Source organism: Papilio xuthus, unplaced genomic scaffold (assembly GCF_000836235.2).
Source record: "Papilio xuthus unplaced genomic scaffold, Pxut_1.1 DF827461.1, whole genome shotgun sequence".
NCBI classification, from domain to species: domain Eukaryota; kingdom Metazoa; phylum Arthropoda; class Insecta; order Lepidoptera; family Papilionidae; genus Papilio; species Papilio xuthus.
In genome coordinates, this window is record NW_013531188.1 from 638,814 (window position 1) to 710,902 (window position 72,089).

Here is a 72,089-nt window from a genome sequence, read left to right on the forward strand (position 1 = left end):
TTGCCACCTTATGATATAAAAAAAATAGATAATTGAGATTTATAATCTGTGGCACCTCATTGATATGAGAGGTAAAATATTACTTAAAAACATTCGACTATTCGAAATGACTTGTCACTCTATTTTGATTGCGTATTTTTTTTGGTCAATGCGAGTTGTGACTTTTTTCATTGAAAAGCATTTACATACGTCCCTCAGTATGTAACCTTGGTAACTTGTAAACATATTTACTATGGGGGTCTAATCCCCAGTTGTTAAGCCCCCCTCACATACAAAACTTTAATTTAGTATAATTAAAAGTAATATTTTAATGAATAACCTTAAAAATTAATGTTATAAAATAATAACTTTATAACTTTGACCTTAGAAGGGCAATCTCTAAATGGAAACATCTGTCGAAGTGTTTATTAAATTTGGTGACGGTAACGTAGTAGACCCCCCTGCTCCCCCTAACCCCCCCATAACAAAATTAACTGATAAGTGTCTCGCGACGACCCACTGCCCTGAATTGACTTTTCTAATATGTTATTACATTGTGAATAAAAGTTCCGATATTCAAATTTAAGGCGCGGTTATATATCACTATTTTTATATTAACTAGTCAAATGAATATTCATCAATAACTTCATAGAATTAACAAAAATAAAAAGTAAATTTAACAATAAAATGTAAATTTTACTAATTATTTTTTTACTAACATCTCAATAATTGAAGAACTGGATTGATTGAGGAGACGCATATGAGGGGGAAATATTCTCTCTCTGTGCGATCCCTCCTCTGTCGTTTTAAGGTAGGCATAGCATCTGCATTTGCGGGTGTCTATGGGCAGTGGTGGTTTCGCCATTTCAGCGTATTCAGGCAGTATTTTTTTATAAAAAGTATAAAAAAAAAATAGTACAAGTTAAGCTACAAAAAAAAATATTGCTTGCCACCTTATAAAATAAAAAAATATTTGTACTTGCAAATGGTTCCCATAGTTTGTGTAAATGTTTCAAATAACCATGTGACAGGATACGATATCACCTGCCTCCTAAAATAGATCGGGTCCCGGGTTCGATTGCGGAAAAAACGTGTGATCGTGTTCAAGTGGCTACAGCGATAGGAAACGACAGATGTGTTAGCTAGGTGCTTATTAACTTACACAATAACAATACAGAGTCTCAACTAAAATACAATGGATTTACAACTTTATTCTTATAGTATTAAGGTTCTTTACTATACTCATATATGAAATTTGATTTATTATAAAACAGTATATCAGGTTACGGGGAACATCCTGTCATTAAGGATGCTGAGTTTGTATAGTTTGCTTTCGCTCATTATATCACATTGAATAATTGGTAGAAATAGTACTAAAGAACAATTAAATTAACTGGTCAGTTTAACCTTTAAATATATTTAGGTTTACCAAAATACTAGCTGTCGCTTACGGCTCCTCTCCGCACGGAATTAAAAAAAAAACATAATAAATAGACTATGTGTTCTTCCAGACTATGTTCTATATGTATGCCAAACTTCATCAAGATCTTTTCAGCCGTTTTGGAGATATCTTCAAACAAACATCCATCCATCTAAACATTCGCATTTATAATATTAGTAAGACAAGGATTAGTTTTCTATTTTTCTGCCCTATGTGAGTGGCAAAATAAAAATCCCTTAAAGCTTTAAGATTGTTCTCGTAGTAGATTTTCAGACGATACGCAGAATTATTTACATTTGATGCGTTTCTTCTATGTGGCCAGTTCGTGCAGCAACTAATTTTGCAGGCTCTACCACTGTTATGTTCTTTGCATTTTGTCATGTAAATAATTCCCTACTCGTTGTAATGGATAACATGAACTTTAATCGTAGTTAACTTTACTTTTAGTACTTTGGAAGCGAACCAATACTGTGTTCACCAATGATAAATGTACCAATAAACATATCGTTACTGGATAACACACGTTCTTAGTATCATTAACCAAAAACGTATTTATTTCTATATTTAATTATTGTTTTTGTCACTTAAATTTTTTTCAACCTTATTTGATTTCTACGTATAATTTATTTTGCTCAGGGGTCAAGTACTTGACTTGCAATCTGCAGGTCCTGGGTTCGAATCCCGCCATGTACCAATGAGTTTTATTTGATCCGATTTACATATGTACAGTTATCCGACGTTCTTACCGTGAAAGAAAACATCGCGATGCAACCAGCACATATTTGAGAAGAAATTCAAAAGATATGTGAGCAGTCAACCAACCCGCACTTGGCCAGCGTGGTTGACTATGACCTAATCACCCCTAATTTAAGGTAGGCTCTGAGCTCCTCAGTGGGGACGTATAGTGAGCTGATGATTTTTTTAATGTGTAAGTACTTGATAAATATTTATAAGATCCCCTATCGTTAGTTGACTGTAAAAACAGCAGTATCAGTAATATTTGCGTTTCTCTCATACCTTTCGAGTTAAAAAGAGATAGCTATATGTTTGTAAGAAAATGCAGTAGAAAAGCTACGAAGCATTTAACAGTGAAGTTTATCAGAAGGTAGTCCTAAAAAGCTTGCGAAGACGCGTTTAAGTCTTTTTGTAGAGAAATTAACTGATTTAAAATCTTTCTCAACTTCTTTATATATAACTGTATGTTATCAAATATATATGTATATTATACATTACCGGTCAATACATCTGTACTTTCTCTGGTGTTGCGGTAACCTGCTGCTCCTTTATTTAACTCTATTCTTTGTTTCTTACTCCTTTTACTATTGCGAGCGTCGGTGGCTCAGAAGTAGACTTAACTTGTAATCTGCAGGTCGTGGGTTCGAATCCCGCAATGTGCTAACGTGTTTTTCAATATATATAAGTATATTTATCGGAGTTCTTAATATAAAACATCGGTGAAGAAATTCAGAGATGTGTGAAGTCAACTGACACTGGCAGCGTGGTTGACTATGGCCTAGTCACCTCTAACTTAAGGTAGGCTTCAAACCCCTCAGTGGGGACAATGATAATGTTTTTACGAGTATAGCAGTATATTAATCTTTCTATAAAGTAAAAGGCTTTTTTGTACAGTATTTCTTTATTTTATACCTATTGTATTATGAGGGTTACAGAATCAATTTTCTTCCAATCTCTTATATTGTAGTCAACCTTTCTCTTTACATAGTTAAAAGTAGAAGCTCTTAGGCTATTTTATTTATTGTCAATGATAATGGACACTTAACATAAATCTAATCAGAGTTTATTTTTGTCTGTGGTTTGTCTGTTTTATTTGTGAGTCTATGTTTAAACGATATGATATACCTTGTAATTGGATACTTGTACCAGTAGTAGTAATACTTTTCTTTCGTTTTTCATAACCTTTAAGGTTTAGTGAAGGAATAGGAAGGTTATAAATAAAAGAATATGTTCGAAAGTTATAGTTTATATTAGATTTATAATAAGATATGTAGTCTACAAAATTTCACAAATTTTCACAACGTTATTTGAACCTAAAGCGTCTACCCATTTTATTATGAAAATAAACTTATAAAAATCACTGGATCTACGTACGTCGGGGGCTGATTTTACGCAACCATTATTTTTTAAAATATAATCTAATAGGCAGTTTTCATTCTCGCGTATCTTAAACATGATTAATCAAAACTAATAACGGTAAAAAAATAAAAAAATCTCAATCCATAAAATCCGCCCCCCGTGAAACCAAACAACAAAGACCTTCTCCAATGCACATACAAACGTATTTATTATCGTTATATTTAACTAGAGTTATACAGAATAATGATTCCTATGAAATATAATTATGCATTCTTTAAATTTATTCAATATAATAATAATAATAATACTTAATAAGTATCAATAGGTAATGGTTAGTCAATGTCGTGCTACAGACTACTATAGTTTAATAATAATAATAATAATGAATGAATCGTATTATTTCTTTATCATTTATTACTTTAATTTTATTATTCGATATCATAACCACTAAACAGCCCGCGGCAGCCTCGGCTAGCGCCCGCGTCCCCGGCGCCTTTCCCTGCCCTCCCCTACCCACTACCCCTAGCCCCAGTCAATTTTCTAGTAGCAGTACCCACAGTCAACCGCAGTCACCGCCGCCTGCGCCCTCGCGCGGGACGCGGCGGCGTCGCGAGCGGGGCGTGGGGCGCGGGGCGCGGGGACGCCGGCGCGCATCACAAAAAAACATCGTCAACACATAAAATAATAATCAATAATAATAATCATACAGATAAAAATCATTCATAAAAACATTACAATAAAAATCTAAACATTAAAACACACTTAAAACAAACATTATATTAATATTATCATAATCATAGTGTGTACGTATGTATAATATCATTTAAGCGAATAGTCGTATAGTCAAAATAATGTGAGCATGGCGCGCGGGGGAGCGGCGCGGGCGGCGAGCGCGAGCGGCACGGCGCACGGCACACGGCAATGCGCGGCACGGCGCACGGCACGGCACGGCACGGCGCGGCGCACGGCACATTTCCTACAAACATTAGCTAGTCGCGTGGCCGCCAGGCGGACTGCGCCGCGACGCGCACTCCCCGCGCCGCCCGTCCCTCGCCTATAATATTACGATACCTTAATACTTTACGCTACTACGTTAGGTAAGCTTTATAAATTTCGATTTCTTTACGCTATCAATAATAATTATACAACTTTTTTTATTTAACTTTTATGCATTTTTTTTCGAAATTCTATCGTAACGTACCTCGAGTCTGCGGCGACGAGCTCGGCGGCTCGACGACCCAATAAAAAACGTTCATAATAAGAAAATATATCGTGAGTAACTCTGCCGACTTACGTTAGGTGCGGCGCGGCGGACGGGCCGTGCCGGCGGGCGCCGACTTTTGGCACCAGGATTTCGATTACGCGACTTATACATTTTAAATTCCGTAACGATTTAAGTAAAAAAGGGTGCGTCCGTGCCGGCGGGGCGCGACGGCTTACGACAGTATGCGAATGGCTTGATGCGCGGGCGCAGCGCAGGCGGGGCATGGTGCCGCGGTGGCCGCCAGCCGCTGTGCGCACTCCAGGCAGTACAGGTTGTGCCCGCACGGTACCAGCGCCGCCGCCACGCCACGCTCGCCACATACGGCGCACGCACGCGCCGGTGACGCAGCGGGCGAGGGCCGTGGCGGACCCCACGCCCATACGCCGCCTGCACCCGGCGACTCGAACGACGGAGACTCGCCCAGCCCCTCGTCGCGCTCCGTCGACGACCAGATGCCCAGCAGGTCGCCAAGTCGCGCCGAAGATCCGCTTGAAGAGCACGAGCCCGCCGATGAGAAGGCAGCCTCTGCCTCGGGGCGCAGTAGCGAAGCGAGTCCAGCGCGGTACAGCTGCGCCAGCGGCTCTGTGTCGCCGGGTGGTGTGCCGCCCGCCGCTGCGCCTGCCGCGCCTGTGCGCAGTGCGATGTGCGCCTCGATCTCCTTGCGCGCCGCCTCCACGCTCTCGGGCAGTCCTGTCACCTCAAACACGGGCTCGCGCTCGCGCGACGGTGTCACGATGTAAGTGTGCGTCGTGTGCTGGATGCGCTTAATTGTGGCCCCCTTGGGGCCAACGACGAGGCCGACGACACGATAGGGCACGCGCACCTGCGCGGTCACGTGTCCGGGCGCTCCAGCGGGCGGTGGTGGCGCGGCGCCGCACTTGCGCGAGGCGCGGATCTGCGAGAAGTGCTCAGCGGCAGAGAGGATCTCGCGCTTGGCGCGAGCCACGTCTTCCTTGCGGCCCGTCACCACAAACACGGGCTCCTCGCCGCGCACCGGTGTCTTTATATATGTGTTGGTCTTCGCGCGCAAGGCCTTGATCTTGCAGCCTGGAAACAAAGGAGTCTATGTTATTAAATATACAACAAAGTAAGTGTAGAAAGAAAGAACAACCATTTATGTTTAGCGATTGCTAAAGGAAGTCCAAATCTCGTGATGTGGAGCGATTCTATATCCTAATCGGTAACAAGAGATGTCGTCACCGTACATACATAAAAACATATAAAAGATTATTGTCAGCCTCGCCCTACGCAACAACTTAATCTTTTAGTACGTATCTACAAATAAGCGCGTTGCTATCTAGCCCTACAGTAGGAAGATATAGTAATGTATCGTCAAAAGTAAAATTCTACTTAACAAGAAAAGCTTTCAAGCTTTACTAAATAATGACATATGTTAAGGGCAAGTAGTTTGAACATGGATCCGCAAAGTCCAAGGTCCCTTAAATATATTAGTGCTGGTGGCAATGTACTGCGACGTCGAAGGCCAACCGGGTACGTCGGTCGTTCGTGTCGGGCCGCGCGAAGCCCGCCGACTGGTAACGCTACGTCACCTACCTGTCTACTATCCTGACCCTGGAGACAAGATAACGGCAGCTGCTACCAGGATATCATAACTTTATAACTACTACGCAACCCTAAGACTATATTAATGATTTTCAAGCTATACTACGCCTTCAAGTATAATTTCACTACATACAACAAAATTCTTGTTGAACTACAAAACAATTCTGTGCCACGTGGCGGCTGATGCATCCGTCCTGCTCTAGCTGGTATAATTACGCTTGTGCCGTCCTACTCCCGCGACCCACTGCGGCAAAGGCCGGCGGAGGCGTGCAGTCTCCCAGTTACGCTCGGGTACTTACGACCCCTCAATCAATATTCCCATTGTTTTCCTCAGTGGAACGGCCTACAGAAATAACAGCTAAGAATTGATCTACCTTTTAATATTATAAACATTGTTTTTTAACGAGAAATGAAATTATTGCTTATTGCAAACATGCTACTAAAGATCTGTATGAGGCATTATGGACGTTTAGACGATAAATTCATCAAAAATCTTTATAAGCAATAAAATCCTACGTATGTATATTATATTTAATACTTAAAGTTTCTTCATAAAGAGTAGAAACAAAAATTAAATTGCGTATCAGAACTTATATTACTTCTACGTAATACAAATGATAAATCATGAGTTAATTTGCTATGTACACGACTTTAGCTATGTAAATAAATAATTGGTGCGAGGCACACGTATCACCCTGTTTGTTACAAATGTAGAGCCTGTGCGTAATGGAGGGTAGTTTTTTGAATCACAGGTCGTTGATCCGGTAATATAATACCAACCAAAGCTATAATAGCACGTATTACTATTGCTTTAAAATTCAAATTCGCATGTATTAGTAATAATTTCAATCAATATACAGTATTGTAGCAGGTTGAATATAATGCTTTAATGTTACATAAAGGCTTTTGGATATAAGAGAGCTATATTAAATATATTAAAACAATAGATTACATAAATATATACAAACACTTGTTTTAACTTCAAGCGTCAATAGCTTAATGGTTAAGGGTACCGATTTCCGATCACGAGGTCGTGGGTTCGAATTCCGCCATTCGACTATTGTCGTAAACCATATCGTAGCACAAGCCTAGAGCTTACTTGGAATGGTAAAAGAAATATTAGTAAATTAAAAAAAAACTGCTAATATAATAAAAACTCTTTCGTAAATATATTTAATGATTACCTAAATGACGTTGCCTTACATTTAAATTTAGAACTACATTATTTTGGTCAAAACTTATTAAAAATAACGCAGCTCTTTTAATATTGATAAAATTAGAATGTTCGCTGCAGATTGTTCTGATAACATCCCTAGGGGTAAAGTACCTCCCTTGGCTGCTTGCCAATTCGTGCAAGCAAATATCCAAGCTCCTGCAAACTGATAATTTTAACTACACTATATCTAAATGGTCTATAAGTGATACTCACTGAATTACTAAGGCAGTCTTTAAAGAGATAGATGTCTAATTTTATTTTTGATAATTCAGTGTACGTTAAAAGAACATAATATCTTATAATAGGTAAAGATAAAAGAATAGAGACGTATTTTAAATAAAGGAAAATCGTATAGTTAAAACACATTTCCTAGAATTCAGAATAAAATAGAACACCTACAATGCAGCACAATACATAAGCAGTGAAGATAAAAGCGGTCTAACAAACACCTACTCTATGTAAACCGCCGCGTAATGCGCTACGGTGTCTACGGCGCTACGCGGCTACGCGGCCAGTGCACTCTACGTCGTAGAACCGGGTCACTGCGCCTCTCTCCTCCCACTAGGTTAGTGCTACGCAGCTCGAGTACTTTTTACGATTAAAATATTCTTTTTATTCTAGATCTTTCGCTTGGATTTTTATAATTAGTTCCCCAAATTCATTGCTGGTTCAACATTAACTAAACAACTTTAACCATATCATTAACAGTATTAAACAGTTAACTATAGTTACTATGTAAAATATACTGTTTGTCTGAAGAAGGCTTCTATAACATCCATTCCTTCATTTACCAAACTGAATACAAGGATAGACGTAGTACAGTATTTATGTCTCACTCGCTAGATGGCGCTAATGATAGTATTATGACATTCCTAAACTACGCGTCTATTTTATGTAAATCTAGCTATAGCCTCCGGGGGTTTTAAAAATAGATAGTACATAAGTTGATTTATCCCATAAGTATGGTAACTAGCATTGTGACACGAAAATTATATATATTAGTGTAAGATTGTTCCTTATACATAACTGGTTTTCTTTTAATAAATCTGTAAGTCGCAAACTGTTAGTGATTTATACCATAAAGAAAGAACGCGAAGAAAGAAAAAAAAATTCTATCGTTAAAACTTTTCATATTTTTCGCAATATTTTCATGTTATTATGATTATTATTTCTTTCTAAAAATATCTCCCGAAGAAAACAAATCAATCAAAGATATTATTATTACAATGAAGCATCGACCAGTCACCAGGAAAACATAAATCAGAGTAACCATAACAACGGCTAGGGGTGGGGATCTTACTAAGACTCGCTTTTACGCGCACCCTGAACAATTCTATAGCATATTATAGCTTACTTCCTAAGGAGCGTGATGAAAATAGTTTGTTAGAAACATTATATTATTATTATCACTGTATTGTATAAATGAATTCATTAAATATACTTTTTAAACTTGCTATTTTATGTTTTGTTGGCCAGATTTATCAAATGTATAATGAATAAAAAAAGGATTTACTAAAACGAGTTTTGTTTGAAAATAATACGTTAAAAATTACTACAAAATTTAAGAACTTGTTAGCAGTGAGTGGAATATTCCATCGAAGAAAACTTATAATATTTACAATTTGATACGTATTTAATATCAAGGTATTAAAATTTAAACTCCTCTGCCATGTTATCAATTACAAATCTTTCTAGAAATATCCTATAAATTATCAGTGAAAGTAACCAACAAACAAACACGTACTTACATTAATCTATTGTCATCCCTTTCATTATATTCGACATAACAAAGACAAAAATATGCAATAATACAAATTCTAAGGTTAGGATTTACTCTCACGTACGTTATGTAAATAGTATCAAAAAGCTACGAAAAAATATAGTAATTCTTAAGTGGAGCGAAATGTCGCATGCGGTAGTAGCTTCCTCGTGTGTGGGGTGGTGCGGGGCGGGGGTTGTACGTGCGGGGGTGTCGGCGCCGCAGGGGCGCGCACCCCGCGATCGATAGCGGTCAACGACCCGGCAGCGGGCCGCGACCGCCGGTGCATTGGCAGCTCTGTTCGCGAATTTAACCCACATTCCGCGGATCCACCTCGGCCTGCTAATTACGCATGGGATCGTATAAAATTGTAATTTGTATGCGAGCGTGCCTCCGCGTAAGTGCCTGATTGCGTCCTCATATTTATGTGATGCAATATTTTCAGGCTTCGATACAATTTTACATGCATGATAAGTCAAAGGCCAACATAGTCTGACTAAAGGCTAGGGCGCTAATTTATTCCTAAAATCATTCCAAGTTAACCAGGAATTTACAAAGGCATTTTCTATAAAATGCGTAAACGTCAATCACAATAAGTTACAGTAGGGAAGTAACTTTGATAAAAGGGAGGGAAACAAACATATTTAAAGTTACGCTGGAGGAGGAAATATTATCCGGGTCGACCGGGACGTAGGGACGCCGGGACGCTTGCCGGCTTTCCCGGCGTTTTCGCGCGGCCATTGCACCCGCCTTACGTAATACCAGGGGCGCAGAGGTACCGAGGAGCAAAACAAATCAGAATGAAAACAATCTATGTACAAATTGTAGTATTTTATAAACGCAATCTTAATAAAAGGGCTTTAAAGCTTTAATTGCTTCGTAGTAGAAGTTCAATGTCCCTTAAAAATGATTGATAGGCCAGGTCTAAAAAGGGTTGATCGATTCTAGAACGATTCGTCCTTATAATATTATTTCGTTATGTTTTGTAATTAACATAAAATCGGTCTACTTGGATTAGCACAAATTAATAAGTTACTTTAGAATACGACGTAAGTTGTTTAAAATTTATTTAATTAAAAATATTTAGTTCACTAACTGGGACTTATAACAAATTTCTCGAAATATACAAAGTAAATACGTTTCAATCAATTAGAAACCTTGCGCCAATGACATAGATTTTAATTTAGTTCAACTCAACAAACTCGATACTTTATTCGACTGGCGACTGACACGTGGCATCCAGAGACAATCGTGTGAAGGAGACAGAACATCTAGGGAATATCGTAGGTGTGAAAGGGATGATAGGCAATTTCGTTTCAATTTCACAAGATAGACATATTTGAGCGATGGAATAGATTGGTAAGACATGGGTCGTGGTTATTTTGGTATCTGTCCTTTTTTTAATATTTCCAGCAATGTGGAAGTCTTCAAAAGTGCGTGGGGAAGTGCGGAAGCATCGAGAACATTTGACATGTTCCATTTAATATTCCTAAGGAATAATTCTATAATATGTAGTCACTTTTATAGGAATATAAGTTTAAATCCTTTACAACCAACTTCTCAACTAAATGTCCATATCACATTGTATCCAAATTCAATTTCTAATACGAAGCATAAAAAGAGAATTAAACTAATTTGTTCAAAATGTATATACAAGTAGCGACATCTATTGTTACGCAGTTGTAGTTTATAAAATTGAAGGAATCTTTTGCAAAAATAAAATTAATACTGGTTTGTGGACTTATCGCTTTTCTGCCTTGTCTGGATAATTACCTGTAAAAAGAGGAAAGTATCTTTTAATAACACAGGAAAATCAATAATATAACGAACAATAACCATAAAAGAACATTGTTATAGATAACCTATCACTAAGTACGGATTGCATGTAATTAGCTACATTTTAAACAGCTGTTTTCAATAAAAATAAATCTTAAAAAAAGAAAAAAATAAAAATACAGAAAATCTATGGTGATAATAAATATTGTTTTATCAACATAAGTGTTATATCTTATATCTTTAAATTAGCAATTCTTGATTTCATCATTTTATTAGTAATTCGTACTTAAATATAATTTACAAAAAAATACCGTCATCCAGGTGCTTTTATTTATTGAACATGCTACATTTTAAATTATTAACTTCGCTCAATAAATAAAATAATCGATGTTTTGTACGAAATACGAAGTAACAAAAAAGACGACCGAATCGCCTTGATCATTGATGCTACAAGTATTAATACGTTAATTAGTACAAATGGTTACTTAAAAAATATTTACAGTTTATAGCTATTAGTCAATAGATGGCGTCACACTTCTTAAGTTTCAAACAAACCCCAAAGGAGTAAAAAAAAATTATAACATTTATGGAAAATCGAAAGTATTATATTTAACAGAGAACCAAGTTAGCAATAAAAAGAAAAACGAATAAAAAATATTATTATTAGAAGTGCCTCAGATGTAGGTAGATACGAGCAAGGTCAGTCGAGCAAAAACCTGCGCATTTCGATACTCGAGTTAACTTCGCGACCCGTCACCGCGAGTTAGTATGGACGAGTTTACGAGGGTGCTACATTTTATGTTCTCCTGCTTCCCGGAATACTCGATAGGTATGATTCGGTGCATTTATAATGCTCTTGTATCTTAAATTATGTATGTATGAATCAACGGAATCCAAAAATTGTGTTAACATGAGTGGTTCAAAAGAGCGCCATATTTTTTTTATTTCCGGGGGAAATCTTCGTAAGATACCCTTCCTTTGGGGGAAAGACAGGGGTATATGAGATGCCTGCTCCCTAAAACATCTTCGGGGGCCAACTCTATAGCGAGCAAGCGTCCCGGGACCTCCGACGGAACACACCGGGAAAACAGCGCCATATCTAAAGAGCGTCTTTCGCAAAATGTATGAAGAATTAAGTTAATTTTGAGTACTTATGAGACGAAATGAATATTTTTTTAGAGTTGTAAATTTTGGTGTTCAAATAATTATGATTCTTGTGTGCCCTAAACCAAATGACAATGTATCAAAGGTCACCAGGAAGTTGTAACGGACGAGGAGGTCACGTGATATTTTCCTCTGCGCGCCATTTTTGTTACTTCGTAATCCGGTTTCTGTTCGAAATATTTGCATGATGTATTTACTTAAAATCTACTGAACAAATCCAAAAGAGTTAATATTTTATTAAATTTAATAATATTCGTCTCATTTAGGAATTGAAACAAGGTCACTGTACTAAATAAATTTAGTTATTACAAGTTATGCTAATGTTTCAAATAGACATTCGATTAATTTGAATTAAAGATTCCGTAAAAACTGACCATTAAATTACTTGTGTAAAATGAGTGAGCCAAAAATGTGTACAATTGTGAAGAGAATCTAACCGTCGTCGGCTTCCACTGTAACTGTATGACGTCACAGCACGTGGCCCATTCATCTATGTGTTGACCGTTGCGCGATATCGACGATATTAATATGCTCGCAACAATCAAGGTCAAATCATTGAGGTTATCCCTATGAATATTTTGTTACAATATTTTGACTGCTCTGAGTTGCTGGCAGCCTAATTTTTCTTTTTCTTTCGTATGATGTGTCATTTCGATTTCATAAAACAGAGTTGTTATTCGTTGGATTTATAGAAATGCGTTATAAATTATTTTGCGGGTTATTTAGTGATTGGATTGGAACCTACAGGCTATGTACATATATATTAGGTAAAAATAATTTATATATACATAAGTGTATATACGTAATGGATCGTATTGCACAAAATAAATTAAAGAAGCGCCGTTAAGTCGAACGTGTTCGAAAAGCCTTTAAATAAATTTATAACATTTTTTCCGCTGAGCATTCATTTAAAGGCGCAATGAAATTGCGTTTGATGGTTCGTAAAAATCATCATAAAACATGCGAGAGTTTTGCGATACACAGCTAAGGAATGAGTTGAACTCAGGTTAGAGTTAACTTTGTCTTATTTCAAGCTTTCAATTACCAATGTAACCCCACGCTTATATCGTTTACACAAGAGCTAAAAAAAATTAAAAACATAATTGAATAGTTTTTCTAATGTTTCTATGTATATTATAGATAAAAACCTACTAGGAGAGCATAAGTACCAGTGGGTTCAAGGACACTATAGCAGGGATGGCAAACCAATGGCACGAACACAATATTTTGGGCAGGACATTGATCACAAAATGCATTATGGACTACGAAAAAATGTTTCCTCCAGTACGGAATGTTAAACATTTCTTTAAAATTAAATGGCACATTGGTACTTAAAGGTTCACCATCCCAGTACTAGAGTTATCACGTCAAAACGATGCGACATAACTTGTAGGATAATGAAGTGGCCATGTAGGCATAAATCCGTCGAGGCGTTTCTGCGATAAACATCATTATTTTTCGACACAAGCTACCAAACAAGTTGCGATAGTTACATAAGTATTCATAGCACGTAGGTATCCTAGGCATTTATGTGGGCCCCGTTGAAGACACGGATACAATTTAATTATTATTGTATCACCAAGTAACTATATTTCCTGAACGCTTCGAACGAACGTTAGCGTGTTGGTAATTTTAACAAAGTTTTTTTTTACTAATTTACTCTAATGTAGAAATTGGGACCAACTCGGAGTACTAGGGGCGGAGATACGCGGTAACACACATAAAAAAGTACATACAGACGAATTGATAACCTTCTCCTTTTTGAATACGGCTAAAAAGAGCAATAGTCGCTTACACTTTGTTTAATAGTTCGTTAATCCAACAGATAACAGATACTCAATATGTACGTCACAAAATGTGAAGAAAGCGAATCGTGTCAAGGTTGGAGTGTAGATGAATCAGTACATCCGTAAACATATTAAGCAAATTTTACGAGAGTATTATAAATTCGTGAGCGGTTAACATCGTGGCAGCGTGTGATAAGGCACGCCTGGTAGACTACGCGCTGTGTTCTGTCAAAATATTTTCAAATATCGCAGAATGTAATGATAATTATATTTACGAAGTGTTATTCTGTAGGTGAACGCACCGGCATGGCCCGCTTGGCGCTGCGCCAGCTCTCACGGTGAACGCTCCTAATCAACCCCGCTCCCACTGTTAATATGCTCCTCATAGCTTATAAACGCCTGGTACCTATTAAACAATTGAATCTAAGTGTTGTACCATACACTGATATCCTAGTACCTATGTGATTTTTCAATTCAACCATAATCAACGAAGCAGTCCTTTTACTGCACTTCAAAAAACTATATTTTCTTGTCGATAACATGTTGAAAAAATGTTTAGTTATTTCTACGTTGACGCATATGTAACGGTCACGTTCTCGAAGTTGTCGAAAAAGAGCATCGTCATACATTGTGCAACATTAGCGTAGTTTTTGTGTTCCGGGCCAAATTTACATAACCGCGATAATGGGGACCTTATCGTTCGATCAACCCACACTATCTCGTATGCACTGACATAGACCTTATGTTGCGACAACCCAAGCTTAAGGTGCGATTTCGTTTGTTTTTGTTGTATTTCATCAGAAAAATAGCCGTATAATTTTTATAATTCAGTACCATAACTATTTGTTTTTTTTTCAAAGGTTAAAGAATTAAGATGTCTTAGTTCTATCGAAGAATTCCATCAAAATTCATGTTTTAATATTTCTAAAAATTCAGTTAAGTCATACTCAACCGTCGGTGAAATATCAAAGCTGTGTTACCTACGGAATGTTAACATCGCACAGTAAAATAGCGGCGAATATACAAATTTAATCTCTATTATTAAGTAGTAAAGTTTTTAAATGTTATGCAGAATTTGCGAATATCAGAACCATTGCGATGAGATACCAGGCGTACATACGTAGATGCTGATAAGGAGGAGTCATTGCCGAAAGTTAGCATACACGTTTCCGCCTAGACGCGAGAGACGTGAGGTCAGCAACTTGGCGAGGTTGTTATGTCACTCATCGCGAGCACACACTCACCCAAGGTGATTTGATACGACAAACATTTTGTCCACTGCTTTGCTAGTCGTCCATTTCGCGAGACAATTAACGAAGCGAAGCGGCTCGCGGCGTACGTGCACCGGTTGCAGACATGTGGCGCCGACACGTAGCTACTAGGGCTTCATAGACACACCGATAGTGTGACTTTATATAACCTATCATGGGGTCAACATAGATCGTTACACTAAAGGTATTCGCCCTGGGTGATGAGTCATTTTGTACAGAACTTGAAATGTTAGGTTTTTGTGGTACATTTTCTTTTAATTTAAAATAACTTGCTACATAAAATGTCAATAAATAAATAGCTTACAACAATTCAATTAAACAGTTAAAAGGGCAAAAGCCAGAGCGGTTACATTAGAGCCAACCTCACCCCAGAGCATGTCATTCAAAATTGACACTAAATTGTCATGTTTTATTTTTGAAATTTGGTAAATTTTATAAAAATATATTTCGTTAAAGTGGAAACGTGTGACGTGACACCAGGGATACATCAAAAGTCAGGCGCTGGCGTCAACGTACCGAAAATGATTCCATTTGGGAGATCACCGTGCAGGCACTTCGTCTGGGGTTCATGCCTCTATAATATCATGTTAGATGAATTGGAAAAGTCGATTAAACGTTCTCGATACATTGAATTATGTTCAGCAATTTTTTTAAAGCGATCACATAACCATAATTTTTTTATCACAAAATTCACAATATTCGATGAATTCCTTTTATAAATTAAAATATTATTTGTTTTATATTACGAACTTATTGTAGATTAGCAATTATGCCTAAAAAAACTCTTTAAGAAAACCTATTTTTTTTAGAATTATTCAATAAAAAAGCTAAGAACGATTTGATATGACTGTTGCGACATCTTTTTACAATTTACCTAAATTGAGTAGTTGCGCATCTTACGCTTAAGGCTGTACTATATTTACTCGTATCATGTTTATATATAATATACTAATGTGTATATAATGTAGCGAAGTGCAGGCCTCTGTCCTTGGCAGTGACCGTCTAACGAGATATTAGTTCAAGCAACTTAGATCACGCCTCGCCGCGTTATGCCAAATTATTTCATGTTTGTCAAATGTTTGGATACGTTTTTTCAATCGGGAGTTTTACTTAAAACAACTTTATAACCCGACTTTACTCTTATTTGAAAGCGTTTCAACACAAATTTATCTATGTATGGAAGTACGTAAGTTACGTACATAGATTACGTAAGTTTAATATCAAAAAGCTTGATAGATAAAAAATAAAATAAGCAAACAATTAAGTCGAAGTTGCTGGTACCAAGGCAACATGGTTTTTGTAAGGATAATTTTCTAATAACATTTTATTTATAGTAAATCGCGAGGCGTAACCGAATCGATCAGCGATGGTACAATCGCGAACGACCAGGGCGGGACTGATCGGAGGCAGTTAAAATGACGATTTATATTATCTTTAACGCTTACAAAGAAATAATTTTAATAATATGAATTATAACTTATTATTTAAACATGGGTTTCATAAAATTCAGTTATCTCAGGTTTTTTCAAAGAGAATGAAAGGGATGTAAAAGTTATCCTATATGTTATTGGATCTAGGTTTCGTCAGTGGAAACTCACGGTATTATAATACAAGCAAATTGTTCATAGTTTTTAGAAGATTTCTGGTGAGAAAATGACAGTAATCTGGACTGTCTTAGAACACATTTGAATTTAATCTATATGAAATTGTAAACAAAATTATAAAATCACTAGCTGTCGCCCGCGACTCCGTCTACGCGCAATTAAAGAAAAATTTACTGAGTAGCCTATGTGTTCAAGACTATGTTCTACATCTATGCCAAATTTCGTCAAAATCTGTTGAGCCGTTTCAGACATCCATCCATCTAAACATTCGCATTTATAATGTTCGTAAGATTTTAAATAGTTTGACCTAAAATATTAATGTAAATTAAGCTGTCGTTAACCCGATATCCCTTTTGTACCCAATTACAGCCAATAGCGAACTGAAAGTGAAATTAGGGAATCGGAAACAAATTTAATTAATCATTTTAATAACATCTATTATTTTAAATGGACAAAATTATATGTAATTTAAATACTGTAAAATAATTTCACTGACTTTAAAAAGTTACTATTTAAATTTTAATATTTTATAAGATGGGTTATCTTTATGGATTGAACTGAGAGCAGTCAGGGTCAACTTCGAAGACCTTGCATTGAACTTGAGAGTAATAGTTACACCTACATTCAACTTTACAAGACTTCTAGACTTTAACTTTTCAAATTGGACATAGACTATCATTTGTTTTATATTATACGTAATGGCTTGAATTTTTAAAATAAAAGTATTCGAAACTTAAAGGATTAAAGTCTGCAGTTGTTAGAGCATAATGGTAATTCCTAAACTTATTTCTAGGTGACTCCTTACAAAATTTTACTATTTTCAGTGTATTAATTACGTTTGTTATTTGATTTATCAAACTTCAATATAATTTTCCATCATCGTAAAACCTCTTTTAGGTCCACCTCTTTTGGGATTCAATGGTTTAAAGTGCTAGAATATATACAATCCATGGCGCCTAATTTAGTGATGCGTCACGGAATAGTGTCCTACATAGTGGCATGTGGTCTCCATAAAATACAACATGTTGACAATTTTGTAATCTCCATTCATTCACAACATGTTATTTCCTTCCAATTCGATATAAATATAGAAACAATGCCAAGTTTTTCGTTCGTTTTTAGTTTTTTTTTATTTAATTAATTTTTAGTAGCTTGTTCATTTTACGTGTTTTGTGTATATAGGAATGTTTAGGCTTTTCATATTGCTGCAGATTCAAATAAACTTTTTTCAACTAAAGAACTTCTTAAGCAGTGCACTGAATTTCTTTCTAGCACGACCATGTCTCTCACTAGGTCAACAGAGCCTCGAGGAGTCGCTATGTGACGTCACGACAACTTTGTCAAGCTAAAAATATAAAGTACTGTAACACAAACTACTTCAGCGTTCGTCTTTAATTTGCAAGTATTCGTCATTTGTTTAGAATTTTCTAGGATTTATCGAAATGTGCAAAATTAAACATAATGTATGAAGAGAATTCAATGGACGAGGTTACCAGGGTATCATAAGTACTTCAAGGTGTTTAGTAAAAAGTATAGTCCGGCTCCAGATTACATTGGTCGACTGTTATCATACCTTCTTATTATGTTAAGCATGTTACAAGCGCAGTTTGCCGCTGTAACACGGATAATGTACAAAAAGAACTCACGATAAACTTCGGGCATAGAGCATTCGCGACTACAGTACACCAAATTTTAAACCAATAACAATTATAAATATTTCTCGTAACAAAATGATGATAATTTATTTTATACTTCTTCTTCTGTTAAAGGATCTAATAAATTAAATCAAAGTAATGCCTCAGTATAAATGATTCTACTGATTTATCTACACTGTAGCGTCAAAACGAGACGTCTCACGCTGCGTTACGAGGTACATCGCAACCCGAGCATCGAGACTTCTTTATTATACACACAGTAACTTATCAGCAACGCCGTAAACAAGATCAAATTTAAAATTAAACTGAACTTTATTAAATTACTGTCGACATATGATGCAGGTGTCAAATAACATCTTATTTTCTCAGTAAAACTGACGTAGATTTATTTGAGGAATTTGCAATTACCTGTGAACATTACATCCGAGTATTTTAGATTCGGTAAGATTACGAACTACGCCAAAGAGGTAGCCTAATTGGCTGTGACAGTAGTTATATGGTCCTGTTTTCCTGGTACTTCATAATCCAGTTCCATATTTTTAGATGAATTCTATCGCTTCAATTTATTCGTCCTGTTTGCATCTTTATCCTATTTCCATATAATTCAACCCTGGCCTCTGGTGGGCACAAGTTGAATGGGCAATGAAGTTGTTAAGCTCCACAAATAACGTTGAATGCAGTAAGCCGGCCGTCCAGTCTATAGTTGGCGCCCGGCGACGCCAAAAATAACGCACGAAATGTCGATGCCCAACTGACGCTAAATCTACTGAGAATTCCCACATGAAATGCGTCTACCCCATTTCAAACCCTCATTCTGTCAGCCACCATGGGATAAGCTGCAAAGTGGTAACATTAAGATCCGATGAAATCTTTTTTAACATTAAAAAGAAAATGGGGAATAGAAAAGGAGTAAAAACTGGACCTAGGACATTGCCTCCTAGTCATATTTATGATTGGCATGTACCAGGAGATCATAGTAATAAAAACATGTCATCCACGCGCTCTTACGTTTTACGTTGCGCGCATCAACGTACTCAACGTCTTCGCTCTAGATAGCGTGGGCGCGATAAAAACGTTTCGTATTGTGTAATAAAACGACAGCTATTTGGGGAGACGCGTAAAAGTACGCCATACGGGAACTGTTTACAAACAAACCTGTTTTATACATACAATGCATAGTTTCGGTGCTCTAGGGGAGATAACAAGAGTGTAATTGTCCTTGTGGTAAATTTTATTACCAGGAAATAAGAAAATATTGCTTGCGTATACACTAATCGTGAGGTTACCGTTGAAAAATCGAACGTTAGTAATCTCTACAAATAATAAAATTGGAGTGTCTTTAAAAGAAAAAAAAATGCGATTATGTGTTTGCGTTGCTTATAACGAAACACATTTTTTTACATTTTTTCCTGTCTATCCGCATATCCGCGTTTGTTTTGGTTTATCTTGGATACGGCTGGACCAATTTTGATTTTTACTGGAAGGGAGCTTATGTGTGCGATTTTATATTTTTTTAATTTATATTTTATTATGCACTGACGAAGTCGAGGGCAACTGGTAGTTTATCAATAGATTGTTTGTTTCATTCGCTTCGAGTTATCTATTCCCAAACCGTACTATATGAATAGTCTAGACCCGTTCGTGGCCTAAATTATGCGATCAAATGACGATCTTAAAAATAGCTTACAAATTTCATTTGTTGACGACAACAGAAATTTGCTTGAAATATGACAATCGTGAAATTATATAAGATCACAATTCGAATTTCAAATAATTAAAACAGCCAGGATAAAGAATCATATGCAATGAATAGTACCATTATTAAATAAGACGTATTGATATCGATTTTTTTTTCTCTCGATACTAAATAATCGATTGTTATCTTTTTGCGCGAGGTGTCGGAAGTTTTTTGCGCGTTGAGGGAGCCGTGGTTTCGACCGCGGTCAGCTATCGCTTTGCGAACGCTCAATTAATTTTAGATTCGTTTTGACAGCGCTAAATTGCGTACCAATAAATCGGTATCGGTTTGATATTTGATACTGTGGCTTAACAACTATTGAACGCCGTGAATAAGATGTGATAGACAGATTAGTCTGTGTCAAGTAACTTGGATTAAATGAACAAACGAAAAGACTTGACCTACAAGTAGGTATCTACTGCCTTTTAAAAACATTTTTTTAAGCAAATCTAGGTCATGAAATGTATTAGTCTTAATATCTAATATAATTATTTATTTTTTAACTCATATAAAGAATTAGTATTTTAAACATATGTACAATCCTAACAACACACTTAAATCTACTAAATATTAATACATTCGCGTAACACGCGATACATTGCGGGTCGTAAACACTTAATCACTAATCGATCATATTAAACCGTCAATGTATACTGCAATAGACGCCGCCGTAGGGGTTGATGAACGCTAGTCTATTTCGGAACGACTAAATGCGGCGACCACCGACTGACATTTCGGAGCCGGTAGGTGCATCACTATGGACCCAGCCATGCTCCAATTGTAGACAGTTTTACATGGAACATACAAATGTAACCCACTTTCATGTCACCTTTGAAATTGAAGATATGAAATGATAGTTTTTTTCTAGTTATTTGATAAATTTAAACGATGGTTGGTGGGTTTACGAATTTATAAAATAAAAATAATTTAATATCAAGCAAACATCTTCAGATTTTGTGGAAATTAAAAAGTAAAATGTAATATAAGGTTTTTTTTCTTTGTTAGAAATTGTAATCATTCTTGTTACACGATACGTTATAACGTACTCGCACATGAATAATATGTTGAAACAAATTGTAACAATACACAAACACTCAGTTAATTAAGTTTGTAAGGCAAGCCGCTCGTGAACCCGAACGTAATGGCGTTTCATTAATTTGATCCGCGGAAACTTGCGTGCGATACACTCGCTACAATAAATTGTGAACACATTGATGAGCGCTAGCGATTTATTAAATTTAATATACTAGATATTTCCCGCGACTACGTCCGCGTAGATTAAAAAAATGGTGGCGTATATGTCTGGAAGAACTAAACTAAACTTCATCAAGACCCATTGATAGTTCTGGAGCTACCTAGTAATAAACATCCATTTATTTTCGCCAGTAACTTCAAAAAGGCGAATTTATCGCTTCGCCTCTCACTAAATTTCATCCCAAATATGTTTGACTAAAGATGTAGATTCCAAGATACATTTGTATATTATCCAACGTAAAGAACACGATTCGATTCGATCGTTGCGTGGCTAATTACATTAAACTGTGAAATAATTAGTCTGTTCTCGGTCAAACGCACGCGAGACCCCGTGTGAGCTTTACCTCCAGTGTCAACGACTATATACTTTTTATGTGAGCCTGGTATCAGAATATTTTTTACAGAAATTAAAATATTTTGTCAAATGTAATCAAAAACTACTAATTTGATTTTAATGCAGGTTTGAAGGGCGTTAAAATTTATATATCAGAAAATAGTTCTCGGTGTTCCTTCTAGATGTTCTGATGACCTAGTAGATTGGCGAGAAATAGATGCAAAAAAGTTGTTAAAAGTTCATATAACCAACCATATGAATAAAGTTAACCGAAGTAAACAAAATACGTGCCACAAGACATAATGAACTAACTTGTAATTGAACCGATAACCTAATCACGACGAGCGCCGGCAACTTTGCGGATTAGGCGACAATTTCTGATGCTAACTCGCTAACACCATTAAAAAAGTACTCACACTTTAATTAAAATTCAAAAACAAACTTAATATCAACGTTTTAAAGTTAATTTTCCTTTAAACTTTATACAGGTATTGGGAGGGTTAAGTTCGATTATCAGTGGACTGCAAACGAAAACGGGCCATTAAACAAAAATGATAAACATCGCAAATGCGACCACAAGATCGCAACGTTTTAATTAGCCCAGACGACAGCCCGATAGCACAACTGACAAAGGTAACCGCCGACTTTGACAAAGAAAAGCAGACAACAAAAAATAATCGTTCATACCAAAAAGTAACATTATATAGTTCCAGTTGGCACGCCGAGAACCACAGTAATCATATGTCTGACGTGCCAACTTATGCGCTCAGTACTATATTTCTTTATAAGGTGCACTTTTATGGATTCAATTCGCCGTTATGTAACTTTTTCTGTCAGTCAACTTGAAATGGAGAAACTCTTGGCAGGTGCAAAAGTGTTTTAATGGAATTTTTAGTCGTAAATAACATGCAAACTTAAGTTATACACATTTTAGAAATAGAAAGCGTTAATCGCATTAATTTGAGTAAAACCTTTTTAGTAAGTGGTGTATTATTAAAAGAAAGAAGTGATATTTTACATTAAATGACGGGTAACTAAAAATAGTCTCCAGAAAGACATTCGTCACTAACTAATTGAGAATGTAATTGACTCGTAAATTTTCATTACTTAAAACATCATTCATATGATCTCATTTAACGATGATAAACACACCAATAATGTTATATATTTTAACAAAATAAAGAACGAAAAAGTATGATGTTTATCGTATGAGGAAAACGACTTTTAAATACCATCTTCGCACGGAACAAACATGATTGAAATTTAGATTTATTTTGAAATTTTCTCCCTCAGTGCATCCGAACTTAAAACGCGTTCGCTTAGTACTCTAACTTAAAAAAAAAGAATGTATTTACAAATATTTGTTACACATATCGATCTAAATAAGACTTTAATACCTAGTCATTATGAGCTAAATTACTTTGCGACAATATAGTTGCACAATGCATCGTGGACAGATGTACAAAATGAGGTACGATCGTCGTCTGGAGCTTCGCAGAAATAAAACTTTGCGTTGTTTTTTTTGCGTGCAACGAATGCCATACACTGCGGCGTCAATTAGCGTTGTTTTCTTTTATCAAATACGTACTTCAAAAAGGTATTTTTACTAATCAACATTGTAAATTAACAATTGTAAATAGATCATTTGATTAAAAAAAAATGAAATTAAGTTAAAATTTGAAATGGTGATAAAATTCCTTTCGTAATTTTTTAAGTACCAGGACGTCAGTTCTCCAATTAGACGATAAAGTACTAGGACGACATAGATGCACGGTAGTACTACCAAACATTTAATAATTGCAGCATACAACGTACAAATAAGTACTACTACTAACAATGTATTTTGTTTAATTTTTAGTGCTTAATTTTTGTCCGTGTTAATGTTTTGACTACAGCCTTGGTCACTTTGTTGTGAATGAGATTAAGCTATAGAAATTCGCTTAAGCATGATATTTGATCTTGCAACCATTTTTAAATTAGTCATTGGAAAATCTCTGTGTATGTAATGAAATTAGAAATAAAATTTGACGCTTATTATTTGTTTTATGTTTAATTATATTGAATTCGATTGTTTTTTTTTGGTAATTTTTTCAATATGGCGACATGGCTGTAGTTTTATCGTGGCGGCGATATGCTTTCGTTTTTATACGTCCTCGCATTCTATTCAGGTTTGGGCTGTCACTTTTTCTTTCGCTTAGCGGCCGCTAGGACCGTTCAGCCTTGACCTTCGCCGGGGAGCGCGGCCGTCGACCCCACGGCTCTTCCGCAAATACGACGCCGTTCGCCTCGACTACTAGGGCTACATACGCGAGGGACAACTTGTACCATCTTTTTTACAATTAATTAATAGTCGTATCCTATTTAAGAACTGGCTGACAAGAATAAAAATAAAACACGATAATTGACAATTATTACCAGTTTAGTGGCCTATTGATTCTATTTTAAAAATAAGTGAAGCTGACAACTTTGTCAGCGTGGAATTAAAAAAAAATCAATGTGGCGATGACTTATAATTAAAATTATTATTGTGCATTTAATTGACACGAGACGAAAAGTGTAGTTAAAATTCTTGAGCGTATACATTTTACTTTAGTTTACGTCGAACAAAAAGCTTCTTATAATGCAACATTGTCAATAAACTTACAAATACTAACCTAAAGTATAAGTGTAAATATTGTGTTGGAGGCTATTCAGTTGTAACAGGCGAAGGAAATGGTCGCAAATGAGATGGAACAGTGTTTGCCTCGCGACTGACTCGAGACTCAAGTCTCGCTGGTCGTTGTGTTTGTCTGTCTGTGTGTCTCACTGGGGGCGCCGCCGGGCCGCCGTGACGCGACGCTTCGTTTCCGTTGAGACACACGAGCTTTGTAGTTGGGTTAGAGTGGTGCAATGTGATATAACATTGGTATGTTCATTATGTGTATATTAAATATGAAATTAAGTCTAGTGAAATTATTGACAATTCATCTGTTACTTTTATACCTAGAATTCAGTATAACTGTTATGATAAATTCAATTTTATTATAAAATATTAATTACGTTCTCGAAACTCTCGCTATGAAAATTGCCAAAAATATGAACGTAAATGAAATAAAATCATTCTATAATACTGCGAAAATAATATTTAATTACCTATTCGTCTGAATTTATTACTATCAGTAATATAAAAGGAAATTAATGCAAATTATTTAATTATTAGTACAGTTTAAAATTCATAATAACATGCAAATTTAAATACAAAGTAATATAATCGCAATCCTAAATGACCGTGTGTAGTACTTAGTTGAATTATCGTGCGTTAACGGCTCACATATGAATGGTACCAGCCACACGTGAATTCATTCAATTCGTTTACGGACCGACGCGCCGCTACGCCACAATATACATCGCGTGTTTACATCGCAATCGAATTAACAACTTCATAAGAAAACAGCAATATGTGGTACACAATGAAAATATGTCGCTTTTTAAATATGTATCTGGCCGAAAATAATTTTTCAATTAATTTTATTATCTACATTAGTGTTTGTCAAAACCTTTTAACAAATGGCGTGAATTTGAATGTTCTACACGAAATTTAAGATATTTGTCATATGTTGCTTAGAAAAAAAAACTAGTCGGTATAATAAGGATTTGTCAGATATGTTAAAACATTATTTCGGTGTAAAGATAAAATCTAAGGACGCTCGTGACTAGACACCGGATTGTATTAAAATTTAAGACGTAAATGTACGTGAAGACTTCAAACAATAAAGAGGTATTATATCATTCGCATGTTTGTAGCGCGTTTACCTCTTTTTATTATTAGATTATTTAATTTTTTTATAATTCGAATAAAATCGTTTCTGTGTGTAATCGATTAAATACATCATGGCAATTTTAACAAGGAAACATAAGTTAGGAAAACAAAAAAAAAAGAGGCCAATAAAAATTTTAATTTGATTATCATATTAGTTAGAATTCAAAATCTTTTAGAAGCTTCATTCATTCATCATCATCATCAACGTCCGCTAAGAAAAAGCATTGCATTGTTCAAAATGTGCGCACGCGCAACTTTTAAGTATCAACAACCAGGAATTCATAGAGTACTAACTACCTTTAAAATTGTCGAAACACGATCAACGACTAATCTGTACGAGTAACGTTCATTCGAATGAGCCGTGAACGTGAGAAGTGTTGCGCCGTCATATTGTGGCCACGTGGTCGGAAGACCTTCGGCCAGGCCACCAATTCCCAGGTCGTTTACTCCAATTACGCAACGCTTTGCAAGTCTCGGTATATAATCGACGGAATTTTTATTGACTAATTATTCGCCAATTTTTTTTATAATACAACTTCTTTGAAGGCAACGGATATTGCTAAATATTCTAGTTGTGTATCATTCTATTTTAACAATGGCGAATAAAAAAAACACTCGCTGTATCTACATCGGTGTCGACACTGCGGTCTGATTGACTCGTGGTCAGAGAAGCTTTATTTAATGTTATAAACATATTAAATACGGACAGGCCGTCAAGATATTTACAAACTGAATTCGAAACTCAAAGAGAAGAGAGTACATCATTCTTAAATAGACTAGAAGCATCATTTATAGTATAACGCGTTTTTACCCGAAAGTGACAACAGTTTTACAAACGGAAAGACGAAATAAATTAGATTAAAATGTATAGGTACAGAAATCCTGGAATGTGATGTTTGTTGGTGACCCTAATGATCGGGATGTCAGGCTTCGTATCGGAGGCTGCGGCATTCCAAGACGATGAGTCGCTCGCCCGGACCGATGCGACCCAACTGTTTTTACATATATCGTTTTTACTACTTCTGAATATGTTTAGTTCCGTATATAAAATAACTGTTGTTTAAAAGTTCAAATTTGAAATATTTTATATCATTTGATGCGTAGTATAGGAAGTTGTACACATGTTGTAATTTATAATTGGAGCGTCCGACCATTAAAGTGTTAAGAGTGCAGCGGTGGGTGCGCAGTGCGGCGCGTACGTACGCGAGTCAACGGCCAGACGGATTAAAGGGCCGATTAACGAACGCGCTTTAATTTATTGCCGGAATAATAAAAGATGACGGAACAACTGCGGGATGGCCGACCGCATCGCCGCAGCAAACCCTACCTCATAACCTAAAATGCCAACAACACCGGCCGACATTTTTCGAACTTTCAGCTTTTTATCTCTATAAGGTATTTTGAGCATTAAGCTGTTAGTTATAAAGAACTTTTCTCGATGTATAAAAAATTATAAAACTAATTTTCAATTTACCAAACTAAACTTTGATGTGCTAGTTTTACACACAATAGGTTTCGCCACCAGGAAATCAGATGTACGTGCGTTGACTTAATTATGCTAACCAAACATGAGGCCCACGTGGCCAGCTGTAGTCCACGCGTGAACGATAGTGAACGCAAATGTCCAATGCAGATGGACATTTGCGTATCGATCGATAGCGTCGATAAGTGACTTATCGAGACCGGAAAACTCGAGTTTCCAGTGAGGTACCAGGCTAGTATGACTGATAAGGAGGTTACCCAACAGGCCCGGGAGCCAAGGTCGCGGCAGATGTGGGAAGCACAAGCGGCTCGTTCACGGCTTATCGATGTTTGCCTAGCATAAATAAGCAGCGGCGGGCGCAAGCCGTCGACTCAAAAGTTTCATGTTTATGGGTGTGAACGCACTCGGCCGTGAGAACAACGCGTTAGACGATAACTAAACACGTGGTAATCGAACTTTGTAATGAGTATAATGCGTAAATCGAGAATTTGAGGCCACGAGCTAGCGTCATAGCATGAATGAGACTGAAATGTCGAACGCTACCCGAACATTAAAACGTTGCGCTGCGGGGGATCCGCCGAACGCGGCATGTTCGCTCATATACTTTTTTAATTGTGGACTTAGGACATTCACCTATAGCCTTAATCGACTAGGCTATAATAGAATGTCATTCATAAATAAAATAACACTTAAATGGTTTCAGTCAATGTCATAGTAATGAAGAAAGATTCGCGGTATAAACAACGAAACTGAAAGCAGAGATGAAAACACGAGAACAGACGCTCGTGATGCGTCAGCGCAATGCACCCGTCGTTCGTCCCTTTCCCGCATCCGGAGTCGCTAATAAGGCGTCTCGCTTCCGAGCCGTTTTGTTTAAGGAAGTGCGCACTGACTTACGGGATTTGTTTCGCCGGTCAGTTCGCACCGCATACCGAGTGGATTAGGAGGCGCAGTTAATCATGAGAGTCAACGCGTGAGACGTCGTGCCCATAGCAATGAGCGCTCCCCCCCTCACCTCCCACCCGCGCTATCCCAGGTTCAATATCCCAGGGCTTGTACGGCGGCCCGCGATGCTACTAGTTCGGTACCTGTGGTGATGGTGCTATTTTTAGCGTCTCGTATGAATTATTGGAGGTGTTTTTGGAAACACGTAACAAGTAACAGCTCCAACTCCTTTGTCGGCGGCGTGGCCGGTCACGTCTTCTAACGACTGAACATAAAAAGACGAATAGTTTTATGATTTGTATACCAGGAAAACTAATGAAGCGTCGGTGGTCCGGCGGCCGGCGCGGCGCCGATTAGATGTCGGGCGCATCGCGAAAATATAAATATTAGTAGAACCGACAAAGGTTTTTAATCACCGATCTCGATACGTCTTATTCGTTTTGCGGTCCTAAATTACAGAGTGCGCGGTCGCTCACCCCGCGCGCTGCTTAGGGCCACTATGCCTTCGTGGATCGTGTGAAAAATTACAGTGGATTTTGCTCTTGTTTCGTATTATAAATGCTACAAGATATATGTAATTTCAGCATCCGGCCGAACGCCACACGCACACCACCATCAGATCGATTCGATTTTTGAATTCGATTTGGATAATCTGAGATCAACGAGTCTGTTATCGTGCAGGTGCAAAGCGAGGTGCTTTAAATTTAATTTATACACGAAAATCACGAAGATCTAAAATCGATTGTTCTTATAAGACTCAAAGAATAAATTTTATAAAGATGAAAACGGTTGAGAATAATCTCGGCACAGGATACTGGCAGGTTATAGTTTTTCAAGATTTAAAAACGAAAGCGAAGGCGCACGCTGACTGGCTGTGTGGCGCGGCGTGGACTCGAGCAGTGCGCGGGCGCGGTGCGGTGCGGGCGACGCATCTCGCCAAGGTTACACAGCAGGGGCGGCGACCGGCGGCGGCGAGACTCGCGTGACGTCACAGGCGCCGGAAACGACGCCCGCCTCATAGTTACGGTTACATTTTGAGTTTAGAAGAAAGTGCCTCGTTGCGCTTGAGCTAGGTCAGTTCGATGCATTGCTATAACGTTTTTTTTTGTTATAATTATAATATGTACAGATTATTCGATAAAGAACTTTGTAGGGCTAATTTAAATAAGCTTTATACTACATTTAAATAAATTGTTTTTATTGCCTCAATATTTAAATAAAAAGAATTAAAAAAAAAGTACAAGAAACACAATATCAGATAGTTGCATAGGGAGCGAGTCGTGTACTAGGCGTGCATAAGTTCATTGTACCGACACTTATTTTTACTTTTACCTGTGTCGTTATGAGTCAACAGTCTGCGGCCGCTAACGAGTTTGATAGAAGCTTTTGAATTCGTTTTAAATCATTTAATTAGCTTATGTTTGTTTCCTGCTCGACTTGATGGCTTTAATTTTATGTAACACATTTAGACGTCATATCAGACTAAATGAGATTATTAATAGACGAGCATGTTATTAAATATTTGTGTTTATTATATGTTTTAATAATGTAAATGGTTAAAATGGCCTCAAAGCAAAAGCGGTTGTCCTCGATCGTCTGGAATTCTAACAAAAACGTAACGATAGTTTCGAATCTTTAGCGAATAAATTCAAGTTCATCAGAATACTAATGTAAAATAACATTAGTAATCATTGTCATATAAGATCTACGTTACCAAACATCAGCACAGGTCACCGAGGTATTTACCTGTAAAGGACAGAATAAACATATTAATAAAATAAGTTATTACAGTAATAAACCCATTCATGTGATAAGTACGTATTAAAATCGTAATAAAACTTCAAACTGGTGGCCATTAGAAGTCAGCTTGTTTTGACCATATCATATTATAGCAAATTTTATATAAATTACCAGCAGTCAGCATCAGAAAAATGATAAAAAATGTAACCACTTAATATTCCTGCGTGCATAAGCCACCTTCTCAAAGTCGTCGAAATTACACGCACAACAAACGCACGTCTTGCGCACAAACAGACATACATCATGGACATGAAGTATGATTTTTTGATATAACATACAGACACGCCAATTTTATTAATATGTATAGATGTATGGATAGCAAAACAAATTAACAGAAATGTAATAGAATTAAAATACTGTTAAGATTATACCTTGATGTCTTTAATTCAAAATATCAATCTATTAACGTACGAATCTTCTCACTTTTATCAAATAAAATCTTTGGTATTGTAAAGTAAATTGTACCGCGTCACTGTGTTGATATCCCAACCGTATATCTTTGAATACCTATTTACGACTTTATCAAGTCATCTAAGACGTAATTCCTTGGAAAATCACCATCACAATCGTTCCCTACGCACGCAAAAAATGTCGCCGAACAAAGACACAAATGTAAACAGACGTTACGTCGACTCGAATCACCAGAACGCAATCGAATAGCAACGATTATATTGATATCGCAGAGTAATATCGATGTTTTTACATAGTTTAACGTTAGCGGATACCGAGTGAGGCCCCTACTCGCCAAAATTATTAGATCCCATCTCCGGTCGACCGTGGAGGTCCATTGAGAGAAACATGCTCGGAATAAAGGCTCAAATAGGTACGGCCACATATTTAAATACGTCCCTGCCGTTAGCGTTTCCGATAGGCGCGTGACGCAGCGCAACCCGCGTCGCATGCAAAGTGACTCAGCCGCGCCGCGTCGCAGCTTACAAAAGCTTGCTTGTAACCAGCCCTGGAAACTGTGTACTCTAGAATGTTCTATTCATCATTTGATTTATTTGTTCTTTATATATCAAAACTATTGAAATCTATGAATGAACTAAGCCCTTGAAAAGCAAGGTCACTTGGTTACTTGGCGACAAATTTATTCGTCACTATTTTATACTAACATTCGTGCTGAATAAACTTGTTTTGACAAATGTTAAATTGAATTGATTAAACAGATATTAAAAAAACTCAAATTAATACGAATTGTTTATAATCATCAGCATTTAATATGCCAATAAGACATTCGGTGCACAAACCACGCTACGTAAAAAGTAGGAAGAGTGGTCTGCCTCCAAAACGGGTATGGAGACTTCGAGTTAATGGAAACAAATAGACAAAGGTATGCGAACTTCTTTCGTATCCCACGAAGAGTCTTATTTTAATGCAACACGGTTTATTTTCCTTTATGCGAAGCTTATTAAAATAATTGTTAAAGAATACAATAAGTCGCATCAGAGTTGTGCGAAGGCGACGACTTCACAACGACAGCTATAGGCTTTATAATATTTTGAAACGGTGTTTTTATGATACAGAGCGAATCACTCATGTCCGATATATTAATTCGCCACAGCCGTGTTCAAATTAAAAACGCGTAAAGTTCGCGTCGCGTCAGTCTGCACCGCGTCGACTTCGATTAGATTTCGCGAGAGGCGAACAATAAGAAATAAAATCGGTTCGTTTACGATCAGCCTGTCAGCCGGCGGTCGGTCGAGGCGGTCGTTAAATCGGGAATGCAACGGGGACCACGTTAAAGTTCCGAAAGTCGGGTACCTCAGATTTAATGGTGAAGTTTATTACGTCAAAAGTGGGTCACTCCAATGTGATGATGTCACAAAGAAGAGAAGTTGAGACGTCGCGAGGCCGTAATTCCTCATAGCGCGGAATCTCTGCAGAAGACAAAGCGATTTCGTTCATTCTCGCCCTCCGTCGCATCGATTCAGTGCAAATTCGTATCGAAACGCTAAATTCGCCGACGCACAAGAATACCCGCGGAATGCAAATCGGAATCTCGTCCGCTCTTTGTTGCGGATTCCCAGACGTCGTCGGCGGCCGGTAAAAAGCAGTCGCGTGGACCGCCTTATAAATTATAAACGTCTCGTTTCGCCGGCCCAAGTGACGCAGTACCGTTACAAAACCTAAGTCCTATTGAAACGTAAAATCGAAGGGCAGGAGGGTCGCGTATCCAGTTCGGCGGGTTTGCTTTCTTGTATGTTCGCGATTTAAAACGAAATCGACGCCAGGAGCAGACTGCGACCTTCAAAAGTATCCAGTTTAGTAGCCGCCGGCGATTTAGTCGATATCTATCGATCGACTTAAAAAATGCCATAAGTAACATATTGTACTCGGCGGAAAATTTTACAATATATTTCTTACAGCTTTAATATTCTTAAATACAGAACACGAATCATTAATATTCTTAAATCCGGAATGTAATAAATATTGTTATCGTTTAACGCAGTGGACCTCAGAGCGATAAGTCAACGACTTAAATGAAAAGGTCTCCCTCAGTCCGACCGTCTGTTGTCATATAATTTTGTCTTCAAACAATTATTTTATTACGCGGTCTACTTATCCCGGGTATTTCTTTCTTTACAAAAGCTTCGCGCGATAATGTCGGGAAGTTTGTTATTGTTATGAGTTTACTGTTGACAGCTCTATAAATACGGATCGATGTAAAACGGTCGGGAGCGAGATAAATTTATTTATAAGAGCATAAACAAGATAGAAGGTCGGAGACAACATCGGCGTAGGTCTATGATGTCAATTGAACACAATTCTAATCCCTTTTGAAACGTTAAACAACAGTACGAAATGATTATTATTTAACAAATGTTTTATAGGTTAGAATTCCCGTACAGTCCTAATATGTGATTAAATTACTTTGTAACATATTATTTTTAAAACGTAAGCTTAATTTTGACCTTCAATGTGTTGGGTTATAAATAATAAACCTTCATACGATGTCCCTTGTGCTTTGTGTTAAAGCGCGAAACATTACTCACGGTCAATACGTTCGTACAAAGTTACATTGCAAGCGAGGGGCTCTGTTGCAGAATTAATGATTGTCAATTAAAGGAGGTAAACACACGCCTCAACTCTGTCGCACTCACAATAAAAATGCACATCTTTGATTTATCATGGAATTGTATTTTGTTTATTGATCAATTGGGACCACCCAATAAATTTTGGTATTGATCGTTTCGAATTAATTTTATAAGTGCCGAACAATAAGGCACCTAAATGAGCAATCTCGTTATTTGTTATCTTGAATACATTTAAGAGTACAATAAAGATTGCAGTACTGGCACAAAGTATATTTTTTTCGTATTAAATTCCTTTTATAGAAATAATGAGAAATTTAAATACTTTAGGAAATTTTTAACTAAAATACAGATGGAGGCTTTAGTCACAACGATATTTTTGATTGCCAACGTTTTTTTTTGTACTATTAATATCTACCAGGGCGTCATGGGAGTGCAGAGGTTGTGAAATTGCGCGCGACCGCAAGACATCCGGCGGACAATGCGCCCGCGCCGCGCCGGCCAGCCCGAGCCCGCCGGATGCACGTAATGCGTACACACTCTGCGCACTTTTATACGTGCATCAAGTTGTTAAACTCACGATCATGTAGTACCTAGTCTACGTAACTAAGGTCTTTTCAAAACTATAAATTTTAAAATTTTAACAACCAAGGCTTTACAAATAAGGTTTAAGAATTCTTTTATATAATGAACATGGTTTCTTTCACATGTCACTAGGACAGCATGAAAGTGGAGGTGATAGTATCAAATCAATACAAGATGGTATCAAATGAAGCGGTTTATCAGGCGAGCGGTTACCACAATCACGGCACGGAGAAGCCGTGGTGTGTGGGAGCGCATCACACCCGACTGGTTTGTCTAACGTCCATAAAAACGATCTAGTACTACAACTTGTTTTGTTTTTATTGTGCCCTAGTACTACAACGCAAGTTGTTCAGATTAAACTATGTATAACTCGCTAACTTTCTCGCGCCGATACTGGCCTTTTGTTTAAAATAAACAATGAAATTGGACGAATTGTAGAAAGTGTTTTGTTGTAGTTCATATGTGTAGTTATTATGTAAACTTTTTGTATTGAAAATACAGCAAAATTGCAAACTGTTATTTACAAATTAGGTTCTTATGAAAAGACATAACGTGTCACGCAGCACTTATTAAAGTTAAAAGGCTTTTGTGTCGAGGAGGCGGCCGGCCGGCAGACTTCGTAATCTGGAGCCACAACCAAATTGCGCAAGCAATAAAAGAAATATATACTACGTATGTCAAAACACCCGGCCATTTTCTTGAGTCGTAAAAGAACGTCAAAGGACCTCTTTGTTTCGTAGCAATTTAAAAAAAATAAATCTTGTTTATTGAATATCGAAAAAAACGTTCGACGTTCAAATTACAAATTCAATCACGCGATATTTTTGGGTCATTTGTGTTGCCATTTGTGAAATTAAAAACAATATAAAATTAACAAAAGCTCCAACGTAAGTGAACTGGTTATTATTCGCTTACTTACCTACTAGTAATTAGGTAACCCGTCGTCTAGCACGGTGGTATAGGAAATCGACTCATTGGCCGCGACCTTCGTCGTCAAATACTATCTGATAGGTTAATTGCTGAGAACAGATTAGCTTTTGGCAGTTTTTTCTATCCGCGGCAGACATCCAAAGCTCTTTGTTTATGATTCATAATTACAATACGTCTGAGAAGCAATCACCTAACCCGTCATTATACTGTACAAATAACTACTTATTTATACATTCACAAATGAAGCGAGTTAATATGATACCAAAATAGTGTTCACCAATCGATTTCAAAATGTGTCGAATTAACGTTGAAATAAAAAGTATATTAACAATATCGGTTCCCATCGGTATTATTTGCGGTAGGGTCAAAATTAAGATTAATGTGTATTTTTTGTGGGGCCACAGATCTAGTGATTATATTTTAAGATCATTACAGACCTCAATCAAACGGTTCGCGTGACGCCGGTGCAAAGCTGATGTAATGCAAAAAGAAACTGCAAATGCTAAAGTTTACTATAAATTGTTGTCCATGTACAATTAGAATCGTTTATGACTTAAACAGCCTCTCTTTGTTTACATTTCTCGTAAGTTCCACTAAGGGTGACTCTTAAATGTTATTTAACAATTCTGAGTGCGGCAATATTACTCCCAGTTTATTCACTGTCTTTGTGTAGACTTCGTAGTGTCTGTAAACTCATCAAGTGTAGAATATTCTACTGGACTGGATAGATCAGATAAAATTATTCTAGACTAGATTTCAAAATGAATGTTGAGACCTGTGTGCACTATCCCGTTAGTTTAATTTCAAACTTTCGCTAAATTAAACTCATACGGTACCCAAATTAAACATTTCGAAATAATAAAAAAATCAAGACATCGCCGCGGGGCGCGACTAGTGAGAATTATTATAATAGGATAATAATACGTCTGGTCTAAATACTAAATTCGAGGGGCCTTTTTTTACGTCTGCTTCGGAGATTTACTCCCCGCCCAGTTTATCTAGTTCAAGGATGTGCACGTGAATGGCCAGCTTTATTTTTGTTTGCGATAGGTCGTGTACAGGTCGCAGGGGTCGGGCGGTCGGCGGACGTCTAGCCGTCAGTGTGCACGCCGTAAACTGACAAGACATTGATATGTGAAACATTAGATGCAGAATATAAATAATAACTAACCAATTATAATTCAATGGAGTGGTCGTAAATTTCTAATGAAAAGGATAAAGCGACTTTATTATTTCATAATACCCTACCTTAACAGTGGTAGAGAACAATATTTGTTGGACGAATGGGCCGAGTCCCCCGCTGCAAGTCTATCGTTAAAGTCGATGAAAGGTACGAATTTGCGTTCGTTTAAAGTAACACTATTTTATCATTTATTCTATTTTCAATGGATACTGAAATCGTTGACAGAAGAAATATTGTCATATATGCGTCTAGCCAGTCTTCAAGTTCAGTGGCGCGACCTCTGGCAGTACCGACAATTAGTTGCGACGAAGCAAAAAAAAAAACTGAAACGATCATTTGCGACATTTATTTAAATAACAACACGCCAATAAAAGGACCTGTTTTCAAAATTAATTATATACTTATGATAATAACTTTGGGGACGGACGGAATATGCAATTTTAAAAATAATAAAATGTAACAATTTGCTTATACTGAGGTCAAGTTGAGTGCAACGCTCCAGTCTATGACCTCATTAGTTGTAATATTTAAGACCTTGACAAATTTCAGATTCTCAATAATTAAATAATGTATTTAACTTTTCGTTTTAGCATTAAAATAGTCAGAGCGTCGGTGGTTCAGTGGTCAAGCACTTGCATTCTGCAGGTCCTGGGTTCGAATCGCGCCATGTACCAATGTGTTTTTCGATTTCCGATTTACATATGTACATTTATCCGACGTTCTTACGGTGAAGGAAAACATCGTGATGCAACCTGCACATATCTGAGAAGAAATTCAAAGATATGTGTGAAGTCAACCAACCCGCACTTGGCCAGCGTGTTTGACTATGACCTAATCACCCTTAACTTAGGGTAGGCTCCGAGCCCCTCGGTGGGGACGTATAGTGAGCTGATGATGATGAATAAGTCAAAGCCAAACATAGGTATATTAAAATAGTTACGTAAGTAACTTGATATTGTTTTAAACCAGTAATCGATATAAATGTATGTGCATAGACGTTTACATTATGCTGCAAGTGGAAACTTTTTTTTTGAAGCTGACATTTCGCCGGACCTCACACACGCAAGAATTCGACCGAGCCAATGTGACTTACAAGTAACATTGTTAAAAAAAGGCCACCGGCGTTCACTAAGTCATCCATGTGCATACATTAAGATAATCCGTATGCGAAATATCAAAATATCTGTCAACCGTGCGGCACCTTTGATCTATTAGTTATATATCACGATTTACCAAATTAAATATATAATTAAATTGTTATATTCTTGATTTATTAATATACATAAAACATATTGATTCAGACAGACGAATGTACATTTTATAGCTAAATAATAGTGTTTAATATTAGTTTTTTTAATGACGTTAACGAAAAGGTAAATGTCAAATGGCATAGAGTCCACCTATGTTTGAATTTCATGTAATTATAAAGGTTTTTACCTATCGTCGACTCCTAAATTACTTTAGGAATAATCACTATAAATTAATCCTAATGAAAATAGATTTAAGACCTTAAAAAGACGTATCCGAAAAAGATTACTTGTTTGATATTTATTTACATTGAAAGCGGATCAAAGTGTCTTAATTATATTTTATTATCTATAAAACGACAACATCTGCTCTCCATAAGTTATTAGCAACATTACTTATTGCTTTTAGTATAAAAAAATTGTTTTATTTTATCTCAGCAAGGCAACGACGACAATATGACGCTATTAGCGTTTCTCAAAATCGATAAACATCTAAATTCGGGAGATGTATTATGTGAAATAAATAATTTGTTGGACAATCGGCGACATCAAAGGCGCGCCCATTTAAACGTCCGGACCACCAAATATTGACCTCTAAATTAACATACCGCTAGTGTAAGTTGTTGAAAAACACGAACATCGGAAGGTCATCTAGAATCGGCTAAGCGGTGATCTGGCCAATGCCTCTGGAATATGGAATTAGATTTGGCGACAAGCTGCCATCTTATGCCTATGGGGATATGTTGCGGCATTTTAATGGCCAGTAAACATGCCTTAAATATTCTATATAACATATTTATTGCCTTTGTTCCAATACTTTAATTATCAACAGATATTTATCTGTTTCATCGACCTAAATTTCAAAACCAAAATTATATCCGACAAGTAGGTCTCATAGAAACAAGACGTATGATGTACTCAGAGTGTTTAAGTGGTCGCTAAAAGTCTTAAATGTAGGTTTAGAAATCTATGCTAAGGTACTATTTTTTTGTATACTATATATATGTTTTTGATTTGAATCTTTAATTTGTGATGACAATCAGATCGTGAACCTCTAATTTTCTAAACCTAAAAAGTATTCAAGCTACGTGATTAACATTTCACAAATGAATCGTAATGAAAGCGAGCGATACGTAAGTATTAAGTTCCTAGCAATAAACTTACCTGGCGAAGACTAAACATAAAAACAATATGATGGAGAGAGAACAAAGGCGCGGCGATCCCGATGCAAAAACGAGATCAACTAAATGTTGGAAATAAACGAGAGAAAAAACCAATTTTGGAGAAGTGTTGACCGCGCTGCCAATTATAATAAAATTGTTGTTCAATACAACGCCGGCGGAAAGGTTGGATTTTTAACATATATTTAGTTTGCGAACACCATGTGAGAGGCGGGTACACCAACATTAGAACGTCCAATAGCATTTTATTAATCTTTCACGACTTTGTTACATAAACAAAAAGTATAGACAGGACAGACATATGTAACAGCTCATAAATAACCCTATTTATATAAACAAGCGTTCTTACTTACTTGCTAGTACACTGTGATTATTAAAATGAATCTTTTTGTCTTTTATACATCATAAAGGTGTGTAAACGTAAATTTTGCTTACAATTAAGACATAAAGGTGTGTGAGCACTTAAGCAAATGTTATACAAAAGAAAATTAAAAATTATCGTATGGAATCAAGTGTCGCAGTATATGTACGTGCGATGCGCAGGCGCAGGGCTGTCGACAGGACTATTACTGCGGAATGCCGACGCGCCGCTCTCGCTTTCGGTGCTCGCGCCCTCCTCGCATATAATCGTTTTATAGTTTATTTTAATACGCCTCGTTATTGCCCAATGGACTTGTATTCGATTTTTAAACAATCGACATCGATTATTACTCGATTCAATGTTTTAATAAATCCAGTGCAGAAAGAGTTATAAAATGTTTTATTTGTTTCCATTTCAAAATCGATTTTTGTCGGTCGATGTTTGGCTGGATGGAATTTAATGTAATTTTCTTGTATTGTGTAGAGAAAGGTATGTGGTGACATTTACCAGGGTAACAAAGCTTATCAGGTGATCTCACCTCCGGCAGGCGATGTGTGGCACAGTGGTAACGGTAGGCAGGTGCGAGCGACAGATGTCCACGTCTGATGCCGTTTCGTAAACTCGATACATATTTAAACTTATTACAATTTATGTTAACCTAGTAACATTGGTCGCGTGCTCGTATAAGTTAATTTAAGAAAATGTTTTTAATTTCTTCCATGTTTTAAAAAAATAAATATGTCACTCCATTTACATCGCAATTAGACAAATATTTTTAATTCCCCGCGTTCATAATATTTTGAATAAGTCTTTACTGTCTTTATTTAAATTAAAATTAGATCTTCATTATTTCTTATTCGTTGATTCTTCGAAGTTCGAAAATTTTTAAAAAATATGTTATCAACTGAACTTTAAAACTTAAGCAACTTAGAAGTAACGTGCGATAGTTACTGATCACAATTTGCATGCAACGGCTCAGTGATCGAACGTAAAGTTTCGAAAAATGGAAAATAAAAGCAAATTCCGTTTCCGGGGCTCCGCTTGGCAGATGGTGCGCCAGCTGCACCGCCTCCCAATGTAGCGGAACCCTGCACCACCAAGTAATATCACCTATATTAGAGTGGCACGACCAGGGATACATGAAATCTCTGTTTTACTTAAACTATGATCCAAGTATTACCCATTTAAAAAAAAACCGATTGTAGAAAAAATCGTCCATTTAACTCTTAAATTAATGAAATTTCGAAGGGAATTATCGGAATCGGATCTACAAATATAAATATTAAGATACATAAGTAGACATCAGTAATAAAGTCTTTATTTGGATTAACAACGCGAACATCGAGACGAACGAGTACTATTTGTTTTTAATAAATCAATCTATAAATAAGGAGGCAGTGGAACCGCCCCGGCGAAGGTGAACGTGTGCGACAGCCGGCGACCGGAGATGCCTTTTGTTGAGCTACGCGCAAGCTTTAATTACATCGACTGGCAGGTGGCTTATGAGAGCTTTTCACTAAAAAAAACCCTGTATAAAATAATTAATGACGCGTAATAATGTACCAGCATGCGAGGCGAAAATCCTAAAGAGTCGAGCACTCCGCTCCCGCAATCCGACACCGGCCATTGAACATTTTCACGAGGGAAATATCGGCTTACGGCGATCGCCACCCACTACGCTACGGGCTAGCTCCGCGAGATTCATGCACGCCTGGTACTCGCCCAAACACAATGCAAAAAAAATCGAAAGCTGCTTTAAGAAAAATAGTCCAAGACAACTAAGAAACCCGATGCACATCATCTATTTGTGAGGTAAACAATATCGAGTTACCGGTTCCGAGCAGTTCAGCAACCCCGTTGCGAATGTAAAAATAATGAAGTGCACATAAATCCTACTAACACGAACGTTTTAATTTATCGCTAATAGAACGCTGATAAGCGCAGGTATGCTCTCGGGTCCAGGTAGACTCTTTCTTGTGAATTTAGAGACCCACAGTTTAATAACGGCCGGGTCTTTTGACGCGACCGACTTTTTTTCGGTGGTCATTTCGATGCCTACAGTTATGTTTTTCGACAGGCGCACCTTTTGTTCCAGGCGTTAAGGAATTTTACAATTATAGATAAAAGTATTGTTGCTTTTGTAAAAATGTTACCTTCATTTTTTTCATTTACAAGAAATTTACAAGCATGAAATGTAGAAATTAAGTTCAATGTATGAAAACACAAATTTTAATTTTTATATTATTATTATATATTTTTTGAACAAGTAACAAGCAAGATGGCACCAGGACTACATGACACGTTAACTTTCGCTAAAAGTCGTGTCCTTGATCTTTTAGAGACGTACGCTGTTAGCGGGCGTCGTCTCCCCGTTGACCGTAAGTTATAAATTTCCGCTTATTGTGATAGAAGGCGATAACCCCGACGTCCGCACGATTACTGGGACGCAATAACTCACGGCCGCAATGAATCATACATAGCCCAGTCTCACGGCGAGCTCTGCTATCTACTTATTATATAACTAAAATACATAGAAACATACAACGCTAGTCTTAAAAAAAATCTGATAATAACTTTTTGAAAAAAGGTGAAAAATGATTATAAAAATTATGCAAATAGAATTTTTTAGTATGAACTAAAACATTTTTAGTAGACTTAAAAATGTTGTGTAGTTAACAAAAAAAAATAACTTAAGAGAAAAGAGTCATTCAAAGTACCGTACTAATATAAGTGTTTATTGTTCTTGTATACATTATCAAGACAAAAGATTCAAGTGCGTAATTTATTAATCACAAGTGAGAGTTATAATGACATTAATTATAATTTGTATTTATTAACATTGATATAAATTATATAAACATCCTCAGGTCTGCGAACTTTCTTATAACAAAGTATTGCCTTAAAGAATATTTTCGAATCACTTTGAGTAGGCTTCAAACCCCTCAATGGGACGTATGGAGAGCTTATAATGAATGTTTAAAACGTATTTCAATTTACCTGCCTAAGAGACCTATTTAAAAACATATATTAATGTATGATATATGATATTAATATTGTCTAACTAAACCACACCTCATAATGAGATGTAGGTAGAACAAAAACTAAGAAACACAATTAGTAACTAAGTAACGAATTAAAAGTATTGATTGACACATTATTAGCAGTAATGATGTGCATTTTTTTTATATATAATTTACATTTAAATAGGTTAAGGAAAATTTAAACGTTTGTTTCATAAAAGATTTATTTTGCGAAATTTTGTGAAGCATTTTTAAATATTAAAGATACCTACATAATTAGTTCTATTGACATTATCTTAATCAAATGATATTCCATACTAATGACATCATCAAAATAAAGTCCGTACTATTGACATACATACAGAACTAGTGTAAGAACCCCCCGTGGGACAGTAGCGACCGTTGGTTCACGCGTGGTCGACGTCAACGGTAGACCCAGCTGCCACCCTTTGTTAACTACGTTGTAATAACGACGCGAGACGTTTTAAATAGACGTTAAGTTAATACGACTAGTTTCAACGAGTCTCGTTCGGGGGCTTTACGTACGTGTTTGGGAATTTTAAGGAAACAATAGGTTTGAAATGTTTGGCGCCAAAATTTTGACATAAGAAAAAGATTTTAGATTTCATAGATTATTAACTCGTCCTATAAAATTAATGCAAAATAATTAAACATACGAATAGAATGAATTTTGAATATATTCAAAAAAAGAAGGAAGTTAAAGTACTTAAAAAGAGTTTTCAAAACACTGTATGCCAAATTTGAGTACATTATAAAATTTGAAAACCGCAAACAACTTATTCATAAACTCATTAGCGATGAATGATTCAAGTATCAAGACATATCTGGTGATATTTTAATAAGAGTATAATAAATAAAAAGATTGTATGTACCAGTTGACATATAAAATGAATCATTATAGAAATCAGATATATGTGCACAGGACACTGTAAAAAAACATTTAAAACTCGAAACAATCTGATCGTATAATTTAACACTTGGATATAGGAAGTTATTAAATATAGAGATATAATTTCATTTATGTTGTTCACCTGTATGTATGACTTTAATTGACTATTGTACTAAAAATAATTTTGACAGTTTTTCATTTAACTTATGAAATCAACAACTATCATAGACATCACGTTAAAGTGCCTGAACAGTATACCAAAAAAAATATACTTAAGTATGATTTAAAAGAATAGCAAATATAGAAATTATGTATAAAGAAAGCTATATTCTGTTTTAAATGCGTATAAACATCCGTGTGAATTTATTAACATCTTCACAATTTCGTCGACTTACCCGCGGCTTGTGGCTAAGACGGTTGACTCGGCAGGTGCGACTGCCACACGACGGTTGTCGGCAGATGTGACCAACACTACACTATTATTATTGAATTCATAACATATATCGAGACATAGCTTTTGGTTTTTTTTTTAAAGAAAGAAGGTTAAAAGGTGAATTAGTAATATGTTGACATTTGTTTCATGGATAATGTCAGTTGTGTTAAAAATGTGCTTTTGCCCAATTATTATAATTAAGTAAAAAAAACTATTTTTATAATTAAAACCGAATACCTATACGATCAAGTATTGATAATGACGAACTGGTTACAGTTAATTGAGCTTTAAAACAATTGCGTATGTCCAGTGGAGCGGGTTGAGTCCACATGCACACGGCTAGAGCGGCCGCATTCTTGTGTCGACGACATTTCGCACATCTGCGCGTCGCGGCCGGGACTTTGACACCGACACATCATCATATCCTGTCTGTCATTAAACCTTCGAGAGAAAAACAAACGCGACGCCTTTTTACTCTCAACATAATGTAGTCCGCGACAAATAAATTAATCTCGCTCTGAAATTGCACGATCTCTCAGAAACGATCGCCGGCCGGAGACTAATGGAAGTAGCAACGTGGCCGCTCATTGCAAGCTCTGGACGATGAGTAAATCGAAATGGGAGTGAGTCTAATTCGCGGCGCCGGCTGACAGCGCTAGATGGATTGTTGTCAACATTAGTGCGGGAAGCACATCGACTTGTCGCCCCTAACGTCGCTGCAGACACTTGTATAGCGGTCGGTCGCGCGCCAACCACGCAAGCAAATTAAACTCAATTCAATGACTATGTAATAAGACTCCATTTTATATCTCCGCCTCTCGGCGCTTAGTACTCGATAGCCGCGCAACTAATAATCACTCGCGACCATAAGCACTCGTCACCAGACGTCCGTCGATCGATTTGCAGCTCAGAAACGAAACGGCCCAAGGTCCACTATTAAACGGTGACGGCTTTCGCACCGGATTATGGGCTTATTTGTGGTAGCGCGGCAATTAGGAAGTCATTCATTAGGGTCCCTAAGTTTCGCAGACGCGGGGGTGCCGGCGCGGCGTGACGTCACCCGGCGTCTTCGATGCCGCATGCACCGGAGGTCGCGCCGTGTTGCGCTCCGTCGCTAGATCGCCCAGTTACAAAAACAAAAAGTAGCCATGTTTAAGAATGCTGCTACACCGTGCAATATAAACAGGAGCGAGCGAGCGGCCTTTTCCCAGGCGTTGGCGCCACGGCGAGCGACAAGGATGGCCTAATCCACCTTAAAATAACCCCCGATTTGGTCGCCGCGGACGCGCCATAGATCTCATTTCCGAGCGAACGATAAGGACGCAAGATGCGGTCGGTTAGCGGCGTCCCAGAATGCATCTGTCAAGTTACAGAAAAAACGTGGCCCTGGAATTTCGGGACGACTCCGCGGCGGGACCATATGCTCGTTTATTTTTTTCTCGTCCCGAGTAGTTTCATTCAAAAATTGTCAACGGATAGAGGAGATTTGTGTAATCTTGTTAAAGTAATAGCGGCCGGCCGCTTAACAACCGATTTAGCGATTATTGAAAGAGTTTTAATATCAATGTTGACATTTGTATTGCCCGGCGACAAACAAGGCGTCATGTTGCATCGCTCGTGCGGATATAGCACAATTTACAGCGAAGATATCTAGAGAAATATGGATACAAACTAAGGTCGAGTCTGACAATGTCTGCAGTACAAAAGTCGTGGGAAAGCTGCAAGATAAGTATGGTGCAGATTCGCTTTTAGCGCTCCGTTTCCGCTGGACTGCGGGCGTCGACGCTCCCCGCGCGTACTAGGCGGCCAGCAGCGGGCAGGAGCCGAAGCCTTGACCCTGAGCGCGGTGGCGTCGACCGGAACGCACGCCGCGCCGCACTGCGAATCTCGTCGATTCCCTCTCGCCGACTACTAGCCGGTGTTGCGGTCTTAGTACATTCCACTCGCACGTGTGCCTTACATTATTTTCTCTTTCATTTGATGTTTACAACAAGTACTCGTTATTGTTAATTTTTACGTCTTACTTAAAAAATAATAACATGCAAGTACTACATGAAAGTAACTCATACGCTCTAAAATAATTAAAACATGCTATATTTTGCAAATCGGTACAAAATGGTAGCATTACGACAAAAATGTCTCAAAACATGTACAAAATCGAGAGTTACACACGCTCTATAGTAAAAAAACTTGTATCAAAATGATGAGTAGAGGTACGGGGGGAGGCAGAGAGAGGGGTTGGCAGTCAATGATGTGGAACCGGTCCTGGCGGTCGTCAGCGGAACCGGCTTTGACTGACGGGGACGAATTACTCACTGCGACGCTTTGGAAACTTTGTTATGGCCTATTTCATATTTAAAATACTGAGAGCCAGTCGGGAGCAATGAGTAGGGTATTTGTGACAATGAGATATGTTGCGGGTCCACTAAGAAATTGTTTGTCTATTCATCGTGACTTATTTAACGGCAAAATATTTTGAACTAGATGAAATAACTGGATTCTAAAGTAACATAATGAACAGTTTCCGGTTTGTTTCTCATTTTCATTTGGGTTAATACCAAAAAATACAACACATAGTGAAAAGTCGTTATTAAAGCGTCTGGTAAGCGTTGCTGATAACGTAAAGCCATTTTTTTATTTTTGTCTGTCTGTATATCTGTCCGGAAGTTTTATCTCCGGAACAGCTAGACCAATTTTGACGTAACTGTAGGTGATGCACGTGGGCTTTTCATAGGCTCCTTTTTTATTCCGCGCTGACAAAGTAGCGTGCAACCACTAGTGTATTATTAAAATCATATGGTTTATTGTGGAGTTGCATCAAAAGCTCCCGCATGACACGCGCGAGGTCGTACGACACCGAAATTTACAAGTCGCACGACACGACAACCCGGCGCGCTACCACAAATCAAAACCATCAAAGCCGCCGACGATCGCATCGCAACAATCGGACATCGATAGCAGAGCGAGGCGACGCCGGACGTGACGTCACCGCCTGTCCGCGCGTAAACTCGAGAATTTTAAACAACCTCCTTTTGGTATATTGCGTTGTCTCAAACACATGTCATTCCGTACAAACAAAGCTTCACTTTTGCCAACTGGCACCACCTTATTGTTTAAGGACTAAGGTCGAAATTGCTTGGTAAAGCGATTTGTCATAAAGGATGTGCACACTTTACATTCATGTCATTGAAAGTGCGTAGTTATAAGGTCGTAATTATGTTTTGAGAGGAATTCAAAATGTTGTATTGAAATCGCTCTTTGTCCTCAACTAGCACCTGCCCCGGTGCGTTGTACCTTGTTCTCTTTTTACTATTTTTTCCCGACTACCCCGCAGTCTGGCAATTACATTGTTAACTGGTACTTCTCTTGTTTTATTTCAATACGGATATTACTTTCAGAGGTGTTCGTAATTATAGCGAATAAACTATTAAAAAAAACAAGTTTAATAATTCCATTGAAATGACATTTATGAATAAGTCAAGCGAAGATAATTTTGTATTTTCGCTGTTCGTAAATAAACTAAAAGGTATATAGAGTAATATTCCAACTAACCGAATGGGAAAATAATTATTTAACCTTGTCCAACGACTTTTAAGTAAAACTTGTCTATGGATTGAAGATACGGACATCTACACTTAAATAGAAGAATCATCATAAGTATGAAATAAAATAAAGTAACCTCAATAATCTGCTATATGCATAGTTTAAATATACAATACTACAAAAACTTTTTCTTGACTTTACCAGAGATAAACGTCTCGTTTATATCCGGTCCTTACAAGATTAAATCTCCAAAACCTTACTAAAGCAGCCCTTGAGACTACAAAGTAAATAATCTAAAAAAAAATCTATTACGCCTTTCAATAAACACAAAACGCATGCATAAAAACAACCAGACAAAAATAAAACGTGCCCACAGACACGGCAGCGCAGAAAATCGTATTTGTGATCAAGTACCAAGAAAACAAGTCCCTTGAAAACGAACTTTTGTTAAGTGCGTATTGAATTTCTACCATTCTACGATCTTACCGTTCCATTGTGAACACGCATCAACTACAAAAAGGAAGAGTTTTTATATAATTCCTCCAAAGAGTTTTTATATAATTCCTGGTGGGTTTTTTTTTCTGCCACAAAAATGGCGATCAAAACTATACCAGGATTAATGGACCTTGAGCTTTGTTTGTTATATGGAGATTGATAAAATTTATTATATTTAAATGTAGTTTGTGTACTATGTTTAGTATGAACTTTCTTGCAAATTTGTCTGAATCTTCGCGAAGGTCTTGTTGATTGAAAATCAGACGTTCAATTTAAATCATATCCTTGACAATCTCAATCACTGTATTCTCAATATTAAAAAGTACGTCGATGAAAATAAATCTTTCATTGGAGCTATTATAAATAATAAGTTGTAATGGGACTTCGCCCTTCACGCCGATATGGTGGCAGTTGCTGTAATTGCCCTTACAACTTATTTGCGTGTAATTTTGCAATGTTCCGAGTGAAACACGAAACTTTAAAGCATCCCATTTGCTTAATGGACCCTTACAAGGGTTACCAGTTCATATTTTTTTTATCTCAATTACACCATTCAGGTTAAGCCGCATATTAAGATATCCGCTGATTTTATTTACGTTTTATGTTTTGAATTGGCCTAAAGATAAAGTTTTATTAATTTATGCAATGCTTATATAAACAGAAAATTTTGGAACATGCTTATTAACGTTTATAATATGTGTATAAAACTAATTAAGGGTATGGGAGACAAAACAAACATTTTTAAACTACATTGTAAACGACTAGGATGCAACGACTTTTTAGATCATGCAGAAGTACCAACTTACACGCAAATGCAGCCGCTAGTCACTGTCGAGTACACTACCAACATAAAATAAATCGAAAAGCCAAACCACAGTTAATTCCCGCCGACGAACGAAAAACAAAAGTGCATGCCGTCTCGCAGAACTAAAACATTCGAACGAACGCCGATGCCCGAACGAAACGACCTAAATATAACGACGTAACCCACATAATACAAAATGCTCGCTTTACCACCTTGTCACTTTAAAGGGCAGCGAGCCCCGGCAGAGTTCTTTAACCGAATGCAGCTCTCTGTACTGAGACAAGGTTGCAACTTGTTGGTGGATTTTTTGCTCGGCCTTTACGAGCTTCGTCTGGAAACGCCACGGAATGTACTGCGATATAGTCCACTATAATTGTGTATTATTGTTCTTCGCTATGGGAAAAGTTTCCAGCGGAATGCACCTCCGTCTGAAGCCGAGCAACCGATTTAAAAAGACCTCGCAAACATCGCATGGCCGACCGCCTAATACCTGTTCTTAATTAAATTGCATCTCTTTGCACGTCTGATACATAGATTTTTATAAGTATTTATTTAAGTCCTATATATTGAAATAGTGTAACAGATAATAAATATATTTCTATGATATTAAAAAAGATAAACTGTTAACTGTCACCAGCTGTCAAACGATTTCACGTTAATAAGATGGTGACAATTTTTTAAACAAAAGCAACATAGGTCATTCTGCCACTATAGTAAACCTCAAGCAGTCCCTACTATAGAATGTAAAATGAACAACATAAGTATTTCTCGTATGAGCCGTGTGTGACAGAGTTATACTCTGTATATTGACCCCGTGCGGATCGCGTCCTCTCCTCCCCCAGTAACTTTACACGAGTGCGGAACAGTAAGGCAGAGTAGCAGGACAGAACAGTACTACTATTGTTTAAACGCACAATAACATCTTGGTGTACGCGTTCCAATAATGGAAGTACTTGCAGTGTACTACTGCTCTGCCTTATTGTTTTGCCCTCGTGTGAAATTAGTGTAAGCATTTAATAATAGTCGCTCATGTCGGTGTGTAGTTGAACAAATCGTACTATAGACAATTTAGAACATATTAATATATGCCGAATTTCAATATTTTTAATATGAGCTTAATAAAAATACTTATAATTATTGCTAAGGAATTAAAATTGCTAAAATATTTAAGGCATTTTACTAGTTGACGTGTCTAGCTAAAGTGAAATTATCAACTGTCAGTTTACGAAAATAAATTTTACTTTAATTTGAGACAAGAACAATTAAAATGTCTCGACATTTACCCGTTTCACTAAATTTGCGGTCTTGTATTTATTTGGACAACTTTATTTAGTAGAAACGATCTTATTGCGAGAATAAATATAAGCAGACAGCTGTTTTAACAAAATTCAAATTTAAAACGTTAGTTCTCGTCTATAGTTCTTTTTTCAAATGATCAAATTTTAATTGATTAAATAATAAACTCTATGATTTATGGTTTCTTTAATATGCTTTTATTGAACCATAAACGATATGAGTCAATTTATTAGAGTGGTACGTTGTCACCTTTGACAATGCAGGTCGCGCCCAAACACCGCTGCCGCGATGCGTGACGCAGTAACAACTCAATTCAAAGATATCCCCAAATATATTCACGATGCCCACTAAACTAATTACCTATTTTGTATTTTATACGAAACAGGCATTCGTTGCGGCAACTTTACTAGTATCTTTACAGCTAGGGTTGCCACATAAGAAAATATTTTTTTAAATCGAAAATTGTTTACGTCTCAGAACTTTAATTTGCTTAACAATCTGTTTTAACAAATGTGACATGAAAATAACATTTTAAATTACCAAATATCGAATGCCCTTTTTCTTTTTAATATTTATACTTGTTCAAAATAATGTGTTATATTAAATACCAACCAGATGAAGGAAGTCTAGTCTAGTCTACTATATTTATGATTCACTAGTCAAAAGCTAGTGAATCATAAATATAGTAAAAATTACAACTTAATATACGAGTAAGACATACCAACAACATTAATATGACAGATTGTATTATTATGTGTTCATAGTCATTTACTAGACTGACCTATTAAAATGGATATTCGCACGTTTGCTATAAAATAAAATTCGTTCGAAATTCAAAATTGTGTATTCGTTAGGTGACAACCCTTAGTCAAATTAAATATGCGCGGCCTTCATTATTTTGATACTGTTAGTTGTTCTAAGGCGCAATGTTGTGGGGTTCACCGTACAAACCGATAAGCGCATTAAAAAATTAATTACATACAATTATACAAAAACATTTACGTACCAAACTAAATACGGGATGACGACATTTTTGTGATAAAACTATTTAATACTAATAACGTACAGACTTACATACAATAAAATATAAATAAACGAGTAATCTAGCAAAAAAAATTGAAATAAATAATGCAGCATAATGACGCAAAAGAACTTTACTCTCGACCAAATGTTAATAAATAAAACAGTTGCATGAACAAAATCTACCTACAATTAACGAATTTTTTAAAACATTCAACGGAAACGACGAACATCCTTGGAGCGATGATAGAATTTTCAGGTTCACAATGTTTTTCCTCCGCTGCAAATCCTGTGCTATGCACATTTCGAGAAATTAGTCTCAGATAAGGTTCGCTTCTCGGCGCACTTTGTCGGAATTTTTTACGCAACCCTCGTCCGAGAATCACAACATCCCTCGGGATATCATTTTTTGTCGAATTCTACCTCTTAATTAGATCCGACGTTATTTTTTTCTACTATAACCGATTCGAAATGCTACGTCTCGAAGCGAGAAATTAGATAGATTTTTAAGATCTCGAATAATCCATTGCAGCAATTATTCAAGAATCAGTTTTGTTACGAAAACACAGTATCATAACGTTTAGACAATGTTCATACAAATTTTAAGACATGTGTTGAGACGAGGGACATTCCGACAAACTGTTTTGAGAGGGTAAACAAACAAAAAGTAATTGTTATGTGTAATTAAGACGGAGTCGCTCCGAGGGTGTCGTACATTCATTCGAACATAACCTGAGCGAGCCGGCGCGACACGTGCGCCCTTATGTAAGGGTGGCGGGGGCGCGCGGCGCCGGTCGCTTCCTAACCTCAAACATACGGTACCTTGTCTGCCGACGATCTCTGCGACGTGCTCCGAGGAGGGCACCGGCACGCACTCCGTCATGTTCTGCGACTTCTTGGCGCGGTCGTCGGGCGGCGGAGCGAATCCGATGGGGCTTGCCAAGGGGTTTGTCGTCGGCATCGGCTCGCCAAGGCTCAGCATGCTCAGCTCCAGCGCCAGCCGGAAAGCGCTCTGGTCCTCCACCAGCCCACCGCCGCCCAGCTCGCCGAACAGGCTCGACGGCATTTCCACTTGAGAAGCAATCTTGTCGGCTAAGAGAGGTCGCCCTCTCGTGTCACTCGTGAAAATATTGGTGAGACGCGTTCGATCGTTTTTAAACGCCGCGGTTTGTCATGAACACACGTGCGGTACGGTCGCGGCGCGGCGTTGAACTGAGTTGCCGGCCGGCGGGCGCACGCGCCCGGCGGTTCGTTGCGGGGTGGTGGGGCGGGGGCGCGAGGCGCGGGCCGACGGCCGGGAGGGGGCGACGCGACTGCAATAAGGCGGGCTGCGACGCAGCTTCCGCCCGCCCTGCCGCCCTGGCCGGGCCGTAACTTGCCGCAGGTACTTACGCACGCCACGCAACTTGTGTGCAATCTCGTACTCCGCCGTACAACCCAGACGAACCGTACTGTATCTGTACTTCATATAAACCCATGCGTAGAATTATTTTCTCTTATTCATTTAATTAAAAGCGATAACAATTGAAAAAATACATTTATGAAACTCGTGTTGTTTGACAACGTGTTGTTTTGTTGGTTGTTTGTTTATCGAATTATTATCGAATAAGCTTATTTTTTTGTAATTTTTTTTAAAAGATTACATAATAGTTTTCGTTCGTTTCTATAATGAAGCGAATAAGAAATTACTACACTGCTAAAATAATAATCAACTACGTTAACCCTTTTCGCAACGAGCATGTAGGAATTAGGTTATTCACTCTCATTTGCAGGTTCTTTAAAATGCGTCCCGTGGAAATGACACGAGTGGCGCCAAAATGGTGACACGCGATACTTTTGTCAATTATTAATTCATAAAGAAAAGTAATTATCTTAAACAATAAATAATTAAGTATTAAAATATAACTTTTTAAATATTTTTATTGTTTAAGAATTGGTATTTAATTCACCTTTTTAAATGCTTTACCCAAAAAATTGTCTACACTTTTAACAAACTAAATTTGTTATATTCGAAATCCACTAACTAACTCATTAATTAACGTTTCTGTTTCTCTTAAATGAAATAATAGCTTCTGTATTATTAAAATGAGTAAAAACAGTGAAGTCCTACATTAAAAGCTTAAACCAACCATTTTTTTAGATAAAGACTGGTTTCCTGTCTGTTTACCAGGACCATTACGATTTACATCTGTTCAATACTGGGAGTGAGACTCCTTTTTTTTTTGCAAGTGAATGCTAGACCTCACAAAAAGTCTAGACATGTATTCATACCCTTTGTAGATGCATTCAGTCGTCTCGCTTGCTGTGACTAAATGTGTATTCAATGCGGTGTTTTATATAAATAAGTGTTGAATAATATCCTTTTTAATTTTTTATAAAAATATTAGATTTAATTCCGTTAACTTAAACATCCGGTTGACCGGTAAACGATTGAATTTTCTGTTGAATTTGTTTTCAAACAGACAAAATCGTAAAACAAAGAATAAAATCTCTAAAGTACTAAAATTCTTGTATACGATGCCTTATTAACTTAACACTTACAAATTAAAAATCAAATATACTATGAGTGTAAAATATAGAACCTATTTTATTGGAATATACTAGCTGGCTGAATCCGTCCACGTGAAATTAAAAAAAATAATTAGTGGTCTGTGTTCTTCCAGACTATGTTCTACATATATGCCTAATCAGCGATATCCATGCACCGTTCTGGAGATACCTTTTTACTAACATGCATCCATCTAAACTTTCGCATTTATAATATTAATTGGATCGTCGGTGGCTCAGGGGTCACGCACTTGACTTGCAATCTGCAGGTCCTGGGTTCGAATCCCGCCATGTACCAATGCGTTTTTCGATTACCGATTTACATATGTACATTTATTCGACGTTCTTACGGTGAAGGAAAACATCGTGATGCAACCTGCACATATCTGAGAAGAAATTCAAAGATATGTGTGAAGTCAACCAACCCGCACTTGGCCAGCGTGGTGGACTATGGCCTAATCACCCTTAACTTAGGGTAGGCTCCGAGCCCCTCGGTGGGGACGTATATTGAGCTGATGATGAATATTAATAAGATAAATATTTACTCCACAAAAAATATGAAAACTCTTTAAAAAATCTATTTCTAAGTAGAATACAGCTGCATTAACTATTTAATACAAAAGTATATTTGCTTAACTTTCTCTCGCACTAAACATGTCAGCTTATACTAGAAAAGTGTTTTAGGTCACAGTAAGACCTTGTCCCGACAGACAAAGGGATATTATTTTTATTATTAGAATAAATTTAGATTCGGTACAAGGGTTGCATGGGAAATTTTACTTCGACGCCTTGACACAAATGTTTTTCACAAGCTTTTAGTATATTCATGGATTGTAGCGAGGTTTCTACAAGAACTTAAGTCTTTTTTTTAAGTAAGTTTTATCAGTTTTTACTTCGCCTTAAGTATGAAAAATTATTTATGTATTTATAAACCACTCAAAGTTATTCGGATTGCGTTATTGTGGGCACTTTTTCTAATGCTAGTTCCATAAAATCATCATCTGCTGTCTCCCGCCAGTTCGTCCGCGCGGAATTAAAAAAAAATAATTTGTAGCTTTTGTGTTCTTTCAGACTGTATTTATATATAATATGTATGTCAAATTTCATCGAGATCCATTCAACCGTCCTGGAGATATCTTCAAACATCCATCCATCTATGTATATATTCAGCAGGTCTGAGAATAGGCTGCAGACGGGGCCGCGGACGAGAGCGAAAGCGTGCCCGTGGTCCCGTCCCGATGCGTTGGAGGAACAGAGGGGTTTAGTGGGTATGCCTCCGTTATGGAGGAGAATCCCACATAACTACCGCGTCCCCCCCGGGGCGCGGAGTATGCATAAAGCATTCCCCTCTGAAAAAAAAAGGTCTGAGAATAGGCTATCTATTTTTTAATCCCGCGCGGACGGAATCGCGGGAACAGCTAGTGTAACTATAAAATATTACCTTTAATGGTCGCTCAAGTAGTTTCTTAGTATAATTCCTTCCTTAGTAATCATTAAATATCTCTGAACAAGGCAGAAAGAATATTGATGCTTTCTTTGTATAACATCTGTCGTAAAATGTTCAGCTGGTCTATAATAACATAGCTCTCGGTTTACATTAACGCATAATAAATAACTAAGTACATAATTAGCAGTCTACAGCCTACGTCACAACAATGACTACATAATTATCCTTGTTCCAAGGATTACAAAATGTACGATCCAAATTAAACCTTAATTGTATTTATAAAAGGTCCATATCACATTACAGGAAAAGTAAATTCTTAAATCTAACCTATTTTAAGATACGTTATCTTCTAATATTATAATTTTTATATAAAACTAGCTGTCGTCCGCGACTTTGTTCTCTATATATGCCAAATTTCATTGAGATCCGTTCAGCTGTTCTGGATATACCTTCAAACAAACATCCATTTATTCATTTACATTCACAATATTAGTAAGAAGATAAAATTAAAGGTTTGCGTATGTATACCAGTATATAATCAACATCTGTTCATATTCAAACAATTTAAAAAGCTTGGCAGGATGCTGCGAGGCTCGATTGGATTTCACCATCGTATTATCTTTCATAGCTCACATCCTTTTCATTGTAAGGTCAACATACACATTCACTCTCAAGGCATAGGCCTTATTATATATAATATAGGTATTATTTTGTTAATAACTATTGTCTTATATCGTAACTAAACTGTATTTCCAGAAGTAATTTTTCCATTAAAAAATCTAACCTACAAATATTATAAACAAACAAGACTTATACGACAGAATTCGTTAATCTTACTTCTTACTAACATTATACATGCGTTTAGATGAATGGGTGGATGGATGTTTGTTTGAAAGTATCTCAAGCACAGCTGTATGGATCAGGTTGAAATTTGACATATGTGTAGAACATAGTCTGGAAGAATACATAGGTTATATTATATATAATTCATTTTAATACGCGCTAACGTAGTTATGGGCGGCAGCTAGTTGAAAAATATTTTGATAGAAATTGATAGTAACATGAGTTAGTATTCACCTTCTTATTTAAATGCATATAATCGTCTTCCTGTAATACTCTAAGTGCCTAGTTTTAGACATTATTAATTATTATAGAATCCTTTAGCGTGAATGACGTGCTTTCCTTACAAAGTCCTGTGTCAGAATGAATAGAGAGGGGACATAAACGTCGGTATTTTAGTAAGGCTAGTGTTGCGTCAATACACTGGCACATTATCGAATTTTCTTCCTAATACTAGTAGAAAAAAAAATATTCACTAATATTTCTGGAAATTGTCGCATCAGTTTAATCACAAAGTATTATCGTAGATTGATTCTTTTGTGACTTTTTTGTTATTACGCAGGAGTAAAAAGGTTTTTGTTATTATTGCATTCCGAAAGTTATCACGCTTTGTTTGCGTGTTCATTGAACAATTGGTGATGGAAGAAAAGCGCCAAGGGTACGTCTTCAGAGAGGAACAACTAACACAATTACGATCTCCTTGTTGTCGAAATAAGAATGGACGCGTATGAAATCTTTAGGTTTCTACTTTATTTCGTATACAAAATGATAGGGTGACTATGATTCTAATGAGACTCTGAAATATTATTTATAGGTAACGCTGGCTAATCACCTCGTCAGCGCAGAATAATTGTTAAAAAAAGTAAACAAAGTTCCTCCCGCGCACTTAAAGCTACTTTCCAGTAAAATTGGTCCCTTCAAAATTCATTTCTTCGTATTGGAGAACAAACGCGGTAATGCAAGCAGAAAACAGACAAAAATTTTAAAAATTGAATTTCCCTTATAACTGAAATACGTCAACAACTAAAAAAAGCAATTACTAACAAACTTAATCCTATTAAACCAAGGCCTAAAATTGCCTAATTTACGTAGAATTCTTGGATATTCAATATATCATGGCCACCCTGTGCGAACCTTCTCAAGTTGAAGCAAGTACTACAATGAGTGCAGGCAGGTAGTGATTTTTTTACTCGGGCCTTTTGAGAACATCTGCTTATAAAACGCCGGATAGCAGATGCGAGGCGCACTATTGTGAACTTGGCGTCTTTTTTTCGTACGTATGTATAGTCGCGAACATACGGTACGTATGTATAATATGAGATTCTGTGGTTAAGGTATATATAAAAATACCGTTAAAAACAATAACTCTTACTTTACCTCACTCAGAGTCAATAATTGTTATGTCCCTAGTGTAGGTTTCGCATGCGAAAGTTAATATTAAATTTACTTTGTAGTTTTTTTAATCATCTATTAATAAATCAATAGAATGACTTAAAACTGTAGACGAAATCAAAATATTATGTTTTACAATTGTCTGTTTGTCTGTTTGTATGTATCGTTATGGACAAAACGCGATAATAAACAAATGTAACTACATTCTTATATTGCGCAAACGATAGGGAATCAAAAATATCTAATTTGCTTTTTTCACCTTTGCGAATGTTACTAATAATTTTGTCACTGAGTGTACCATACTTTCTCGCGATCGGCCGGATATCTTGTCTCAGTCTGGGGAATCAATTTTTAAACTATCAAACAGCTTCCCGACTCGCTTGCTGTACTTCTTCCGGTTTTTTTGAGCAACTTATTATAAAAAATGTTTTATTTGATGACAATGTACTGTCAAGAAAAGAAAAAAATACAAAAGATGTAAGCGGCCGAAGTCCGCGACTAATTCTATATTAAAAAATCAAATAAATTACTAAAAAAAATGAAAGCCATTATACCAATTGACGTCAATTAACAAATTGATGACATTTATAATGATTTATGTACTATTATTATAAAAATAGGCTTTCTAAATAAAGATACTTCGTCTCCATACGAAGGAAAGAGTTGTACGTACACTTTCCCATTTATTTATAATAAAAGCCAGTAACCTAACTAATAACGTGTTTATGAACATTACCCGGTAGTATTCTTACCCTTTGATAATTGCTTTTTTTATTTCCTTCAAGAAAAGAAAAACATAAGCAATACGTATGTATAGGACCAATTTTTCTATACGTAGATAAATACAAAATAACATGTTTTTACAGTATAATAGGGCGACAGCGGCCGTGAGAGCTCGCTCCTTACTCCTGACATGTCATTCTTGAGTCTTATTGTCTCGTAGTGCAGCTGTCAGCCTGGTCCTCGCGGTGACGAGTGAGGTCACGTCTGTCAGCTAGGCGGCGCTGTATGACTTAAAAGCTTCTGAATGCACCTTAAAGCCATGTATTATGTTACAATATATTGTTTACTGAGGGGTTAATAATAAAAAAATATTAAAGTTAATATGGGAGATCTTAAGTAACATTTTAAATTGGTTGGACAATGGCAACACTCGGTTTGCTCGTGGATGCAAGGGTTTTCAGGACAGCATCAAATGAAAATCTTTTATCTCTGCCTACTACTTAAGGGAATGCGGTGGTACTCGATTAAAACTACATCATGAGTAATGTCTTAAAAAGAAAGTAAAGAACGTTTGTAAAGAGCTATACAATAAAAAATAAAGGTCAAAAATAATAAATTTCCGTTCACAAATAAATTATGAAAAATAAAAAAAAACAATTTTTGAATTACAATACAGCAAGTCGGCGGATGAACTCGATCGTTTTAAATTGAACTTCCTGTCTACCTGGAAAATGAAAGTCTGTGGTTTAGCAAGGAAACGGGGCTTTTAACACACGCACTACTTATTATAAAATAATATTTTTAATATCTGGCAAATTGGTTTTAATGATATCTTTAGATCTTTGGAATAACTTGAATGAATGAATTCTATTAGGTATTTTAACTTATATAGATAAAAAAGCAAAAAAAAAAAAGAAATCCTCTCTTGCGAATATGGGCGTTAGTCTTGCCATTTAAAAATAAGGCGCGAAAATTTAATGACTACTTACACAATGGGGGCAAATAATTTCTGGTTCTTAAGTTCATTGACCCGCCTAATTATTGAAGAGGTGAAGTGCGGGGGGCGGGGTAGACAGGAAGTTGAAGTTTGCAAGGGATTTGTATGGTAATTGTTATGGAAAGTGCGCGTGTCTGAGGTCTGGAAGACTTGCCGAATAACAGATGTTCAACGGTTGAACACAGTATTGACGCGTACATAACATTAGTGATTTTTTTAACGAACTTTTTATTGTCATTTTACGTCTTAAGGTATCTGTATCCATCTACATATTTTAAAATTGACGTAAATATTTATAGGAATTGAATGATTCAATAAATCATTTTATAAATATTTTGTTAAATTTAATAATAATGAATTTGACAATATTTGTTAGAAGTATGTAACCTTGAAAACAATGATTATTTTAATATTAGGAAATCCCCAGGAGTATTGTAGTTCGTGTAATCACGCGCGCACAGGGTCACAGAAGTAATGTGGGTGTGGACAATGACTCAGCTTTGCTTCTTTACATAGATAAAATAAAAATAAATCAAAAATAAATGAACATTCATGCACTAAATGAAAAGAGGTAAAAATGAACACGCTGTATATTCTACGTATTTTTCAAAAGCAGTTAAATTATGAAATTACACTACTAGGTATTAATCTAAGTTATTTGACATTTGACTCAAGTTTCCTATAAATTTATTTGAATTAGAAAAAAAAACTTATCAAATTATTATCGGGCAATACCGAAACAAACACCAACCACGGATTGACCTCTACGTATAGTACTATAAAACTTTACAGGAGCTCGAAATTACTCACAAGACACTGGAAAGACATAGGAAAATAAACAAGACAGTATCGGCAAGATGCAAAGGGATGCGGGGGAGGGACATACTCCTGCATGTGTCCTCCAACTGCAGTATACCCATCAACGAAGATCATTCGCGGTTAACTACGAGTCGTTAAAAAAGTTTGAATTCTATAATACCGGAAAAATATCAAAGACGTTACGCAGGAAGTAATGACATAATTAAGTTTTTCTGCTATTTTTTGGTATGATTCATTCATTGTAATAAAACGATAAAAATGTATAATTTTAAATAATTATTTATTTTATGTCAACCCTTTTAAAAGTAAATATTTATTAACACGGAAATATGCTTTAATATGAACTCGAAAATCACACTTACATAAAAAACCGTTTACAATAAAATTAAATAGAGCAAGACGCGTTCCCACCGTCGCAATAGTCCCCCAACATTTGCCTTCCGAAATTCACATTGCAAAAATTTCATTCACTTTGCCATTGACCCTTAAGGTATTGTGTGGGTCCCTTTTCTCAGGGCCTTGCATCTGCCGCTAGGGTCGCGACGCAAGCTGCTCGCTTTCTTAGCGTCTGCATTTACACGATTTATATGACGCATTACAACGCACCAAATACATGTACGTTTTTTTTTGCTTTTTTAAATTTAATTGGATCGTTTTAATATATTTGTACGTACTTTTTTAGTTTTTGTTTTATGTATTCAATTATAAAGTGCTTAATGTTTTTGAATTAGTAAACATTTTGTGTCAAGAGTTATTCAAAACAAAGCTCAAGCATTGTTGTAGGGTCTAAATTAAGTTCTCCGCCATGTTCGAATTGACAAATGTTTTAAATATTAAAAAAGTTTATATAATTACTGTAGAAATTAGAAAGCGTAAAACGCGCCTTTTGACTTGATGCAATGTGAACATAACCTATTTTTTTTTAAAGGGATTTGAAATAAAATTTATATCTGAATATACAACAAGGGAAGTTTCTAGAATTTTTACGCTAACTTGCTAATATTTAAGTCCATTGACGAATTCTTAACCTTTGTAAAATAAAATACTTTACCACACCATTAATACTTTGTTGCAATGAGTAAAAAAGAGGTAGACAGTAGGGCACCGTTCATTTTCTCGGTAAGATTAAGAGCTGTAAAATAATAACATAAATAGCGAAGATTTTAACAAAGAAAGTTATCTGCAATAACATGTAACAATGAACTAATTTCACTCGTAAATGTCTAAACGGCTTTGGACACCTTTAGTGCTTTTGTAATTTAGATATCGTTAAGAGAACAGGTGCTAATAAATTATGGTGCCCTGGTAACTTGAATTGTTCAAACTCAAAGTTCCAGGAAAAGATAAAACGAAAGATAAGGAGAGATTGTTTTTTTTACACCTTACAATCTTTTGAAAGGATAAACTTTAATTGATGTTTAAATCTTTTAAATTATTTCTAAAATTATCTTACTAAAAACTATAATATTTGCGAGGTAATTTTTACGTAGTAACTTTAGAAGCACGTGGGTCGATCGTTTTCAGTAATCGATCATAAAAAATATTTTGAAGATTTCATGCATGAAACGGGATCGAGAAAAGAAATTGTGTTGGATAATAATATAATTTAGACATTGTCACAAAAAAAAACGTCAATTCTTCTTTGACATCATGAATAAATAATTAAGCTATATTTTGTCTTATGTTATCTACAATTTTTCACTACTGACGAAATCTCTCAAAGTTTTAAACATACGTAATAGAACGATAAATAATCTATATCGACCCACGATACATTGAATAACGAAGATTTCCTTTCTTAACAACTTACAAGTAAATTGTAACAATGAAAGAGGTTTAAAAATTGTAATAATAAGTACAGGTAAACGTATTTGTACTAAATTCGGTGTATTGTTTACACAAACTGCTTCGACCTCCGTAAGTAATGCGTACAAAGCTTTAATAACAATGAGGAGCATTGAAAGGAGATAAGACTTACCCAGGTAGAATGCCAGGTATGTATCTCAATTTTACAAGTAAAGTTGATTGATGTATGAAATCTTTGTTAAATAAAAAAAGTTACCGTTTGGTCTATTTTTTACGGATTTTCTCAAAACGCAGATGCATCCAGGATTCTTAAATCCAAGTAAATAAATAGTTGTAATACAAGAAAGGTATTTACTCGTATATACATAGGAATAATTTTGGCTAACCCACATACTAGGATTTGGCGTATGAATTACGCACCACGAAATCCAAAATTGTTTGTTGAACTTAAATTAAAAACTTAATATGATTAATAAGTTTTGTTTTATGTTATAAAGTTTACACTTGCTTAAACCATACATTTCGAAGACTTCTAAGCTCACTTAGAAGTTAAGATATTTAAAACTTAGGAAAGATGTATTGTTACCCCATTTTGAATTACAATAAGACAAATTTTAGTTCATTTACACTTGGAGAAAAATGGAAACGATCTTTTTTTATCCTTCTTTGGCTTTGATGAGTAGTTAATCAAATTAAAAGATAACCTCACTTTCTCGTGGTTATTTACCTACTTTACGAATAAAGATTTTTTTTTTTAGTTTCAATAATTTTTGAGATTACCCTGAAAACATGTTTTTTTATGAGACCTGTAATAAAACCTAAAGATAATAAAATAACACATAGACTTAAAATACAGAATAATCATTTGTTTCAAGACGAAAATTTTGAAATGGCTACACTACTTTCAACTGTCAGTTATACGTCAAAATGGCACGTCAGCAACAAGATGTTGATGAGTTATTCGATGTTAAAAATGCTTTTTATATTGGAAATTATCAACAAGCTATAAACGAAGCGCAAAATGTGACCGTGAGTTTTATTTTAAATTTAAAAAATCAATGTTAACACTTCCTACTAAATGTAAAATATCAGAAGAAACTGCCATGACGTGTTTTCATGTTTTCACTAAAATTTGACAATTAAATGTTGATTTTTTACTGAAAGTAGACGGAAACTTAAAGAAAATAAAGTAAAAACAACAGTGAATTAATACAATACATTAATAAAATTAGATCACATCATAATATTGTTATTGCTCATCTCTAAGTAAACGGCTTCTGTCAAAACCGTTCCGCGATCGCCCTGCTCAACACACAATAATATTGCTCAATAATATGTCGAGTAAACTTTAGATTAATAGTCAAGGGTTCACATAGCCGCATACATTGATAACCTATTATATTTTCAGCCTTCAACACCTCTAGTTGCTCTCCAACGAGATGCATTCCTCTACCGGTCCTACATCGCTCAGGGCAACTTCCGCATCGTGATGCAGGAGCTGAAAACAGCAGACCCCATGCTGCAGCCGCTGAAGACACTTGTGGATTATCTCTCACCGGGAGCAAATAAGCCAGTTATTGTCGCTGATATTGATGCCAGGGTAAAAACACAGCTTTGAAAAACTACATACATCAGTATTTCAAACCCTCTGTGATCTCTATAATTGATTTAGCTTTATTTGTCCTACCTAGCCAATAAAAGTGGAATGAATTAAAATATCACACATTGATTGGTAGGAAAAAATAAGTAATTACTAGTTTGTTGTAAGGAATGTCTATAAAACTATAGTAGAAATTAAAAATATCTTTTTTAGTAAATATTTTAACTGAAGGTCTTTATTTCAGTTAACTGATTGCTGTTGAATATGTTAAAAGATAATTGTTAATATTATTTATTATTATTTCCAGGTGGCGAAGGGTACAGAACTTATAAATGATATATTCCTGCTGGTCGCTGCAACCATCTACTATCATGAGGATAATTATGAAGCAGCTTTAAAGTAAGACTCGCCTTTTTTTTATTTCAAAAGGTGGCAAGGCAAATGAGCGAGCGGCAACCTGAAATCGCTGAAATAGCAAAGTGACCGTTGCCCATAGACACACGCAATTGCATATCCATTGCCTACCTTTAATCGACGGAGGAGAGGATGCACAGAAAGAAAATATTTTCCCTTTCCATGCAACGCCTTTCGCCTTTAACATATTAAATTAAAACTGAAAAAAAAACTAATTTACAAAATATATGTATTTGTAACATGAGCCACTATTCCCATTGAAGGTATAAAATATGCAAATAAAGAAATCTCATATTGCATAGTCAAATCTGGATAAGTGAAAAATTCTATGAACGAGAGTCATTTTCCCAAGACAATATCAACAAGCTAGGAGAAAACACTCCATAAGCGAGAAAAATATGTTGCTATTTTATTACTTTTTGTTTTCATATGAAAATTTGTAACAAGCATAATTAGTACACAAGATAGTAAAGCCTATAAACGAAATAATTTTATAATCAACTAGCTCTCGCTTGGGACTCCGTCCGGGTGGATATAAAAAAAACTTAATATATAGATAAGTTAAATAAAAAGCAGCTCTTCAAGGCATAAATTCGAAATAAAAAGAATAGATAGTATCCTATGTCCGTCTCCTGGCTGTAAGCTACTTCCTCACCAATTTTCAACCATATTGGTAAAGCCGTTCTTAAGTTATAAATAGTGTAACTAACATAACTTTCTCTTATATGTAAAGGTGTTACTTTTAACTATTTCAGAATCTTACATGGATCTGAATCACTGGAACTGCGTTCGTTCACACTGCAGTGTTTGTTGGCTATGAACCGACCGGATCTGGCCAAGAAGCAGCTCAAGTTGTTAGAAGATGATGGTACACTAACACAGCTGGCACAAGCTTGGCTCAACTTGACACAGGTAAAGTATAGTGTGTTCTTCCGTTATTGATTGCAGCAAAATAAGTCATTTGAATTTTATTATTGTGCAATATTATATGCATAAATTCTTTGGGTAGTATTGCTTGTATCCCATTTATAAAACAGAACATAACTATAAATAACTTAATTAGTCGCCTATGTAATCTTCTAGACTAATTTCTACATCTATTTCAAGTTTCAGCGAAATTTCTTAAGGCATTCTCAGTATTTCTATTAACAAATATCCATCCATCTTATTAGTAAGATTAATATTCAGTGCCACATACATCCCAAAATGAGTTCACTTTTATAAAATGCTAGTGGTCTAGCGTTTTAGCCATTTTCGTACATCTGCATTTGTAAGGTTTGTTTTAGATGTTTTTGCCTAATTATACTCATTGTACTTTGAAAATATACAAATATTTATGCAGGGTCAGATGCTTTTGACTAATTATTCTGACTTTACTATATAAAAATAATATTGTATACAGGGTGGTCCGGGAGTGCAAGACGCACACTACAGTATCATGGAGCTGTCAGAGAAGCTGGGCGCGCTGGGCGCTGGGCCCGCTGCTGTGGGCGCCGCTGCTGCTGCTTCTAGAGGTTATTTATTTTGGGAACTTTCGAATTTTCATGTCATGTTTTCTATTGTTGATTTCAAATACCTTAAGTTACTTTTTTAATGTATAATGGTTAATTTTATTTTTGGTTTTGTAGTATGATTTGTTGTATGTATGTGTTTGTGTGTAGGTATGTGGGAGGAGGCGGAGCAGATGCTGCGTGAGGCGCAGGCGCGAAATCCTCACCAGCCGGAGCTGTTGCTGGGTCTAGCTATCACTGCTGCTCACAGTGGCAAACCCGCAGAGGTACATACAGAACACTTTTTTATATAAAGTGTAGATTTTTATGTTTTCTTTGTAATGCTTAAATTAAAATAAAAATTACAACATTGTGTAAAGTAAATATAAGAAAAATAACGACCAGACCAATGTGTCATCCAGAATTCATCGATCCTACTAATATGTAAATGTGATTGTTTGGATTTATGGATGGATGGATGTTTGTTATATAAAGATCCCCAGAACGACTTAACGGATCTCACTGAAATTTGGCATAGATGTAGAACATAGTCTGGAAGAACACATAGGCTACTTATTAAGTTTGTAATTCCGCAGAACTTTATAAACTTATTTAATTATTTCCTATATCAACAGGTATCATCTCGCTATCTGGCTCAGCTGCTGGACTCTCACCCTGACCATCCCTTCAGCAAGGATTACAATGCCAAGACCAATGAGTTCAAACGTCTCGCCGCACAGTACCAGCCCTCCGTCCCCACATAGATACAAGCCAAGTACTCGTCATATTACAAATGTGGTCAGACATGAGTTGATTTAAATTCCTTATTATTAAGAAATAACAATTAAATTTATTGTAATTACATATTTGTTTTAATTCAACATAATCACGCCTGTAACCCAAAGGGGTAGGCAAAGACCACGTATTGTTGGGCGTGGTCCTGAGACATATCTCGGTTTCGGATACTCTTAATAAATGTTTAATTATTGTATTATTTGAAAATAAAAATTTTCTATCCGTGTGTGTAGAAAACGGACAAGAAAAAAATATACTTTTAGTATTGTTCCTAGTAAGAATTTGTTTTTTTTTTCATTTTAAGTTTGCCCTAGCTGGTGGCGAATGACGGGAAAATTATGTAATAAATAAAACTTGATATCCTTTTAAGTTATGTAATCCTAGTAGAAGCTATAATCATAGTCGGTGTCTGCGTCATCATCTCCCGGGCTGGTGGTGTTCGCGAGGAGGTGGAACTGGCGCAGTTTGTCGTCCATCTCTGCCAGGGAGGAACGCGCCGCTATCCACTCTGTGGTTGACTCTGACTGCTGGATCGCGCCGTTCAGACCTGGATAGGAAACGTACTATCATCTCGGACATAAACTTTATATAGAAATCGCACGTGACGCTATAAAAAAATCATCTTTGGACCTGCAACATGTGATCAGCTAAGCCACCAAGTGCCAACTCTTATAGTACTTAGTTCCTAAATTGTGGTTACCGTTGGGCGAAATCTCGACGCGTTCATCAGTTTGGTGTACAGGTGGCGCTGTGTACGCCTCCAGCTCTTGCTCCGTCTCACTCTCCTGTTTCTCCTGCTTTCTCTGTCTGCGCCACGCCTTCTGCAGGTTGAAGCGCTCCGGACTAGGAAAATATATTTTGGTGTATCGTCAAGGTTATGTTTAGCAACGACCAATATTAATGATATCAGTAATCAACGATTATTTTCGTGTAATATAGAAATGCTCAACATTAACTCCAATCACGAGCGAAAGCAACTCGACTTTGATCGAATCGAACCACTAAGAATCCGAACTGCAAGAATTATGTTTAGGCTATTTTTACCCTACGTACGTAGGGCGTCAAAAATATTAAAGACTCATTTGAGTGTTCCCCTCCACGGAAATCTTTAGTAAAAGGCGAAAGATTTATACGTTTTGAAGGGAAACCAGAGTGACGACAATTTTTCTCCGTAGCGACTTCATGCAGATTTGAAACAAAAACATATCGCGATTAACATTCGTCACAGCGACATCTAGTGTCAACTTCATGATAAGAAAATATGTAGAGTTTTAAGCATTTTTTATAACATGAAAAGAACCAGCTATTTTTATTTGTTTTCTTTTATTTATTAATATTTAGTTTTAGCAGTCCGAACCTGGACACATTATTTTTGTTGCGTCCGTTCTTTATTTGTTTATATCAGTAGCGCCATCTATTACTTTACTGTGAAAATATTCAACAAAACTTGAAAAGTCATCACTCACTGTTCACCCTCCTTATAAACGCGAGCTTCAAGATTACGAATGTCGTGCCTGATGTCTGCTATGAGGAGCAGCATCAGGTCCATGGAGCCTTTGGGCCCCCTTGACCCCCGCGGGCCTCTAGGACCCGTGTCTCCTTTTGGTCCCTCCATACCCGGCGGACCGGGTGGCCCCTAGAATTGAAAAGTCCAACGAATTTTTACATAATGAAGGAATTAATATTTATGTTATGTTTAAAAAAAAGAACTACTAACCCTAGGGCCTCTTTCGCAGCGACAGTAACCGCCCTCTAGCGGCGCGGTAGAATCCAGGACCCGGTAAGTGAACGTGCCCTCCGCAAACCTGTCGCCATCTAGAAGTATTTTTCTTTTCTAATTCGAATCATAATATGTAACCAACGAATCTTATTAAATCATAATTTCATCGTCATCATATGTAATGTTATTTTTTTTTTCTCTCGAATTTCTTACCTTCTCCCTTAAGTATGGGGTTCTCTAGCAGACTTTTGAGCGCCTGTTGCGTGGCTCGCAGCTGGTCACCGAGTTGACGTACGCGGCGCGACAACAGCGTCACCGAGTCGCACGGCGCGTAGCAACGTGATGACGCCCGAACTAGCGGTAGCGGCTCCTGGGGATATTAGATTTTAGAGAATAATACAGCGATAGTTATGTCATCCTGTTATCTTTACCAGACTCGAAGGTATGGTTAAAGTAGCATTTGTCAGTGGAAATACATCGTTTGAATAGTTAAATAAATCGGTAGCTTATCTCAAGAAGCAGTAATCCAAGTAATTAAGTGGTCCTTAAGGGAATTCTTAAGGGTAATCCCTTAGGAGGGGGGTCCCTTAGGATGTTAGGGACAGCGCGTAGTTTACCCACAGGTATGGCGAGCGCGAGTCTTCGCATGCATTTCCTGCCGTCAGGTGCGAGGATGAGAGGTGGTGGGCACTCGCAGTGGAAGCTGCCTGGATCGTTCACGCATTGCTGCTCGCACCCGCCGTTGTTCTCCAAGCATTCGTCCACGTCTGAAAACATCAAATAGGACCCTGTTCACTGAATTATGAAATACTAGGATCTCATAGACTACAGTAGTGTGTTAACAGAAAGTAAGTCTGTAAGAAAGATCACCGCTCTCTTTTAAGCTGGCTAGTGAGAGAGTGAGATTGGGATGTTTTGTGGTGACATACCGACGCAGTAGGGCTGTAACTTCCTGCGATAGTTGTTCTCGTGGAAACGGAAGCCGTCATGACAGGTGCACCACACACGTCCGCCGCGAATATTGCACGCCTGTTCGCACAACTTTAAGCTGCACGGCTCCACGTTCTTTGGAATGCATCTACAATGAAACACTTGTTTTATCTTACTTATGATTGCCTAGTATATAATGTTCCCAATAGTTCGTTACCGTCCCGCGATGTGTGTGTAAGTGTCGCAGCAGTGCAGGCGGATGCACTGCGCTGGCGCGCCCTCCACCTGGCAAGTCTCGCGGGACCGCAATAGCCGCGCCGTTGGGCACACTACGCCCGCCTCCGATCTGCACCAATTTAATTAGTGTAAACATTGCTCTCCTCAATCGGGCAAAAATGAATGTCTCTCAATGACTGAGTAATTTTCTAGTACTCCTTTATAGCGAAGAAATATGTGTTATTTTGGTTACTGATACAGTGCGTAGTAAAATGTCTTTTTATTATCTTAATCATTATAGCTACAGCGATGATGACATTTTTATTTTATAGTTGGTTGGAAAACATGTCAACTATAAAAAATACAGTTCTATGAAAAGATAAAACACCCTAAAAAATTATAAAACAAACAGTGACGCTTGTTTGCGGTCAAACAAAGAGCACGCACTATGCGTTTTGTATGAAAAGGCGCGTTCTTAAAGCCACAGATCTGTATTTTTACGTACTATATCATGGTTCGTAAAACGCGCGTTAATAAACCGCACCTTCAAACCACCTAATGTGTAAATGCTTGAGTTGTTATAAAAATAGTTGGTTATTATCACGACCGCTGTAACTCCGGTGATGTCACTGGAGTGAACTCATCGCTTTTTTGCACCATGATTTATTTGTAACATTTAAAAAATTTCACACTTTTGTGCAGAATTGTACACATTCTTTTACGCAATCATATTTCGAAGGGACCCTTCAATTTCTTCTGCACACATCATATAATAGCCATATATATATATATATGACCATATATGACCACTTAAGATATCTGATAACGACGTAAGACTTTATGAACAATTAGCCCCAACATTGTGTCATGCAAAATTTTTCCTTAGCGCTGATTCGTTAAAAAAACATCGCGTTTTGACCGCAATATAAATATCTGGCTACATAGCATTTGTTCTGTTTAAAATGTTTAATCTTTTCAACATGCATTGCGCCTGTACAAAGTTATTATGAATAGTAACTTTGAGACAGTAACCAGTAACCGCACTAATCAATACAACTTTTATTTATCTATGCGTCTATCAACAATCAAGATGAATGTTTTGCGATATAATTAACAATTTAAAAGTGCTTAAAGTTAATCTTTAATTCGTGGAATCGAGTTAAAATGCAGCGTTTACTATTTATAGCGACGTATGCATGAGACGCAAGCGCAAGCGCGGGTTTTGCGTTTCATTCATCAGTCGATCATTGAACTCAACACGTACTACAAAAGCTACCTCTTTCATGTGCCCACGTAATCTTATGAAAATTTTTAAAAGCTTGCAGAACTTATATTTATCTTACTAATATTATAAATGCGAATGTTTAGATGGAAGGTATCTTTAGAAAGGTTGTTCTCGATGAAATTTGGCTTACGTATAGAACATAGTCTGGAAGAACACATACTAATTATTAATTACGTTTTTTAATTCCGCGCGGTCGGATTCGCAGGCGACAGTTAATTATTAAATAAGACAGGATGTGAAGTGGACTTATCTTCGCATTTCTTCTTAACAGTATGTGTCTATGGTAGGCAAAGTTCTAGTTCTTTTCTCCTTTCTAACATTTTCTTATAAGAAAAATATATTATCCTAGTTGAGTAGTGGTCGCTTAAAAGTTTAATATCGACCATAATTCTTAAACAAAGATTTTTTTCGTCCGATTCCTGATTAAAAATAGATTTAAGCACTTTTGAACATTAACTGTGTCAAATAACGTTAACAAAATACAAAGTTTTTACTTCACGTATCAATATGATTACTTAATAACTTAATACGTATTTCTACTTAGGTAAGGGGACATTTAAAATCAGAGGAATCTGTATGTCCGGTAGTATAAAGGGGACGTTCAACTTACATAAGTAATATGTATGAAGATGATTTGCAATATCTCAATGTGTACTTCCAAGCTCTCTAATCATAGGTCGCTTTCACATTTAATGCATCATTACTCAGCATTGTATAACTAACATTTTATAATTAACAATAATTCCTGTTCACGTAATGTCATCAATTTTTTTGTACGAATACTTCGTAATATTCTGAACTTACGCGCCTAATTTTACACCGAAAGATCCTTAAAGAAACAAATTTTTTTCTCCTTCAATGATATTTTTTTTAAATGTTTTAAAACAATAACCTTTTTATAAAACTTTTTTAAAATAATATTTTGTTTTAATTATGACGATATTCCACTGAATACTATTGTTATGTTGACCACAACGTCGAACATTTAAAGAAATTTATGAAATTATTAGTACAAAATAAAACAGATATTTAATGAAATCTCTATAAAGGAAACTATGTATATTTTTATACATCTGTCGCAAAGACATATTTAAATCATTAAAGTAATTAAAATGCAACACATAACTTCAAGTAAATAAATAAACATAACGTTAACAATTAGTCGTTTCTTATACAATATTGCCATCCCTCTCGTTCTCTTTCAACAAGATGAGATAGCGATATGTTTTATCCTGGTGTTGTTGCAATGAAAACACACGATCAAACTATGCATTGTATTCACACATATCTTAGTAACCAGCTCGTCAGACTGGATGCCACAATGGCGCTTTATATCAAGTGAACTTGAGTTAAAAGCTTTGTTAAATTTATCTTGATGTATTAAGCCCTTAATAGTTAAGTAAGCGATAAGTACTGACTGATAAAAATCTACTAAACTTTTAGTCAGTTTTAAAATTAATAAAAAAATGGAACCCACCTGAAGGCCTTCGATCAAAAAAAAATTAAAAATCGAAGCACCAAGGGCGGAGTTACGCGGTAACACACATAAAAAAATACGGACGAATTCATGACCTCCTTCTTTTTGAAGTCGATTAAAAACGTACTTTAATTTAGTTATATATGTATTTAGTTCTATTTTGTAAAAAAAAGTAGAATAAAATATATATAGAAATCTGGAATTATTAACTTATTTTATGTACCTATTCTCTTTATGTACAATTTTGATAACAATGAAGGTTTGTGTGTATTTATCTTTTATATATTCGTTAAAAATGAAAAATCCTAGATAACTTTTCATCCTAATTTATGTTATATTATTATTATTTTAAATTAATTTAGTTTAGTAATCCAGAAAGTGCTGAAAACTTTTCTTTAATTTTTTTTCATTGTTTTATTTTTAATTTCTACACATTAATTATGATGCACACATTTCATTACACGAGATTTTACAATACAAAAAAATATATATTTCCTTTGTAACTGAATAAAGTAAGAAAATAAGATAGTAATTGTAACTTTTTTATTATTTTTTTAAATTTTTCAGAGAATGTTTTAACGCTTAAATATTGGTCACTAATAAAATTATGCAAGTAATATTAATGGTGCGAAATTAAAATTACGTAAGTAGAGTAAAATATCCGCATTTTTTAAAATACACAATGTTGTATAAATTAATATTCTGGATGTAATCCAAGAAAAATGTCTTCATGTACTTTGTAAATTCGCGAACAATTTTACAACAGACTTCCGCAAACTGAAGGATCAAAGAAAAAGAATTCCTTGACTCATATTTTATTTTAAGATCTTTGTCTAAGTAAAACTTAGCAACCGCGAGAAATATTGACTAGGAGTAAATATTCTTTGATCGATAACTTTTTATTCATCACATAAATGATCACTGAACTAGGGTGATGGGTGATCACTCACACATCGATAGCGTCCTCGTGAGTGTAGCCGTCGTCAGCGTGGTAGCCGTTCTCAGCGTGGTATCCTCTGTCGTCCTGGTGGCAGAGTACCAGGGCGGCAGCGCACAACAGGAGCGCGGCGCAGGCCGCGTGCTCGACCGGCGCGCGCATCGCGACTGCGGTTCTGCGCCCGCGCGGATATGCGTTTCGATAGTGATATTCAAACTTTATTGTTTTTAACTTTTTTTTATTTTACTGAAAATAATTTCAACTGACAATTTTTGCTTAATGTTAATATATTCTGTTAAAATTCATTACCCATTTTTTGTCTTAATGATGTACCTAAGTATATATTGTACTTGTGTTTGATTAATGAAAGAACTGACTGAGTACAAAAAAGTAAAAAAAAACTATTTTAAATTAGACTCGTCTTTAAAAGTGCAGTATTAAATTACATTTAGCGATTCACTGATTAATCCTGAGCTAATAGAGTGCGCAGACGCACCGCGACCCATTTAGCGTAAGACGATGCTTTGATAAGCAATACAGAGGACTATTCATCAATTAACTGCAAGCATTATTAGCAAATTATATTCCCTCTACATTTACAACTGACAAATATAAAGCTTTTCTATTAACGATCTCTAACTCATTAATTAGTTTTTACAGATAATTTGACTAACGTTAAAACTC

General features: G+C 36.4%; 3 protein-coding genes across 3 annotated transcripts; 1 reads left to right on the forward strand and 2 right to left on the reverse strand.

The window, feature by feature from the left end:
- Positions 1-3,385: 3,385 nt before the first annotated feature.
- LOC106119524 (RNA-binding protein MEX3B) lies at positions 3,386-51,199 on the reverse strand. Its single transcript, XM_013314564.1, has 2 exons — positions 50,793-51,199; positions 3,386-5,825 (listed from the first exon to the last, which is right to left on the reverse strand). The coding sequence occupies exons 1-2, from the start codon at positions 51,034-51,036 to the stop codon at positions 4,951-4,953; spliced, it is 1,119 nt and encodes a 372-aa protein (XP_013170018.1). The 5' UTR covers positions 51,037-51,199; the 3' UTR covers positions 3,386-4,950.
- Positions 51,200-61,438: 10,239 nt separating this feature from the next.
- On the forward strand, positions 61,439-64,907 carry epsilonCOP (coatomer subunit epsilon). The gene is made up of 7 exons (XM_013314581.1): positions 61,439-61,570; positions 61,950-62,141; positions 62,449-62,540; positions 63,311-63,467; positions 63,958-64,069; positions 64,217-64,332; positions 64,681-64,907. The coding sequence occupies exons 1-7, from the start codon at positions 61,469-61,471 to the stop codon at positions 64,807-64,809; spliced, it is 900 nt and encodes a 299-aa protein (XP_013170035.1). The 5' UTR covers positions 61,439-61,468; the 3' UTR covers positions 64,810-64,907.
- Positions 64,908-65,200: 293 nt separating this feature from the next.
- On the reverse strand, positions 65,201-71,567 carry LOC106119255 (collagen and calcium-binding EGF domain-containing protein 1). The gene is made up of 9 exons (XM_013314170.1): positions 71,419-71,567; positions 67,708-67,836; positions 67,490-67,638; positions 67,182-67,327; positions 66,774-66,930; positions 66,558-66,655; positions 66,307-66,476; positions 65,541-65,683; positions 65,201-65,387 (listed from the first exon to the last, which is right to left on the reverse strand). Exons 1-9 carry the CDS (start codon positions 71,565-71,567, stop codon positions 65,221-65,223), a joined length of 1,308 nt encoding a protein of 435 aa, XP_013169624.1. The 3' UTR covers positions 65,201-65,220.
- Between the last annotated feature and the right edge of the window lie 522 nt (positions 71,568-72,089).

Bases quoted from the DNA above. Each gene is read 5' to 3' on its own strand.
- LOC106119255 (XM_013314170.1), bottom strand. From the start codon at position 71,567: ATGCGCGCGCCGGTCGAGCACGCGGCCTGCGCCGCGCTCCTGTTGTGC. The intron at 66,656-66,773 runs GTAAGAAATTCG...AAATACTTCTAG, and splicing joins CCCCATACTTAAGGGAGAAG to ATGGCGACAGGTTTGCGGAG. The intron at 66,477-66,557 runs GTTAGTAGTTCT...TTTCAATTCTAG, and splicing joins GCTGCGAAAGAGGCCCTAGG to GGGCCACCCGGTCCGCCGGG.
- LOC106119524 (XM_013314564.1), bottom strand. From the start codon at position 51,036: ATGCCGTCGAGCCTGTTCGGCGAGCTGGGCGGCGGTGGGCTGGTGGAG. The intron at 5,826-50,792 runs GTACCGTATGTT...CTTTGTTTCCAG, and splicing joins AGAGATCGTCGGCAGACAAG to GCTGCAAGATCAAGGCCTTG.
- epsilonCOP (XM_013314581.1), top strand. From the start codon at position 61,469: ATGGCACGTCAGCAACAAGATGTTGATGAGTTATTCGATGTTAAAAAT. The intron at 62,142-62,448 runs GTAAAAACACAG...TATTATTTCCAG, and splicing joins TCGCTGATATTGATGCCAGG to GTGGCGAAGGGTACAGAACT. The intron at 62,541-63,310 runs GTAAGACTCGCC...TAACTATTTCAG, and splicing joins AATTATGAAGCAGCTTTAAA to AATCTTACATGGATCTGAAT.